Source organism: Rhipicephalus microplus, chromosome 3 (assembly GCF_043290135.1).
Source record: "Rhipicephalus microplus isolate Deutch F79 chromosome 3, USDA_Rmic, whole genome shotgun sequence".
NCBI classification, from domain to species: Eukaryota; Metazoa; Arthropoda; class Arachnida; order Ixodida; family Ixodidae; genus Rhipicephalus; species Rhipicephalus microplus.
In genome coordinates this window covers 112,942,167-113,014,255 of record NC_134702.1, presented here as the reverse complement: position 1 = coordinate 113,014,255, position 72,089 = coordinate 112,942,167, and the positions used below count along the sequence as shown (strand labels likewise).

The window sequence follows — 72,089 nt, the reverse complement described above, 5'->3', positions numbered from 1 at the left end:
GGCATGTATAAATTTGTGCGCCGTTATGTCGCTGCTTGCGAGCGCTGCCAGCGTCGGAAACGTCCTGCTCTCCGTCCGGCTGGCCTGCTCCAACCTATCGACATTCCCCCGGAACCATTCTTCCGCATCGGCCTCGACTTGCTCGGACCTTTCCCGACGTCCGTGTCAGGCAACAAGTGGATCGCTGTCGCAACCGACTATGCGACCAGATACGCGATAACTCGTGCATTGCCAACTAGCTGCGCTACAGACGTCGCAGACTTTCTCCTAAATGACGTCATTCTGCGGCATGGAGCTCCGCGCCAGCTTTTGACGGATCGGGGCCGCTGCTTCCTCGCAAAAGTTATCGACGAAATCCTCCGGAGCTGCTCTACCGAACATCACCTTACTACTGCCTACCATCCCCAGACTAACGGTCTCACGGAGCGTCTCAACCGAACTCTTACAGACATGTTGTCTATGTACGTCTCTGCTGACCACCGTGACTGGGACGCAATGCTCCCCTACGTTACATTTGCATATAATTCGTCAAGACATGACACCGCCGGCTACTCTCCATTCTTTCTTTTGTACGGCTGCAACCCTGCGTTGCCATTCGACACACTCCTTCCTTCTGCTACTATCCAACCAACGGTGTATGCGCAGGACGCTGCTTCTCGAGCCCGCGTCGCTCGCCAAATCGCGCACACTCGGCTCAGTGCTTCTCAGGCCGCACAAAAAGTCCGCTACGATGACTCGCACCGCGACGTTGACTACCCTGATGACTCTCTTGTCCTACTCTGGACGCCGTATCGACGTGAAGGTTTGTGCGAGAAGCTCCTCCCACGATACACAGGACCCTACAAAGTTCTCCGCAAGGTCACCGACGTCGACTACCTCATCACTCCCGTTCAACCGCACTCATCCTCTGCTACACCATCTACTGATGTTGTTCATGTGTCGCGCCTAAAGCCCTACTATACTGCCAGTCCTGATTGACTTAGGGGCGCCGTGACGGCGCTTTGTTCGCCGGGGGTGATATTACGAGGCAGTGGGCATGGCTCTACCGTCGTGGACAACAGTTCGATGAAAAAGAAGTGGACTCGCCGCGCGAGAGACTGGCAGCTCTGAAGCGTCACTTTGGCATGTAAATATAGGAAATACGCTCATTCCTCTCTTCCGTGTGTTTGCGAGCTCCGTAACAATATATATATATATATGTATATATATATATATATATATATATATATATATATATATATATATATATATATATATATATATATATATATTAGAACGAGCGAGTTCACGTATAAACACTTGTTATTACTCAAGAAGCGTTAGCCGGAACAAGCTGGTTTAGGCAGCGACCCGGCAAGCACGAGCCATACGGACGTCAACGTCTTCGACGTCTTATTTCACGCTGGCACAGAGCTGGCTGGCACCAGTATGCTCCGGTACAATTACTCCCCGCTCAGAAAGGAGCCAACCTTGCGACCTAAGTAAATAACATGACAAGGGGGAGAGAGGGTTATAGCACTGTTTGAGGCGCGATACTTGTACTGTTTCACGTCCATGGTAGCGTTGTTCCGAAAGTGGATCCATGGGCTCAACATAATAGTGGACGGGAGATGTTTGTTGCACCACATGGTAGGGGCCATGGTATTTCAACGAAAGCTTCAGGGAAAGACCGGGATGGGTAGATGGGACCCAGAGCCAAACCAACATTCCTGGGTTATAGTGGGCACTAGACGCAGAGGCATCGTGGTCAGTTTTCTGGCGCCATTGGTCTTGCGCGGTAAACGAGCGAGCGAGTTCACGACACTCTTCGGCATAAGCAGCTGTTTCGGAAATAGGCATCGCTTCGGAAATATGTCTGTAAGGGAGAATGGTGTTCATGGAGCATGATGGTTCAAGTCCGTGCAGGAGGAAGAAGGAGAAAAGCCAGTGCTTATTTTGGCGCAGATTTGTACGCGTACGAGACAAAAAACAGCACTTGGTCCCAATTATTCTGATCCTCAGACGCGCATATGGCGAGTACATCTCCAAGGGTACGATTAATGCGTTCTGTCATTCTATTGGTTTGAGGTTGGTATGCCGAGGTTTTCCGTTGGACAATGCCACATTCCTTGAGCAGCTCGTCGACGGCGTTCGAGAGAAACATGCATCCATGGTCACTCAGTTATTCTCGAGGTGCACCATGTGGCAAAATCGGATGGTGAAGAAGGAAAGAAGCAGCGTCTTTCGTTGTGGTAGCAGGCAGCGCAGATGTTTCAGCGTAGCGTGTCAATTGATTGACAATGACGATAATGCACTGGTTACCTCGAAGAGTGTTGGGTAGAGGATAATAAATATCAATCCCGACGCGGTCGAATGGTCTCACTGGGCAGGTTAAGGGTCGCAAAGAGGCCAGCAATGCTGTCAGAAGGCGTCTTGCGGCGTTGACACGTGGCGCGTGACCGAACGTACTGGCGAACGTGGCGATATATGCCGCGCCAGTAGTATATTAGACAAAGGCGAGAGTAAGTCTTGAATACTTCAGCGTAGCCACACTAGGGGTCATCGTAAAAGGCAGCGCAGATGTCTGAGCGCAAATGATGAGGGATGACAAGGACCAGCCTACTCCTATCCGTCACGTATTTGCGGTTCTACAACAAACCTTCATGGACAGCAAAGTGTCTTGCTTGACGAGAGAGGGAACGTGAAGTCGATTCTGATGAACTGTAAGAGAGGACGTCGAGCAGAAAATTAATTCAGGGATCTTTGCGGTGCTCGGAAGGCATGTCGGTGATGCTCAACGATGACGAATCGCAGATCGCAGTTGGTAAGCAGGTAAGGTCAGGAGGCAGCGGAAAACGGGACAGGGCATCGGCGTCTGAATGTCTGCGTCCTGAGCGATAAATCAAACGGATGTCACATTCCTGAAGGCGTAAAGTCCAACGAGCGAGGTGGCCAGTAGGGTCTTTCGTGGATGCCAGGCAGCACTTAACATGGTGATCTGTGACATCACACTGGCGTCCGTAAAGGTAAGTGCGAAACATTCCTACGATAGCCAAGCACTCCTTTTTCCCAAATGATAGCCAAGCACTCCTTTTTCGAGACGTAATAGTTGGACGCTGCCTTCGTTAGGGCACGGCTGGCATAGGCGACAACGTGCTCGTCGCAGCCATCCTTGCGTTGAGTGAGAATGGCACCGAGGCTGACACCACTAGCGTCCGTGTGAATTTCAGTAGGTGCATTAGGATCGAAGTGGTGGAGAATTGGCGGAGGCGTTAGTAGCCGGCGCAGCGTCGTGAATGCGTCATCACAATGGGAATTCTAGCCCGAGAGGTTCGCGCTACTTGAAAGAAGCTGAGTCCGGGGGGCCATTATAGAGGCAAAATTGTGGATGAAACACCGAAAAGACGAGCCCATGCCTACGAAACTACGAAGCTCCTTTAGGCTAGTAGGCTTGGTGTGCTCGGTGACGGTAAGCAGTTTAGCAGAGTCTGGCAATATTCCTTCTTTTGAGACGACATGGCTGAGAATGGCGAGTTTGTGGGTGTTAAAATGACATTTATTGAAGTTCTGTTGCAACCCGGGCTGCCGTAAGGCACAGGAGAACTTGTTCTAGACGGGAAAGATGAGTAAAGGCACATGTGCCATTTAAGTCCCCTAAGGACACTGTCCATCATCCTTTCAAAAGTCGCAGGCACATTGCAAAGACCGAAGGGCACTACGTAAATTTGTATAAGCCGACAGGTGTCACAAACGCCGTTTTTGGATGGTTTGCTTCGGTCATTGACACTTGCCTATATCCAGAGCGCAGATCCAGTGAAGAGAAAAACTCTGCACCTTGAAGGCAGTCGAAGATGTCCTCAATGTGTGGCAGGGGATAAACATGCTTGCATGTGTTATTGTATAGTCGCCGATAATCCATGCAAAACGTAATAGAGCCATTATTTCTTTTTGCTCGAGGACCACTGGCGAAGCTCAAGGACTGTGTGTGCGTTGAATGACACCACGTTGCAGCATCTCGACGTGTTGAGTGATGACGTCACGCTCAGCCTGCGAGACACGGTAGGGGTGCTGACGAAGCGGATTATGAGGACCAATGGGACCAATGTCCATATGTTGAGCAAAAACTGCTGTGCGTCCCAAGGGAGGTTGGCCGTGGTCGAAGGAGGCGTGAAAACGGTCAAGTAGCTGAACGAGCTGATTGCGCTGGTCTTTCGTTAGCCCGGTGTCCACGCTGCGCAACAGAACGTCTTCGTCAGGAAGTAAGGGTGTAGCAGCAGCTGTGACAGCATCCACGAACATTGGCGTCATATTAGAAGTGGCATCGAAAGAAAAGATGTCATAATAAGCGTCAAGACACCCAATACATTCGCCTTGCAATAGGGTAGCGAGACAAGGGAACGGATTGCACACGTACACGGCACTGGAACCATCGGCAAACGTTATGACAGCAAGCGGGACGACAAGGTTCCGGCGATTAGTGTATTCTTGCAAGGAATTAAAGAGGGCAGTTGAATCAAGGACGTAGTTGCAGAAAATAGACACCACGTCGACAGAAAAAGCAGAGATGACGGCGTCAGCGGCAACGATCCTCTTTTAGTGTGAGCAAGGGAGATCTATGAATGCCGTGCTGAATGGAAATAAAATGAGTTGTGCATGAGCGCAGTCGACAGCTGCATGTTTAGCGGAAAGTAAGTTACCCCACCAGTAATGATAGAAGAACTCAGAAAAACTTTGGAGAGCACGCAAAGAGGCAAAGCCACTGGTGAGGATCAGGTAACATCAGATCTGCTGAAAGATGGAGGACAGATTGTGTTAGAAAAACTAGCCACCCTGTTTACGAGGTGTCTCCTGACGGGAAGGTTACCAAAGTCTTGGAAGAACGCTAACATCATCTTAATACATAAGAAAGGAGATGACAAGGAGTTGAAGAATTACAGGCCGATCAGCTTGCTCTCTGTAGTATACAAGCTATTTACAAAGGTTATTGTTAACACAGAAAACAAAATATTTGAATTCAATTAACCAAAGGAACAAGCAGGATTTCGAACAATCTACTCAATAATTGACCACATTCATACTATCAATCAGGTAATAGAGAAATGCTCAGAGTATAACCAACCACTATACATAGCCTTCATAGATTACGAGAAGGCGTTTGATTCAGTAGAAATATCAGCCGTCATGCAGACACTGCGGAATCAGGGCGTAGATGAAGAATATATAAACATTCTGGAAGAAATCTACAGGGGATCAACTGCTACCATAGTGCTTCATAAAGAAAGCAACAGAATACCAATCAAGAAGGGTGTAAGGCAGGGGGACACAATCTGCCCAATGCTATTTACCGCGTGCTTACAGGAGGTTTTCAGAAGCCTAGAATGGGAACAGTTAGGGATAAGAGTTAATGAAGAATACTTTAGTAACCTGTGCTTCGCCGATGACATTGCATTGCTGAGTAACTCAGGAGACGAATTGCAACTCATGATTACGGAGTTAGACAAGGAGAGCAGAAAGGTGGGTCTTAAAATTATTCTACAGAAAACGAAAGTAATGTACAACAACCTCGGAAAGGAGCAGCGCTTCGAGATAGGTAATACTGCACTTGAAGTTGTAAAAGACCATGTCTACTTAGGGAAGGTAATAACCGCAGAACCTAACCACGAGATTGAAGTAACTAGAAGAATAAGAATGGGGTGGAGTACATTCGGCAAGCACTCTCAAATTATGACAGGTAGATTGCCACTATCCCTCAAGAGGAAGGTATATAACAGCTGTATCTTACCGGTACTTAGCTACGGGGCAGAAACCTGGAGACTTACAAAGAGGGTTCAGCTTAAATTGAGGACGACGCAGCGAGCAATGGAAAGAAAAATGGTAGGTGTAACCTTAAGAGACAAGAAGAGAGCAGAGTGGATTAGGGGACAAACGGGGGTTAAGGATATCATAGTTGAAATAAAGAAGAGGGAATGGACATGGGCCGGGCATGTAGCGCGTAGACAGGATAACCGCTGGTCATTAGGGGAAATAACTGGATTCCCAGAGAAGGGAAGCGGGTTAGGGCAGACGAGATTAAGAAGTTTGCGAATACAAATTGGCAGCAGCAAGCACAGGACCGGGTTAAATGGCGGAACATGGGAGAGGCCTTTGTCCTGCAGTGGACGTAGTCAGGCTGATGATGATGAAGTTCCATCCCAGGATGATTTTTTGAGACACATGCGGAAGGACAACAAATTCAACAATGTAAAGCACTCCTTGAATCACAACACGAGCAGTGCTTGTAGCAGAACGCTGGACGTGCTGCGAACTCTCTATGCGTAACCAGTAGAGTCGTCATTTTGTTCAGTTTCACAAATAGCGGGGCGCACCTGTGTCGACAAGAGCAGTTGTGGCGAAACCGTTCACAAACACGGCAATCTCGTTAAGAGATGAAAGATAAGGCCTTGAAATTTTCGTCGGTGGCGCAGTTCTTGTTTCAGGAACTGCGGCTGTTAGTTTTTCTCCTGGGCATGATAGGAATGGCGAAGCATGGGTGAAGGAGACCGAAGGCAGGGTGAAAGACATCGACGTGGGCTGAAGTCTGCTCGACGTGAGCGGGGGTCAGGTGCATCACGTGTAACATGCGATTCTGGTTGCTGATGGATGTTGCCGAAATGCTGAGCGTCAATAAATATAGAATCTACGGTGAAGACAGTATCGCGCAACATTCCCTGGAATACCGCAGTTGTAGCAGATGGGCCAGTTATCCAGAAAACGCCAAGAGTGTACAGGTGCTCCAGATGGCGATAAGGGTCAATTTACCGGATAAACTGAAACTGGTGACCCGTAGTAGTTGGTGGCTGGACTGTATGAAGGGAGTGGTGGTTGGGCAGAAGGTTGGCGGACGGCTTCTGCAAAAGTTAGCGGTGCAGTAATTGATATTGTGGATGCGCGTGAAGGGAGAGCCTCGACAACTTGCGTCAGAATAGCACGGCGAAGTGAGTAGTCCAGTGCTTGGGGTGTCTCGTAGATAGTGGCCACAAAATAGCTAGTGAGCAACTCTATGCCGGATGACGTGTTGAATTTGGAACATCAATACGCTGCAGTGCGGGACACTGCTTTTGCATTCCAAAGCTGAAATATTCGCTGTTTGCCTATTAGCGCGACATGTAGAAATTCGCTGCTTTCGGAGCTAATCAAAACTCTGACAGATCTGAATCATGGTCATGACAGTCAGTGGGTCTTTGGCCTCAAGCATAGGAAAAGCGTCGTCATCAATGCCTTTCAATACATGCTTTATTCTGTCAGCCTCCGTCACCCCCCGCATCCACTCGCCTACAAAGGCCGATCACATCCTCAATGTAGCTCGTGAAGCTCTCACCATTTCACTGAAATTGTCCCTGCAGGCCAAGTCCAGCGCGAAGCTTCCGCATATCTGGACGACCGAAAAACCAGGTCACGGTCTCTTTCATAACCAACCAGGTGGCGATGTCGGCTTGGTGGTTGGTGAACTATAGTTTAACCAAATCTGTCAGGTAGCAGAAGACGCAAGTCCGCTCTACAGGGCCATCCTACTTGTGAATCACGCTGCCACGCCCGTACTCTGCCAGCCAGTCCTGAACATCATGATCTTCAGTGCCATTGTAGACTGGTGGGTCACGCAGACGAAGTACCCAGGGCACATGACAGATAGCGGCGTGGAAAAGGCTTGTGGGAGGTCGACGCACTTGGTCATTGCGGAATCAGATGGTAGCTTACGGCTGCGGAGCTCCAGGACGTTACCCAGCACCTTCATGAAATTCAACGGGCGAGTTCACGTGTAAACACTTGCTATTACTCAAAAAGCGTTAGCTGCAACAAGCTGGTTAAGACAGGAACCCGGCAAGCACAAGCCACACGGACATCAACGTCTTCTGTCACGCTGGCAATGAGCTGACGCCAGTATGCTCCGGTACATGCTCCGGTGTGTGTGTGTGTGTGTGTGTGTGTGTGTGCGTGTGCGTGTGCGTGTGCGTGTGCGTGTGTGCGTGTGCGTGTGTGTGTGTGTGTGTGTGTGTGTGTGTGTGTTTAGCACTAGTAGGCTACGTTTTCGTATGTACTCTGGGGCCTTGGATTGATGTTTATATTGTCACGAGGTCGTGACGTGGCCGAAGACAGGAAACTTCGTGTTGTAATTTAACTGTTTATTTGGGCGAACCTGTACCCGGTAAAGGGAAAGTCTAATTACAGCAGCAGTCTTGCACAGATAGCAGTCTCGGACTGATAGCGGCGAACGTAGCGTCGGCCTTCGATCAACAACTGACAGGCGGCGAAGCGCGTCGGCATTTATACTCTTGCCGTCGAATGTTCTAGCGTTATCGCTGGCGGTGGCGTAGGTTCCAGAACAATCTGTACCGTTCGCACAGTGGGCGTGATCTTATCGAAATGATCTACTACAGTCCGGAACCTTCTAGAAAACTGTAGGTGCGGTTTGCGCTGAGAATCGTGTGGTGTTTTGGGATGATAACAAAAACTTGGGAAATGGAACGTGGCAAATCGTCAAACTTTTTGCAGCAGGTGTCTGTTTTATTTGTGGCGAAAAATGCACTTAAGTGTCAAGAAGATGCATTTTACAATCTAAGAGAGTCACTCGGTGTATAAAACCTACTGGTAGACCAGTCTATTGAAGATTGATTCCTTCATGGACTGAAATGACAATTTGTGCAAGCTTACAATGAGGATGATTGCGGTTTAACGGAGTGGTAGCTCTACTACTTTCGGTTGAAACCTGGAAGACGCCCTTCCACGTGCCTTTCACCTTCAAGCTAATAGAATGTGAGCGCGCGCCGGTAATAGATCTTAAATAAAGGTGAAAATGGCTATTCACTAAAATGACAGCATGCTAAAGAGCACATAAATCTATCGCACTCTTAGCGACACTGTGTCATCTCTTCTCGCACAGTCAAAAACGAACAAAAAGAAGTGAAGTCAAATTGTTTGCCCACAATAGCCACGCGACCTCAGACAGAACGGCCGTGCGATTGCATGGCCACTGAGGCTAGAAAAATCATTGCGACAAATATTCTTTGCCCTTGTTCAATCGAGAGCTTACTTTAGCAGGACGTCACGTAAACAGCCCCGCCACGGTGGTCTAGTGGCTAAGCAACTCGGCTACTCACCCGCAGGTCGCGGGATCAAATACCGGCTTCAGCGGCTGTAGTTTCGATGGAGATGAAAATGCTTTAAGCCCATGTGCTCAGATTTTGGGTGAACGTTAAAGAACCCAAGGTGGTCAAAATTTCCGGAATCCTCCATTACGGCGTCTCCCATAATTATATAGCGGTTTCGGGACGTCAAACTCTACATATAGATCAACCAATCACCAAGTAAACCGGCTGTCACCCTTCCTAATCGAGCGGGAAATACTAGAAACACAAGTGGAAAATAATGCTTTCGTTCCAGATGTTTTCAGGGGTCGTTTACCGGTCCAAAAATTGAGTGTTGGGTGCCGCTCCCGCCAGCAGCGTTGGCTGTATGCGAATTTACTGCACGGAAATGCAGAGAGAGCCAATGATGTGTAGTAAAATCTGTATGTTGTGTTCTAGTGCAAGACACTGCCTCTGTTGTCACGGATTTAGTCAAAGTACGTTGAAGTCTTGCTGTATTTTGCTAAAAGAAGACAACTAAATCAAGTGAAATCCCTGCAGAGCAATGTTCTCCTCATCTTCTCCAGACGCATGTACTTCTGAGTTAACACTCGACATACCTTCTTCACCCACATTAAGCTACGGATTTCTTTTTTGAAATGTCTAACGTGTAAGCGTTTTGAGTAGCAAAGTTTGAAAAGGCAACAACCGAGGCAAGTTATTCAAACTACAAATTTATAGTTTACATCGCGCCATGGTTATAGTTGAGGGAACATGGGCAGCAGTTATAGTTTTTTTATGTTATGTGAAAGTTAGTTTTTCCAACATTTGTGTTTCAATTGCGGAAATGACGCACTCTAAAATTACACTCGGCTTGCATGCCTATTTAGAAAAAGATTATCTCTCCAGAAAGCCAGAGTGAGTTTAGGGTCATGGATTTTCGGTAATATTTCGGAACTGCTTTTCCTGAGTGCAAAGGTGAAAAGTGTGATGCAGTGTTTCGAAATATGATGCTACTTGCGCGCAGCACGCTGTCTAATGTATTGGGCATTGGGACTCTGTGGGGGCCTTTTGGGAGAATCGAGAGTTGGTTGTAGTTGAAACAAGTGACCAAACATACATGTGACTGTGCAGATATGTTATTGTTTGCTGCTTCCACATCGATAACGGAAACAATAAAGAGAATATTAACGTTAAATAGGTCGTCTCTGAAACAATATGGCGTCGCCGTCAATGGTTGTGAGCGAGCGACAAATAATCTTGTCCATGACAAAAAAAACGAGAAAGATATAAACAGTACAAATCTTACATTTTCATGGTCAAAATAAAGATCCAACCCGGGCCGTTTGCGCAAGGAGGTGGTCTACCACATGACCAAGCATCTGCTTATATGTACAACAAAAATAACTTTCTGCTTAGAATTGCAGTGAAAATAACATGCATGCTAAATAAAGATACCCGTTCTGTGGGCATACTTAACAATGCAACACGTAATATTACAGTTATATTGCGTAATACAGGCACATTGCCATCACACGTCAGAACAAGTGCTCATAACTACCTCATTTTTAAACCAGCCACCCGCTACAAAAGGCACGCCAGTTGCGGTGCGTATACCCTTGTGACCATGTACAGGGTTCAAGCAAGTTTCAAAACATTTCACGCGCATAATTACTCGTAGTGTGAATCACCCTACCTCGTAGACAGCATGCATTGGCGACGAGATATCACTATCGCGTTCAACTTTTAAAGGCAAAGATTCATCATCATCATCATCAGCCTGACTACGCCCACTGCAGGGCTAAGGCCTCTCCCATTATCCGCGAATAAACCCGGTCTTTTGCTTTCTGCTGCCACGTTGTAGCTGGGATCTTTTCAATCTGATCAGCCCACTAATTTTTCTGTCTTCCCTACGTGCGTTTGCCTTCTCTGGAAATTCCCTCAGTTCCTCTAATGACCAGTGGTTAATGTACCTACTTTCTACTTTCCCAACCCATGTTCGTTTCTTCTTATTGATTCCAACTGTCATATTCTGAACCTCTCTTTGTACGCTGAGCCTCTGAACCACTCTACTTTCTTCTTGTTTCTTAACGTTGCACATTAGGAATAATTGTCTCCAATTTTTTGTCAGTCGCGGCATTGCTCGATGGGGGTATTTTACCGACAAAAGACAATACGTGAAGTTTAGATGTAATGAGATGTGGACTGCAGCGAAAAACGCAGTGCTCTCTGTAGAGGGCTAAAAGGGCGCCTGAGCGTATACTGTCGTGTATCTATGATCATTGCGACTAAATGAATATTATATTGGACATTGCGTGCCTTGTGTGCCTCAATCTCTTACAAACGCAAGTTAATTTTTGAATGCGCTTTAGGACATAATTCATCTATTTCTTAGGCGGCAGTAGTAAATATCATTCGTGCTCAATCCCACCATTTAGAATGCTCCTGAGAGGCGGGACACACCGGTTTTGATCATATTCACTAGATGGCAGAACGGGCCGCAGAAGCAGCCGAGATAATGCTTTCGGGAAGCAGGTTCGAAAGCTGGAGTGTGCTGTCTTAGATTGCCCAATATATCGGACAAACTTCCTATATCCGGGTCTTAAGAAGTTATGAAGGTACTTGGTACCACAAAATTCATATGTGCACAAAAGGCCGGAACACGGCACTAACTTTTTCCCGTCTGTATGCGTATTTCCTTCGCTAAAACTTTTTGTAGAGAATGCTTTTTAACGAAAAATAAGGTTCCCTCATTCGATTGTGGGCGCAGTTTTGTGTCATCCTTTGCGACTGCTCGCATGAAAGCTCTGCCTTTTGTTCATGGTAATAAGGCCAAATTGCCATTCTTCTTCTCTGCCTTTTGCTTACACCATTATTGAGTTATGTATTTTTTTATCTGACCAGGGCCTCGCTGCTCCGAGGCGGAGCAAGGAAGTACTCCGTCTAGTGGACACTTTCGAACAGCTGAGGAGCAGAAGAGATAAGGAATGGAAGACTATGTCCACATTGGGCCTGCTTGCTGTTCTGCCTGGAGTAGTGTCGTTAATGCTGCTTGGAATTTTTCTACAGTATGCAAAGTCCAGGGACGACACTACACGCCCGGTGAGGACCGCTCAAAAAATGGACGTTGCATGTGTACCACTGAGCCAATGATCCTGGGAAGCAAATGTTTCGACAAAACAAGAATCCTGCTTTCGGCAGGTCCATGGCCACCCTCTATATAATGAACTGGTAGTAGATATACAGGATTACGGAGCGTCATGCACTAACAGAGCAGAAATTCACATTTAATGTAATGAACACGCCTCTCAAGCATATGTCATCTGGAATAGAATGTTAGTACGTCCAACCTAATAGATCATTAAGTTGTCGTACACGAATCACTTTGAATTCAACTGTTGAGTCGTTTTAAAGTCTGCCGAGTGGTATTTCCCTTACTGACCAGAATAAATATGAGCAAGTGCGGGCGCACCCTGTGTAATCCTGGTGTTTATAAAACACCGAGTTTCTAAACCTCACGTTATCCAGTTAGTTTAGAACGTTGGTTACCTTTGCCGAATTTTATTTGCTAGATCAGTAAGATTGGTGGTAGTTAGGTGGTACAGCATGTCGTTTTTTTTTTTGTGTCGCTTGCCACTTTTCGTTGGCTAATATCGATGTGTCCGATAAACAGACCACAATGCATTATAAAGTTTGTTTGGTGCGAAAAAAGTTCTGGTTTGAACACTTACAGGCATGAAATGAGATGTGAGGGAACGAAGGAAACAGCATTGGGAAACTGCACGTCCACTAGCTTGAAGAGACCACATAAAAATGCCTTTGAATTGAAAAATCGTTGAACAAAATAGCTTGTTGTTAGAAGCTTGTTGTCGGCAGCTTGTTTTCGTAAACTTGATGTCAGGAGCTTGTTGTCAAAATAAATTTTTTATCAGAAGCTAGAGAAAGCATGAATTGCTTAAATAAACCTTTAGCCTTCGTGCTTCTTAATTTATTATGTTTTTCTTCTTATTTAGTATGTTTTTAGAATTTGAAAATTGAAAACTTGAAACTTGAAAAATATAGCTTGGTGGCCATTGTGGACTCAAGATAGCAATGCCCTATAATTAAGTCCGCGTGTTCATGATCTAATAAACCTGTGGCTCAACGCTATCCTGGGTAGGAAAGGACTTCCCTCTTTCAATGTACCACTGCGCCCACGTCGGTGTTGAAAGAATGTTTAGTAAAGCGAGGCAAAATATGGGAGCCGGAGGCGATAGGCTAATAGGATTGTTTCAAATGCATCAAGGCCCCGCCTTTGTGGTCTAGTGGCTAAGGTACTTGGCTGCTGAACTGCAGGTCGCGGGATCAAATCCCGCATGCGGCAGCTGCATTTTCGATGGAGGTGGAAATGCTGTAGGCCCGTGTGCTCAGATTTAGGTGCACTTTAAAGAACCCAAGCTGGTTCAATTTTCCGCTGCCCTCCACTACTGCGTCTCTCACAATCGTAAGGTGGTTTTGGGACGTTAAACCCCACATATCAATCAATCGATGTATTATTAAATCAATCCGATGCATTACCAAGAAGCCCACGTTGCTACTCTAGCCTTTGTAGAGCACACATGTTAGATGCTTTATGCTCTGTGGGGCGACAGACTGTAGCAGTTGCGTCAGCAGACGTCTGTTAGGCCGGGCATGCTGCTGACTCTTTACGCCAGAGTCTGAAACTGCCGCAAGGTGTTAACCTCAAAGAGCGAAAGCCGGCTGCTCACACAGTCTACACAGATGTGGACTCGGCTATACTGCAGCGCTTCTTCAGCTGAAGTTCTTTCGCTCGGCATACAAGAAATACTTCTTCGTTCTCTTTTTTTACTTAAGGTAGGGTGCTCGCTACAGGTGCAGTTGTGCGTGCCTCAACGTGGGGGTCCCAGGTGGGACAGTAACCAAAACGCATTCCTCTCTGACGTACACAAGTATTTCTCTAGTGTAAGCCTGCAATAGTTTTTCAATTTTTGTAATTTGCCACCGCCATTGCTCAATTACTCTATGTTATCCGAAAATGTCAAGTTACTAAGCTGTTATAGGTTAGTAATCATCGCTATTTTATACCAATCCAATCTTCTGAGCCATTCTGGTAGTTTCATGTGCATTTAAAGGAAGATACACCTGAAAACTAGGAAACATGACAGCTTTGCTTTTGTATATTTAGTATTCTGGGCTTCCAAGTACCACTATGAAATATTATAAATTTGCGCAATTATCTGTTCTAGTATAATTTTTTAGCAATTTTTCCAGGCAAGTTGAGAGGTTTGGTCACTTTGGGGAACTACTCTTGATTTAGAATAACTTACCGTTTTTATGAAGTCAAGCGCCCTGCGAATTTTAAGGAAAAGAAATCAGACTAGTTAAAGATGGAGGGGTTCCAGTTAGGGCGCAAAATGCATGAGACAAAGGAAATGAGAACCTACACAGGCGTAAATCTTCGCATACGTTCGCTCTTTATTCGTCTGGTATCTGGCATTCAAGTTTCATGAATTTTATAATTTTGTTTTGCATCCTTTAATGTGCATACAACATTCTGTTTTTTTCTGCGTGGCTTACAAGACAGCATCAAACTTGTTTCACTCACTATAAAAATGGAAGACCAAATATAACCTTGTTATCTACTCATCTAACGTTAATATAGGCGAGCGAATTGCCTGGACTCTATGCTGACCTCGGTCCTGGGTCTGATATGGCACGACCCTCGTCTTCAGTACCTGAACCTCTGACAACGCCAGCGCATGCGACAAATGAACGTTTTAGACCTTCCCATTATCTGCGACCACAACGAAGCTCACGTGAAGGTGTATGCTCAAACACACTTTGTCGCTTCATCGCCCAGTGGCTAAGGTCAAAAATTGACAACTTCAAAGACCCCTGCAAGGACTTCTACGGCTACGTCTGCGCAACACACAGGGGGCATAGTCAGTTACGCCAAGTAAGTTGTAGTTGCTTACTTCAAACACGGCACCGCATGCTGATGTTTCAATATCAGGAAGAGAAGACGTCGCTATGAAGTAGGCTTCTTCGTTTTGTGATATATTATTGATAAGCAAAAAAGTCATATTTTTTCGGAAACACTGCGAGCGTGATAATTATTTATATGCTGTAACAAGATCTGCTAAGGTCTCATAACCGTCTATGTACCGGGATCACCCGGCTATACGAAATGACAATCGCAATTGAATGTGATGTTTATCCTCAGGCTGGTATGATATCAAAAAGTTACAAATTGCGCATTTATTTGCATTGTTTTTGTTTGTTGTAAGCAATGCAACAGTTAATATTGTCCTGCTGATTCACAATATACTGCGAAGCGATACCGCAGCATCCCGAGAAAAAACATGCAATGCAACAGTTGCTTAACGCCACTCACAATTAGCACTTACAGTGAACTGCACTGTGATCGCCGAAATACTGCACCACGACAATATTCATCAATATGTGACCTTGAAGGATAACGATCAGTGCAAACAAAGGTTAATTATTATCCAGCTTCTGTGAATGTATCATTATAACGGACTTCGGCAGTTCAAGCTTGCTATAGAAAAAATGTCACAGTCGAGGAGTTTGGAGCTGCGCCTTCACGACACTACTTTTACTCGGCTGTTCTTTTGGTTTTGACTTGGTCGGGGATAAATGGACAACTGCAGCGCTTCCCAAGAAAGATAAATTGATCTGAAAACACTCTACCTAACTTCATGGTGAATGCGTGCGTGTGCGCAAGCACCGCGACAAGTGAGTGCTAACTTCGTGGTACTACGCCAAACAACAGCGAGCGCTTGTATAAATGGCTGACGGGAGGCTCCAGCATCAAGTGGGAGTCCAGAAAAACGATTATAGCTGCACAAACTGCTTCTACTATTGCTTTCCGTGTTAAAATGTTACCCGAAAGTTGACAACAGCGTTTATTAAACATTGGATGATTATTTACACACTAATTTAGGATACGGTCTTTATAATCTCTTGTCAAGCTCCTCTAGAGAAGATTCACATGTTGGCTATGCATTGGTTCAGTGACCACATTAAACGAACGAACACGTGCGGTGAACTCTTCGGTGAACACATTCACCTCACTCTTGTAGCAGCAACAAAATTTACAATACTCACTTATTGTCATTTGCATCTTAAGCCACATCAGGTACCCTGTGATAGGAGAATGTCACACAATGGCTCAAAGGTGGCTGTAAGTGAACATGAGGATCATAATCTTCTAACGAGATGACAGTACGTGTCATCATTATGAGGGACGCAAACCAATTATTCTATGTGAAAAGATTCAGAAATGCAAAGGTAACAAAACAGCAATGTGAAATATTGAGCTTTATCAAAGCAGCTGCATTCGATCACCTCGTCCTAATTTCGGGACGGCCTAATGTGTCAAGTGCAAAGAGTCTGCCCCGCCGCGGTGGTCTAGTGGCTAAGGCACTTGGCTGTTGACCCGCAGGCTGTGGGATCAAATCCCGGCTGCGGTGGCTGCATTTCTGATGGAGGCGGAAATTTTGTATGCCCGTGTGCTTAGATTTGGGTGCACGTTAAAGAACCCCAGGTGGTAAAAATTTTTGGAGCCCTTTACTACGGCGTCTGTCATAATCATGTGGTGGTTTTGGGACGTTAAACCCCACAAATCAATCGATCGATCAAGTCAAGTGCAAAGAGTCTAATGAGTCAAAGCGGAAGTACCGAGAACTCTTGAGCCTGTTGTTCGTGAGTGCACTAAATATTGACTCACAACGTACCATGCTGAAAACTATTTCAAGAAAATTGTTGGACCACAAAAAAGTTTGAGCATAAGTCTTAAAAGCTAAATCAGACATTTCAAATAACTAAATACCGTACTGTGGATGCGTGATTGCCAGACTTAAATATTGTGGCGAATACGAAGTTGCGTAACGTGTTAGAAAAGTTTCTAATCATCTGTTTGTGCTTTCTTCACAATTAGTCTTTTGTTTTCGAAAATGCGAAAATATAGGTGCGTTTGGCTAGGCACAACTGAATGCTTCTCATGATCGTAAGAGTTTGAAGACAAAGTGAACTAAGACAGCGGTTTTAGGAGTATCAACAGATGACAAATTATAATTGCAACATAGTAGTAGAAGCAGGATGAAAATGCTGTGCACTAAGAGATGTCTCAAGAAATGTGTTCGAAAGCATCAAAAATAAGAAAACTATGCATAAACACTCACTGTATTCACAATTCCTTTTTTCTGTAGCAGGTGGTTTTTTTAGTTATTCAAGACTGAATTCGAAGCACGAGTTAGGGAAGTCGAAATTTCTAGGAGTGTATTAAATCTACTCAGACAGTTTCATCAGAAGGAAGACTTGAATGCATTCCTTCAAGAGCCCGTCGCAGCTTTCAGATAAAATAGTAGTGTCAATACTAAAAATTGTGACGTAATAAAACTGAAGCAAATTCTAAAGAGGAGGCTGAAACCGAAACAGCAACAAATGCGAAAAAATCAGCCTATCACAGAGTGCACGTTGATGAGTGGGGCGACGCATTCTTCCGTCCGTTCGTTCTGGCTTCCGTTTGTCCGAGTGTCATCTGTGCGACCGTCCGTGCGTCCGTTCATGTGTCCGTCTGTGCGTACGCCCCTGCGTTCGTCCGTGCGTCGTTCCCTGCGTCCGTCCATGCGTCCATTCATCTATGCGTCCATCCGTCTGTCTACCCATCTGTGCGTCCGTCCGTGCATCTGTCAGTCTATGCATTCGTCCGTCCATCCGTTAATCTTGGGAACACTCCAAATACGACTATCTCGCATCTTTTTATTATATATTCTACATATACAAGTACTGCCTTTCCGCGGATATTCCAAGGACTAAAGGATAGGTGGCACTCGCGCCCCTTCTTCTGGCCTGCGCTTCGTGTCTACTTCGCACATTTTACCACCTCTAGTTAATGGCTATATACTGGTTCACTATATTGATGGCACTGTGGCCCAACCCTCGCTAAGCCTTGCTAAAACCAAGGAGGTTACACCCAGTGCGTTTAACGTGGCAACCCATTATGGTCAGAGAGTGCTCAAAGTGCCTCTTTCTGATACTTGTTTGTAAGCCTCAAATTCAAGGCAAACTTCTCGTATCTGTAAGTTAATTCATCAGAAACAACTATCTTTTTATTTATGATTATTATTCGTGGGTGTCCTCTTCAACTGGAAAGGGTGCACGCGTCCCGATCCTCTGGTACGACCATGGAGGTGGCTACCTACTACTACAATGAGTTTTGCACACATAGCGGACGCATTACCCGCAGCATAGGAAGCTTAGCCCCCAAAAGTTGACGATCATAATGAAGCGACTTTTCAAGAACACAATAAGGCGTGCTTCGTCCATATTCCTCAACGTATGTCCGTTAACCATGCGTGCTATAATTGGAAGCGGTGGCATCAAGGTCACACGGTGAGTTCTGTAGAAGGTTAATAAACCAATGCTCCCTCATTCTCGAGGGAACAGAAAAATATGGCAGTAGCGCTACACCGTTCTCTTGTGTTGGTTTAGCTGACGATGTTGGTTGAATTTCATTACGTCCCAGTAATTACTAGAGGCCATTTTCGAATCTCAGTAATGCAATCAGTCTTCGCAAGGAAGAGTTCCATTCTCCCTTTTGACCTAACCTCCTATCTCAAATGCCTAAGGCGTTAATTTTTTTTAAATGAAATTATTTTATGTTTGGGTTCACTAGTACCTGAGAGAAGCATTTCCTTGCCGGTAATGGCGTGGGAAATGCACACAATCAGATGGCAAAAACAACTTTAATGGAGTCAACACACACTTCCTCCATTCATCATAATAGATGTCTGACCCGCTGTCGATGACGCACCCATCATAGGCTCCAACGGCCTCGCGAAACCACATTTTATTCTTCACAATTTTTCTCGCTGTGTATTTGGTCGGAATTGTAGTTTCACTGCTTGGGTGCGGTAAAGTGAAGCAATCTATCATGACCGTAACCTCCGCGATCCCATCTAGCACTGCATCGTTGCTACGCGTTCCTCCTGCTAGGCGCATTTCCAACACAAGGGCAACTTTTTCATTGACTTAACAGGCACTACCGGATTGCGGTTTAGCACAAGCAGCGGCCTCACCCACATCATCTATCTGTGCTAAAAATAGCTCCATTCCGCTCGCTTTCCTCAATTGACCAGCCTGGTATTCCCCGCTTAGGATAAACTCGAGAGAATTTGCGGCTCGCTCAGAGGGGGGGGGGGGGGGGAGGTGACGTGCATCGCGTTTCCCTCTAGTGCGGCACTACTTTTTTCCTAACTTTTTATATTGCCACTGCATTGCGCCCTTTGTTGCCCGAAGTTCTGTAGGAGGCCTATATGACCAGGCTCCCTAATTTCCTGACTCTAGTCAGCAATGCTCTTCTGGTCGCCACGCTACACCCTATGATCCAGATCTCACTGTTAACTAACAGAGCTACAACCTGTGTTTAATAATTGATATACGTTAAATTCTCATAAAACGGCCCTATAGCGGCCTAACACCAACACACATTGTGCAAAAAAATTTGTGTGTGTATCAATGTATAGCTCACGATCAGGTACTTCTGTAAAGTAATTATTTACGGTCGCGTAATACCAATATATAGGATGTAGAGATCAACATTCTTTTTTATTTCTTTGTTACTATCCCACTTGATGTTTTTAGCTCTCTTAAGATGCCTGTGGCTGCAGGAGAAGTAATGGTCAATAAGTCGAGTGTATCGCTATTTGCTGATTTCTCAGGATTTTTGAACACACTTCTTGGAGCACCAAGTAAAGAAAACCAGCCTGCCCTAACGACGTTCATAATCTTGTGTTCGGTGTTTCCAGATCGCAGCAACCTTGCACCAGCAAAATCAGCAACTCCTGATGCAACAGAAAGTGCCACGCACGCATCAACTTTCATGGCAGAAAGCAGCCGGCCTTTTACAGACCTGCATTTCTTTTGTGAAGTCCAACAGAACAGAGGTATGTAGAAACTCAGATATTTCGCGTTATATACAATAAATGTTCTGCATGTAAACTGAAATGCGCATGCGAAAAGCTGTTGAAATCATAAGACGGCGTCAAACAGAGGAACGAGGTATCGAGCAATTAGCCTTTTTTGAAACTCAGGTGAAAGCAATGATATTTCAAACCTCATTATACATTCGGCACAATATTAACTTGTTGCTGAGCCGTGCACACAAACAACACCGTATGAATCTTTAAATCCAACGTCTCAAAATTAAGATAATAGGGGTCATCAATATGTATACGCTCTTTTCCTCTATACTGCTAGTAAAGCACAATCTTAGATAATATATAGTTGCAAATGATGGCGTTGCGTCTGTGACGGTGTTTCGCACGCAAGAAGCCAGCGTTAGAAAAATAATGTTTTTTTTTTCATTACACCCTGAACCCAATAGCACCGTTTGCCACCCATGGCGTTTTTCTGTCGTGTGAAATGCAATATGCGTTTTCAGCTCAAGTAGCTAACATGTACGGTTAAAATAAGCACGCATGCCCACAGATGTCGCTGACACCTGACCACGCGGAAGCAGGACATGGTGGCGGCTCCAATTGCTGGAGACGCGCGCACACGCAGGTGTTGCTATGGAAGAGGGTGGTAGAAGGATCCCGATTGACGCCTGACACAGTTTGACTAAGAAATGCATTCGCATTTGAAAACATTCACTTCGTCTCCAAATCCATGACACACAACTTCAAGCAGAAACACGACCGATCCATAAAAACTTTAACGAATAGCCAGACAGCTACTAGCACTAACGCGATGTCGATTATCGAGAAGGACGCGTTCTCAAGTTTGCTAGGTCGAAAAGTCTACATGAAATGATGATCAGTGCAAAACACTTCAATGCACGTTAGGCATATCTATCTATCTATCAATCTATCTATCTATATATATATATATATATATATATATATATATATATATATATATATATATATATATATATATAGTGGGAGTAATAATTCAATGGGCCAGTTGGTCTTTGTGAAGTTATGGGATATGGCACAACGGGAGCGTTGTCAACAAGGATAAATATATTGACTCATCTCCTGATAAAGGGAGGACCCCTCCCGAAACTGTTGGGAAATAAATATATTTATCCTTGTTGCAAACGCTCCCGTTGTGCCATATCCCATACCTAAATATATATATATATATATATATATATATATATATATATATATATATATATATATATATATATATATATATATATATATATATATATTTGTCCGTCTGTCTTTCCGTCAGTCTAGCCGCCAACGCCCAGACGTAGACCTTGTCATCACCATTATTTGAAACATACCAAAATTAACGTAGCAGGAGAACAGTGTAGGACGAACTTCATCCGCATCTCCAATGCTACAAATCTGTGGGTTGTGATTTGAATTTGTCGCCATGTTTGCATGCCAATTAAGACAGCCGCTGTTTCAGTTCTTCGACTTGAAAAAGTTTCCCATGTTCTGATTTCATCGAAGCAGATGCCAACAAATGGTTTGGTTGAATGAACAGGATATCATTGGCGTGACACCACCCTTGTCAACATCTGGGGCCGAATTCACAAAGCTTTCTATTTGGCTACGCATTTGCTTAGCCTAAAATTCTCTTATCTGGAGGGATTACTATAGCGCGGGTATGAATTTAACTTATTCGGCACTTAAGAAGGCAAGGAGGACACACGATAGCCGATGAAACGACAAAGAAGGAAAGAAGTGTGTGCCGATAATATCAAGGTAGCACGCAAAGCGTCTAGCATCGAGAGTATACGATGATAGCCAATGATTTGCTGCATCTAAGTTTCAGTTCCACGAGCGTCTGCTACAGCGCTTACGGGATGTCGCGTACGTTGTAATAGACGTTTTGGTGGGCTGTGCAAAGCCAAGCACTCGCCTTTAATCAACGACTGTAGCTAAAAAAATAATTGCTCGATGGCCTTAAGCCACCGAGCAATCCATGCACTATCTCGCCAAGTACAAGTAAACAACACTCCAGGTGCACCACATAAATGAAACCACACATTAATCGATGCATGCAATGTTTGAAAATGTACCTCAAATGGCTTCTCCTATTTAACGCGACCAGTTACTTTACATTTCATTGAAGCTGCGCTGCTACTTAACTAATTCGGTGCAATCAAGCACGGTATAATGGTGAACGTAAGGGTGTTTTGTACCTATAGTCCAAGGTAGCCTTTGTTACAATATTCTTATTACAAGACACATGAGCGACTTTGGTTCCTGCAGACGAATTGTGCGGAAATAGATAACAGCAGTAATCAAATGAAATTGTGAGCGCAATTTCGCTGGTTCCATGCACCGCAGCATTTTTATAAAGGCGGAATGCAAGAACGTGCATACGCTTACGCTTAGGTATATGTCTACGTAAAATGAGGGAGACTCGTCGGGAGGTGTCTCAGTGCTAATGCTTTTCACAAAAGACGGTGCAAATATTTCGTCCAGCGTTGTTTGAGTGCGCAAACAAAGCAAGGGACGTTATACGAGTCTTGAGGTCGAGAGACGTTATCACACGTGCGAAAAGGATGAAAAGAGAGAGAGAGAGAGAGAGACTCTCGTTTCGGCTTCGCGAAAGCTTGAAATTGATAGATAATAAACACAATTTTCTGGCCCAGCAGACGTCAGGGAAAGTCTCCGCAAAGCCGCGTCAGATGCTCGGAGAGCATAAAAAAGTGGAGTACGCGTTATATGGGATTGACAGCGACCCAGAAAGCGAGATGAAGTGTGACTGTCCTTAGATGTGAGAATCAATGCTAATTAGGAGAGTTGCGTTAATGAGCCAAAACTTTCCTAAATAACGATAATGGAAGCAAACTGAGCATTCATCTAGTGAAAGTTACACTAGTGACAGTGAGCTCATAATAGTTGACTAGCGTTGTCACAGGCCGATATATATTTTTTTTCTTATTTTATTTGACAAACTATGAGAAGGTAGCCTACGTTAGAGCAGGCTATCCCAACGCCATGACAGTAATGTACAAGGATAAATAGCGCACGGTTATACAGTCACACGTGGCGGTTTCTATCTTCTAGTAACCTTGGGCAAACGTATTCTATTTTTTCTTTTTTTGAGAAAGTTTCACAAGACGTTTTTGCATTTGGCTTCATTCGAAGGAATGACGATATATCAGCAATATGGCGAATGCAAGCACTGCTGCGGTGGACGAGCGGTTACAGCGCTCAACTACAATCTGGGAGGTACTTGGTTCGATTCGCAGAATCACTGAGCACTTTTTTTTTTTCAAGAGGTTGCCCGGCCTGACATTATGCGTGGTGGCGGGTGCTAATTTTTTGAGAAGTAGGCTTTCGCACTTGCTTCTTTCACTCCCCTTTTGACCCAAAAGCGCTTTACTGTGCTCCTTCAAAAATTAAACAATTCAGGGTTCATAATTTTCTCCTCCATCCTCTCTTATCGCAAAAGTGTCCAGTGCTGAAATACCAATATCATACCTGGTATATTACTTTTCACGTGTTTGGATATTCGACCAGCAATCAGTCTTCACGGTGTTAAGAAGAAAATCTGCACATGCAGTGAACTAACTGCTTGCAGCCAAGTTGACTGCCTTTGTAGGGACACGCTTTCGTGCTAATTTGGTGGGCATCATCACATGCAGCAAGACCGAAGAGCACGGACAGTTGGAGCTGACGCAAACAGAGTGATTAGTTTGTGTCTTCCCTCCCGCTATTTGTCATGCTGCACGCTTCAGTGTAATGTCGCTGTCAATGGTTGAAATGAACTATAACAGTTATTCGAGTTCTGCTGAGAGGGTCCCCTATTGTCCAGAATGGAACAAAACAATGGCAAATTGATTTGTGTGATAAAAAGATACCCTGCTTTTGGTTACGAGAATAAATTTCTAAACTGAAGTTTATTTTTTAATAACAACAGTTCCAGTGCAGATGAAAGGTGCATGGACAAAATTCGTGTATTCAGTTTGACTAGGTTTGTGAACTTAATTGTAATTGCGAACCGGTATCACAGTATGCATAAATATCACACACATATACAACCACGTGTGATAGCTTGCTTATTCTGATTAAAATTGAAAGGTTGAAATCGACATATTCAACCAACGCAATGTGTACGAGATATGCCATGTAGAGTAGCTATGCTCTAAACTAATCTTCGCAGGTTCGTTTCATTTTACCCAATTTCTTGCCCATGACTGTAGGTTGGTAAATGAAACAACTTCTTCGAACACACATATTCTGTGTAAGGTTACATTTATTTTTATGCAGTACAAAACAAATTCAAATGTATAATGGCTCAAAAGAGAAATAACTAGAAACAAATTCAGCTAAATCATTACCAAACTTACTCACCAATGATAAACGGATTCTTATTTAAAAGATACATACATACATACATACACACATACATACATGCATACATACATACATACATACATACATACATACATACATACATACATACATACATACATACATACATACATACACTCAGGTGTAAATATTAAAATGAATGGCTATAAAACAACAATTCTAATACACTCATTTTGAATATACTACAGTAACTTATGAGAGAAATCCACCGGCACTGTTATGTCTGAACACGGTGTTTCTCGAACCATCTCGCAAAAGCTTCATGCATAGTTTTCCGCTACTGCCCAGTTACAAGCAGTTTTTATAAAAAAACACAAGAATAAAGCCCTTGACAATGTCATACTAAACAAAAGGGCTGTGCATCAATATTTTATACATGTCTGCAATATCACACTGTTTATTTACATAGTTTGGCTCATTCACAACCCACTAACAAAGCATGTTAGGACACTTGGGCTGAAAGTTGGCACAGTGCGAGTAAATTCACGACAATACATGAATAATACAATTATAAGCTACTAAGCTCCTTGGTGCAAACAGTGTTTATATTGACAGATATAGGTGCCATTTCGTTTCCCCAAAACACTTCTCAAATGTAGAATCAACTTTATTTAGTTAAACGTTTCTATTCTGGCGCGTCGTGGTGGCTCAACGGTGGAAGTGACTCTTTCGGCCAAGAAAACAAAGACCAATTATTTTTCCAGTTCGTGAATTCACCCTATGCTAACATTGAGGCAGCTGGTAGGAGTGCTTTTGGGGAGAGGAAACCACCACATTCCGACCAGTTGTGGCCTTGGGTAGCTACTTCAGTTGGACAAAAATGATGAAAAACACTCCTCAAGAAGACTTCAAAGTTTGCACATCAACACAGTTCCCATACAGCTGTCTATTAGTCTGCTTGAAAAATATTGAGTTTACTGGTGGGCAAATACTGAGCACTATGTGAGGTGATGCTCCAGTGCACTGCATGTATGTCTTGCTGCTGGCCTCAACTGCGATGTTGCTCAGCACATACGTGTAAAATAACAACTAATACTATGCCACTGAAAAGTAATTATGTGTCATTTGCATGAAACAGGGACCACAATAAAAGAACATAACAACATTTGCCTTCACAAAGTTCAGAAAATATAAACGAAATTCCACACAGTTTTCACAGTTCATCTAAGGATAGTGATATTGGTTGTAAACACAGTGTTACTTCCCCTAACAAACTATTTTAAGATGCCAGATTCAATATTAGAGTATACCAGCACTTTTTAGGGCTAAACAATTGTACAGGCACCTAGAAAAACACAAGCGAATGCATTCTATAGCTGCATATAAAACTAAATACGTTTATTTCTAGTCTGAGTAGAGCTGCATAGTTTATAAGTCACTTGCATTACATTATGAACAAACCTATCCGAGCAAAGTATACATTTAAAAAGTTACACCTACACAGTAGATAAGTAGACTGTTGAAGGACGGACAGGCAGTGGGATAATACCCAACCACTAAAATATACTGTTAAGATATACTAGGAGTAGTGATGATCCTCTTCCTTCCAAATAAAATAATCCACATAGATTCACTTCCCAAAGCTTATACACTCATGGCATCATTGGTGCTACACAAATGAGTGTACACTAAAGGATTATATTGACTAAGTACATGATTACTGCATCCACGGCTTTACTTCTTGTACTACAAAGAATGCAAACACAGTTATTATTGGCGACCATGGATGCTGTGATTTCTAGCATGTAAATGTAGAGGCACGCAGGCACTTAACACACATGTTAAAAACTTCAGCTCAAAAATATTTGACCACTAACACTACAGCAGCCTTTAAATTAGTGTCATAGTTTGGTATCTTCCATGAAAAGTTTAAATAATTTCGAATGCAAGCAAATGAACTGCTGAATAATGCACTGCTAAGAAGTTAAGCAGCAGCTGCTCCTGACATCACAATGTGCTCTTTCTGCTGTTGTAAACTTTGAGCAGGAGAACAGTCACTGGCAGTCCCTTTATACTTGTTGGTCTTCTGTGCTCTGTTCTTGATACACTGTACATGACCGTGGAGCTCTGAACCCCTTGTTACTGCTGGAACTTAGAAAAATACAGATCACTGTTACAACCATGCTACATGCAAGAGTGTATAGTTGTCAATTATGTGCTCATATTTACAGATATTGTATTTTCAGAAGCCAATGACAAGCCTCAACACACACAAACAGTGAAGACTGAAAATATATTTATTATGATACAAGAGCAAAAATACAATGCTATAGATGAAGGCATGAAACTTCTGACAGGCATGAAAAGCCAATAGAGTTTCTTCTATTTCGACTTTACACTAGGTGCCAGAAGTAGACCACAAATAAGTTCACTAAGAAACACAAGTTAGACAGCATTACAACACAACAGCCAATGTTCATAACTTTAGGGCTTTCTAACATAGCCAGCTCAGCATACCGCATATAGGAGCAAATGGGCAGTCTAGAAGACACAAAGAACTTGTGGATTATGAGTGTGCTTGTTGCTGACATCTATTAATCTAAATGAAGAAAAGTTTTCAAAAATGCACTTCATCAGGAGAAATAATCATACGCAACAAACACAACGGGCTCCTACAGGTGCCACCAACACTCACCATTATTGTTGATACCAGTGTCTTGCCGGATGGATATGCTGTGTCCTGCACAGAACACGAAAGGAGCGCTCCATGACTTGGATTGCATGTGTGCTAGCTGCATCGATCTGCTGCTGAAATAGGCTAGCCACAGAGAGAGAAATGAGAAGCCATGGCTTTGAAACACACTGAACGTCACCCTTAGAGATCAACAATGCATACTTAGGTCAGGTAAAATTTGTAGAAAAATATTTATCACTATGCAATCGTGGTGAACATGTTCGGCTGAAACACAACAAGCCAAAGCACTGAGAGAGAAAAAGCTACATGAAGGAAAAATGCAGTTACTGGCCCTATGTCGTCTAAGGCTTGTTCAATAGGTCTTTCTCTTTGCAAGTTGTGAACAGCCAGGCAATTTTCACCCACTTGCTATTTCCTTCCAGAGCACTTGATCCACAGAGGGAGTCACAAGCTCGAGAGCTCAATAAAGAATCGAAGTGTTTGTGCTCGTTTCAAAGCACAAGCTTTTGAGTCTCAGATTATCAGAGTTTCATTCATAAGCTGCAGGCTTTCAGCTTTCAACATTCTCAATTATCTTGCAATTTAGTTCTATAAATGTTGAATAAGAATTATGTGTAAGAATATTACAGGTATCCACTGAAAGCAACCATGCTTGGGTTTTCAATTTGTGCACAGTAAGTGGTGTTCTCGTAATCGTATGTATTAAAGAAAAACTAACCTTGCAGCCAGCCGTTAGGCAGTTTCGTGCCCTCGAAGCTCCCAAGCAGATCGCAGTCCTTCCAGATGAGGCTGCCATGCATGCTTCCACGCCACATCCGCTGAATGATAACAGTCCCAGCAGTGACATAGGCTTGCACAGTTAGGGAGAACGTGTCCTTCCTATTTTTGTACAGGTGCTCCAAGTAATGATGAGGATTGATGTGCCAGAATGTGCAACCGATGCATCACAGGACCTTAACAAACCAATCTCTGCGATCTGTAAAGAGCCAAAAATGAGATATTTAAAAACAATCATTAAAAGCACTCACTTCTAATACTTATTTGAGGCAGCTATCACTTCGTTAAAGTAACGAAAATCTGCTATAATCACTTTGAAATAAACTGAAGTGTCATGTAAAATTTACGTACCGCAATATTTATGTCCTACTGAAGTATAGTACTACCACAGTGGTAATCGTCTATAGAACTAATTTTCCAAAATAACGTAAATTTTTTAAGTGCAACCTGGCTCCGGAAAAGGAATTCACTTTAACTTTCCAACTATCAAACGTGGTCAATCGACAGGCCCAACCTGATAATAACAAGAGCTCACTTGTATCAAATCACAAAAAACGTGTTATCTATTTGCTCCATAATATATGTATGTATATAACAGTAGTAGTACATTTTTCATGCTTCAACTTATTATAGAGAAACATTACATCTGATGTGCTTAAAAACTTGCACACCTTATAGAACTGCGTGAATTATAGTACCGGTGAAATTTAGTTCTGCAAGGTGACCTCACCGATGGCACCATTTAGTAGCCGTCGGTTTCATGAGGAACCAAGTACGGCCAACAGGCAAAGGGCATCTGCAGACTGGAAGCTGCCAATGACAGCAATGAAGGGCTGGCCAGGCGTGCACGTCCATTGATAAAGTGTAAGAACTGGCCATGACCGGCTGTTGTCAAGGTTCTAGTGCCGTGCAAAACGATGGCCAGACGAACTCGGAAACCTGTAGTTAGGCGATATTGGCCTACAACTTCATTCAAAGCAAGGCACCGGTGAAATCTTGGCTTTTTCTCGGGGCCTGAGGGAAGCTTGACGTTCACGGGCTCTCGCTGACACATAGAACTCTCAAGATGTTACCGAAGAACAGTCTAGGCGCGCTTCCAAAGTAACACGATCCACAACAGAATGTAGCATCTCGCAGCTTTGGTTGATCACATCACAGCGCTAGGTCTGGGGGCCGGAGGGAAGCTTGACGTTCACGGGCTCTCGCTGCCACATAGAACTCTCAAGTTGTTACCAAAGAACAGTCTAGGCGCGCTTCCAAAGTAACACGATCCACAACAGAATGTAGCATCTCGCAGTTTTGGTTGATCACATCACAGCGCTATGACTATGGTTATCACAAAAAGGAGAAGTGACGACTTAACAAACAAAAGCGCCAGACTGCCCCACCACAACTTCGCAGGGCAAAACAGTTATCAACGCTGTCTTTGAATTTTCGGTCACACGAGCACAGCTTGTTCACAAGTCTTGGAACGTCAACACAGCACCACTGTTCACAACGAACTTCGTTTCACTCCCGAACAGTACATTGCTCTCAAGTAAATAGAAGTGTACGGGCTAACTAGTGGCGAAGCAAGAACCGAGCGCATAGTTCATACGTTTTTGTACATACTTGGGGTCACTCAAGTAACGTGTCAAAACGCTGTCAATCCGAAATGTCGCACAGCACCCAACTGAGAGACTGGAAAGTCAAGCGAACGAACTGTTACCGTCACACAAACACACATTGCAGGCTTCTCGAGTGCTAGTTGCCGTCGATACATCGACGCCGATCCCCGCTTGATAACCACACCGACGCACAGGCTTCGCTGCGCTTCACCGCACACCATTTCACTGCCACAGCTTTCCGCACTGCTTACACGCACCGAAAGAGCTGCTGTAATCACAACACATCCGGTCAAACGCTGAAGTAACTCGTGCGAGAAGCGTTTGCTGAAAGTCGCACCGACCGATATGCTGTTTACGACGCCATGTTGTTTTCGACAACTGCGAAGCACATAAGAGAGCTCTTAGAGTGTACTTGCACTATTTTCACGGCGTGAAAAAATTTTCTCTTATGTGCGAGGGGGGTGATATGACGAACAGTACAGGCGTGCCAGATGAAAGAAGTGTTTTGGCAACGTCACGGAGTGAGCTGATGTTGAGGGTATTGCTTCACAACCAATCACAAGCTGTGCCTGTCGGTCAAGCCGTCGTCTGATCGCGTTTGTCGGCTGCTTTGATCAGAGCATGCGACAGGGGATTAGCCTTCGCAACGCTATTATTCTCAGGTCAAGTGGTCGCTGAGTCGCACAAAATACATGTCAGTGGCTCGCTCTACCTTTGAATGATGTTCGTGCGCCAAGTTAAATGGCTGGTAATTGACGCAGAGATGAATTCAGCCAAGGTTTGCTCCAGAATCGTGAGGGTTTGCATATTTTTGGTGTCATACAAAGTTACTAGGGTCATTTCATTCCGATTGCTTGCCGTATTATCACGGTCCATATCGGTGTCTGAACAGTGAAGGTGAAGATGCATGATTTGTTTGTAGTTCGATGCGTAATCACGCGCACCCCTAATACGCTTTGGTTTACAAAGTACGCTTTGTTCCAGATTGTCCCAAAGTGTATCGACAGCTGTATTTCAAAGATCGCAACCATTGGACAGTTAGAGCCAATCAAAGTACACTTGAGGACAAACTTTATGAAGCATTCACTGAAAACTTCCTCTCATTTTTATTTCCAATAGCGTGCAAAGAATGTGCTCCCATTAACCTCTTTGGTGGTAATTTCCACCAATGAGGCAAGGATCTCGAGTCGCACATTTAATTGGATGAGATGGGGCGCAACACAACAACATAACAAATAAGGTTGATCCTATGCCATGCCGCGTTCGAATGCACCAACCATTCACGTATCACATTGGTTTTCATCCAACCACAAATCTTTACATGCGTAGTTTTATGCCATTTATGCCCAATAGAATTTTTCAATTACTGCGACTTCGAACTTATTGGACGATGGTGGTTGTCAACACCATCCACTGCGTACAAGGGAAACAACACGCGAAGCTCAAAGCGCCGGAAGAAATAAAAACGCACCAGCAGTCATCAGACAGCCCTTAATGGGCGTGAATTAACTCAAAACCAGCCAGGGCACCAAAGTATACCGCCGCGGCAGCAGGTTCTAAGTAGCCACATTCTTCCTAAGAGTGGGCCGGACCACTCTTAGAATTTTCTCTCAGCCATGCTGTTTTTACGCACAATTTCGCTTCGTGAATCCACTTACGAGCACTTTTCGGTGACGTAAGCAAATATAGCAACTGCATCACCATCGCTGACATGTTCCCGGGCAGTCACAGCGCGCTTTATTTGCAGCGGCCGATGTGACAACGATGGCCTCTTACGACGTTTTTTCGTTTCGTGAATCGACTTACGCAACAAAATTTCTCTTGCGCAAAAATGTTTTCCTAAGTGAGTTTTGTGAATCCGGGCCCTGAAGTGCTGATGACAATCCACAGTGGAAGAACAGGCGTGATAACAGTTTGTTTGCTTCATATGGCCACAGTGCGTTGAACCTGTGTTCATTTTGGCTTCACACATCACGTTTAGCTACTTTAGAGAGGACTTCGCTAGGAACACATTGCGTCGTGGTAGCCCGATCTCAGGTTCCAGGTAATTTTTTTTTTCAGTTTATGAAATTCATTTTCCATACTGCCGCGTCTCTCAAGCATTTGTCTGGCAAAAATGAACACGGCCAATTTATTGAAGTTTTCACATATTGAAGTAAATAGTTGATTTTATTGAATTCACTATATCTGTATTGCCACGAGGAAGTTTACTGCAAGTCAGACCCACAAAGATGCGCTAGCATGAAGATGATGAAGACGCTATGACTCTTGTGTAATTATGCTATGCTACGAACTCAAAAGCACACCAGCTCCATATATATTTCACCCCTGTAACACCTTCTCACACTATATCTTACCTGTGCTCCGGCTAACAGTTGGGATCTTTTACTTCTCGCTTCTCTTAGGCGTTTAGGAAAGTTGTAATAATGTCATCTCAATATGGCTTTCCCACGTCTCTTGCAAGCTCGAAATATTGATACAAGTCCGTGTAATTTAACTTTGAACGCATTCCACTACCAAGTTCATTACCTTCAGAGGCCATGAAGCAGCTATCCTTTTATGGCAAACGGTAACTGTTAGTTGGTTGAGAGAACTACCTATTTGCCTTTGTACGCATGTGCATTTCGACATCTTTCAGTTACTCAAGCTTACGATAATATTATTTACCACGCTCACATAGAGTCACGTTCACATCTTGAATTTGTGGAAACCACGCGCATTATTTCACGGTGACAACCTGGAGCTGTGCAGTCAAGGTGCGCGTGTCCCATAGATTAGTAACAAAAGCGCCAGCCGTCAAGATCCGCGGAGAGTTGGTGACATACAGGCGTGGTGTGTGTGCGCGTGGATCGCGGCACCGGTGGGGCGTAGGCTGAACAGTGAATGATTAAGTGGCCATGAGGTCTTTTAATTTTGAACTTGACTGTTGATTGTTCCCTTTACTAATAAATATTTTTTGGAAGTTTTGAGGAAGCTTTGCATTCCATCGTTTAACCACACGGCGAGAACCCCCACAAGGAGCGCCGAACGTGCAAGTGCGTATACGTCTGACCAGCGAGATGAAAGCGGCGTTGAATCGGCTCCTCAAGACAATGGAGCGGCTCGATATTCACTCCGCAGTGCAGTGCGCCACGAGGAGACACGCCGAGTCCGTGACCTATTGTGCGAGAAAGGGTATTGTGGTCCTGACTTATTGTGGTCCTGACTACTGACTATGAAGGATGGTGGGAATGTTCCGTGGGAATGTACACTGCTACAAGACGACGAGACAGGAGGCGACATTTCTGCCTACAGGGCGGCTCTATTTGTGGAGCTATCTGTAAACGAAGTTATCACCACGGCTGCAGGGGATGACTTCATGATGACACAAAAATTATGATGATTTATGGCGTAGTGAATACCCAGAGTTTGGAGACATGAGCCCCATGGCTGAGGAGGCCACCGTCGGACATGGTAGGGGCAATTTAGAACGCAAATGCCGAGGAAGCCGGGGCAACGAAAAATCGGGATGCCGCCAATGGACCTAGAGCACCCTTGACCGTGCTTTCTAAGACAACTATATACCCCTCTAATATGGGCGGAGCGGCCAAGAACCAGGCCAGTGCGGTGTGAGTGTGTGGTCATATGGAGATGCCGCAAGGTGCTGAGGGTGCCGGTGACAACAGCCCGTTTGCGAAAAGGTCTGAATCAGTGACGATGGAGACCGCAGAAAATGTCAACAATAAAGTCGTTGCGCGAAGAAAGGCTGCCGGCATAACGACGAGGATGACAGAAGAGGTGACTGGAGCCAGGGATCCCTTCTAACACTTGTGGCTCAGTAACCTGGCCGTAACCATTCGTACGGGTAACCTGAAGCCAGTGCGGCGTAGGTCCAGCTGTGCAATGCCCACCACGCATGCCGTTACAAAGAAGGCTCCCGGCGCACGCCGTTACTTTATCAGGCATCCGAAGCACAAGTTTGGCGGAATCCTGCGAAAGTCCGAAACGTGGACGCAAGCTGCCGCGGCGGCCACCAGAGCACCTGCGACTGCGGTGACTATGGCAAATAGCTCAAGACAGCGTTGATGTCAATGAAAGCGACATTATCGAGGTCAGCAATGGTGACGACCGCAAATGATTTGGGAGAATACATCAAAGATTGGCAACGAAATTTTTCTCGTGGAGGGAATGTGCACGAATCACGCGTATCGCCACACGGTGACATGTGCTGGGCAGTTAAGGTGCACGTGTCCCACAGAGCAGCTACAACGCGGCAGGCTGACAACGCCTGCGTGGGGACTGGCGTGGTGTGCGCGCACGTGGATTGCGGCTCCGCCGTGGCGTAGGCTGAACGGTGAATGACATGCGTGGCCATGAAGACTTTCAGTTGTAAACCTAACTGTTGATTGTTTTCTTTACTAAAAAGTGTTTTTGAAAGAATTGAGGCAGCGTTGCATTACATAGTTTGACCTGACGGCGAGGACCCCCCCCCCCCCCCGAATGTATGCGTAACTGCACGAAGCACGCCTTTCTCGCAGTTACGAAGTATCCGTCGTAAAATTATTTAAGAAAGTGCATAAATGGGAGCATTGCATGGCGAATAGTTCGTAAGCTAACGTTGAGCCGCATGGGTACTATATATGTTGACATAAATTTGTATTGCTATGTTCACTTTCCTACAGTGCCTTTTTTTTCTCAGATTTATTCCTTGAACTGCTGTACAGAAACACGGCCCATTTTGTGTATTTCAGGTGAATCACTCGCAATGTATGTTGCATAAATTATATTTTAGGTGTTTCAAATGAAGGACCCAAATCCGGGAGTGTTTGTCTCTAAAATAATTATTACCGCGCAAATTGTACGTGCTAGTTGATGCGTGTTGGTTCATAATGTAAAAACACAACGGTCGGGATGTGAAACTGAGGATATAACTTACTCCTCTACATGGCGAATGCCCTGGGGCGTTCGCCATGTCGAGGCGTAAGTTGTATCCTCAGTTTCACAACTTTCACTAGAGGCCTCATCAACAAGGCAGCATCGGCAAGATCCGGCCGTACGTGAACAAGAAGCTGCAGCGGCACGTCAGCGTCGGCCAGATCCTTCCGTACGGGAACGAGAGGCCACATCAGTAAGGCAGCATTGGCAAGATCCTGCCGTACGTGAACAAGAAGCTGCAGCGGCACGTCAGCGTCGGCAAGATCCTTCCGTACGGGAACGAGAGGCCAAGGCAGCACGTCAACGTTGCGAAGCAGATCTTGAAAACGTTCGACAATGGAAAGCGGCGAGGAAGCGCGCATATCGTCAGGCGAATCAACGCAAGAAAATTTTACTGTAAGACTTCCAGGAGCTTCGCCCAATCTCATCATCATTCACCTCGTGGATCTGCCGTCAATTTTTCTTAATTGATTGAAAGAATCATCTGGGCAAAAACACGTTCCAATGTTCTCGTAGCATGTTGTAACTAATTCTTCAATTATCGAGTTGAGACAATTTAAGAACTCTTTAAAACATTTGCCATACTTTCCGTCACATTGATGTTTCTCATGACAATTTCTTTGCATATGTTATGGGCAGACTGCAGATCTTGCGACGTGGATGAGATCTTGGAACCTGGACTTAAACGACGAAGGAAGGCTTTCGATAATTGAACCATTCGATATGATTGTGCGCTGTTCACTAGACTTGGGAGTCCCAGCTATACTTTCCTTAGAACTACATAACCATGAATTCTTCATGAAAAAGAGAGTTATGAAGGTGAGTACGTTGTTTCGCGATAGTCATTTTATGTAGAAAAAGCACATCACAGTTCATTCATACTATAGCATTTTCTGACAGTACTGTTTCCAAACATTCAAAAGTGATTGTCCATTTCCTATCGAAGAAGGCGCTAGTATTTCACAGCGACGCATGTTTGCTCTACATGGCACAAGAATGTTGTATATTAGGTGCAATATGACTACTAGGTTTTATGTGTAACGTGAAGATTTTTATTGAAAAAACCGCAACTGCAGATATACTTACCTCTCCAGAACATATAAAAATATTTCGATTAATTCAAAGTGTAACAACCCACGATAACAAAGACGGTTATAGTGAGTAGGCTAATATGGTGCCTAATGTAGTTCTTCGCCAGAATTTACCTAAAGGGCCACTATAGCAGTGTCATTTAAAAATACTCTAATTCATACTTTTAAATAAAGCTTCACTTCTTTCTACCACCTCACAGGTAGTCCCTGCTTATACACCTATTATTCGTAATTTCTTCGTGCAAAAGAGTAAGAAACAGTCTGAAGTAGGTGCGACGTTTTTGTAAATAAGCGTGTCATTTAGCCAAACCTGAAGACTAATCACACATGACTTCGTGTTTGCTCTCACTGAAGGAATTCGACAACAGGGTCTTTTCTTGCAAAACGGCTGGTAACAATGACCTGCCTGTGGTGCTTTTACAGCTGAAGCTGTTATAAGATCAGGACACGGGTCACGTGCAGCACCGTTATTTTCCACTGCTGCCGCTGCCGGTGTACGTAACCAATATCGCAAAATAGGAAGAAAATTGGAAGAAACTCAGAAAAAAAAGCACCGAGGTTACAATAGGATTTGAACCCGGGCCCGCTGCGTGCCAGCCCAGGGTTCTACCTAGCCATTCGAATATCTTCCGTGAACGTTCCTGGTGATTTTGCCTCTGCTTCTGGTAATGCGGCAAACTTGTGTTTCAGCAATGCATCCACTGAGCCACGCTGGTGCTTGGAACTGGTTTTTAAACTGGCCTTAGGCAAGCTTGCTGTCGAGAAAAGAATCGCGTTAATGTGTAATTAAGTGTTTTAAAAATAATAGGAACATCCAGGCCTCACACAATGCGAATTGCATGATGAGTTTGTTGTTCAATGCTTCAACTCATTAGAAAACTTGTTCTAATCACCTTATTTACAGTGATGCATACCACTTCAGGCCTATCTATTCATCTTCGTCACCCACTGCATAACAAATCACACAAAATTCTTACCAAGTGCGTAGCGAATACTACGCTTCTCCGAAGAATGACGAAGGATACCATAATGAATGTTCACCTACTACACAAAACTATGTATATTTATGGCGTAGTGAATACCCAGAAAGTATCAGCAGTTGCCCAAAAAGGAATTAAAAAAGGCTCTGCAAGGCCGCTCTTCCAGCTTTCGCTGTGACTCTGGTGTGCGTTCGACGCATGCCTGGCGCTTTCTTTATATGCAGCACTTATGTATTCATAATATGTTTCCGAATAAATATATTGTTCTGAAAGGTATTCAAAGCAATGTGACGTATTTTTTGGGAAAATAAAGTATGCCTAAGCCACCGCTACGAATCGCCAAACAAAGTCTTGCGAATTATGAAAGATAGATGTTCAAGAACATGGCATTGCAACAAGAGAACTTTGTGATCCTTTGCTTTTTCTCGAAAGGTTGAGAATGCATAGCTCTCATTTATCCCTCATTATAACTGTGAATGACTGAATGCACCAGGTGACCCTCTTTAGAAATATATTTTAACCATCGCAAATGTTGCAAAGAGACCCGTTTTACCTGTATCAATACCTGTTGCAGATGTCCTAATCAAGAGTAAAATTTTAGGGCTGAAATTGTCTGCACGACGAGCACAAGTGGCAATGGTGAACACAACGCGCATAATACTTATACCCACAATCTGCCGTTTTCTACGAAAAGTTCTTAATAGTCCACGAGCCGCTTGATATGCACGCACTGGAACCCACTGATGCACCATACACAACACAAGTGTGCCTCCTCTGTGCACATGCAGATTCATCAATAGTGTGTAAATAGCTAGGCCGTAAATTTCTTCGGCTATCCTTGGCTGACTGTAGTCGATCGTTTGAGGAAGATAACACAATACTGTATTGATGAAATATACGCTCATCTAAAGTGACACGGTTGCTGTTGCGTACTTCTATTCGAGAATAATGTCACGTCTTGCCTGTTCTCCTTTACCACACCCTCATGTTCCTAACACACTTTAAGAGTTTGAAATGTTCGCACACTGTGTCTTGAATATAGGTGGTATATTGTGGAGTAACCCATAACGTGCACTATTTTTTCAGTCGTAGACAAGGACAATGAGACAATAACTTCCGTTTTTTCACATTTTTACAGCTTGACTTCAGTCAAAAAGAAAAAGAATGGCTTAATGACCGGGTCCGACGTAGCGACAGCTATAATAGGAATGATTACGCCAAGTTACTCAGCTGGTATGGTGTCCAGCACCGCCGTGACGCTCAGATTGCAGCGAAACTTGTTGGTTACGAGAAAGAAGGTGAGGGCATTGTGGCTCTTGATTTCTTCGAATGGCAATCCTGAGCGGAGTGCACGAGGATTACGCAAAGCCGTCTGGTGGGATGCGTCAAATTGCATAGTTTACTAAGATTTTTTTCTTTTGACAACGAAGCTGTGTCTAGGGCAAACCGTGTCTGTGCGACCGAGCGTGCAGGCAGAACCCTCTCCTTCCAGCCGCAGTGAGTGTAGTGCAGGAGGATCTCCTTGCTGCATGGAGCACCCCGCACAGCGCGCCGCGTAACACATTGGAGCGCCGTCGGTACGCTCAAGCTTTAGTGCAGGGTGTGAAAATTCTCCTGGCGCTGTTACTTGGCATGCGAGGTGTTACACAAGCCTGGGTGAGATGCTGGGCATGCCCGATCGGCCTTGCAAAAAGCCGATCGCATAGCTAGGCGAAATAGATGTGACAGATAGAGGAATTCTGTCTTAAGTGTGAAGTAGCTTAGCAGCCCGCGCTGTCATATGCTGTCATGTATGCTACAGCCTGTACTGTCGTATGCTGTTCTGTAGCAATTTAAGACATCAGGCATGCAAAATAATATAAAGCATAGCATAGCGAAGGTGCGTAAAGGAAAGTCAGGGTGAGGTGGATGAAAATAGAGAGGGATTGGTGCGTTTATAGCATACCTAAAGCATGTATGGTATCATGAAGGGGAACCAATATACCGTAGCCATATATAGCAGGAGTGGGAGAAAGATATTTGCATTAGGCGGAGTCGCACGAGGGTGAGAACAATAAAAAGGCAAATTTATGCACATATAAAATGGCTCCTATGGATATTTGTTTTGTTTTAGCCAGTACGGACTCTAGTTACTGAAACATTTATCACAGAACAACATATTTGTATTTTGTAAAGCTAAATTTAAAAACTTTGTCTTTCCTGTTCGGCAGTACGAAGTATTATCAGGAGGCATCCCGAAAAAGAACCCAGATTTGTTGCCATTGATTACATCCCTCTGAAGTTCACAAGACCGTACATCACTAAAGGTGCGTGTATCTGAGCTATTATGGTCTGCTATGCCTCTTATGTAGTTGTGAAATCAGCCTTTATTACAAGAAAATTAAGAGACAGAAACTTACGCAATACACTTACTGATTAAAGCTCTCACTCATAGGAGCGGTTGGTGGGTTAAGTAGTCAGCGTGTACTGCTGTTGTTGCTTCACCGATGTTCACTATCTTATTCTCAGTTCTACAACTGGTTAAGCACTGAAAAAACGTTATTTCAGAAAAAAATGTTGCTTATCCGGTAATCAATAACTTGAGACAATTTCCAATAGAATTTATCAACACAATCTGTTAGGCCGCTTTGAAGTACATAATTACTACTACTTGTCCTAATTTTATTGTGATGATGTCTTCATCCACATATTCGGCATATATCATGTTTAATGTTGGAGAGTCCTCTCCCAAAGTCTATAGTTCACTCATTATAAGCCAACCTACTCTGCTTCATTAAGGCGAACGTCATATTCTAATCACCCCAACTTGCTCTCGGCGGTCATCCGCAGCATTTTTCATTAGTTGCTCTTCGTTCCACCACTTCCAGATCACGTACATGCTTCAATTAGAGTCTATGCCGTGTGCCACCGGCGTTTTTATCAAACGCCACACTATCCCAAATTCTTGCCAAGTTTTCCTAATTTCCTACATATTCCCACAACGTATGCTTGTCTGAAAATATGCAACGAATGTACTTTGCTCTCCTTATGATTACCTGCTATTTTTTTGTCACATTGTTTACTGCCTGTGGATTTTTTTTACCCAATAATTTTTTCCGTTGTATTCATTTTTTGTGAGTTGTCCCAGAAGTTACTACTTGACCTAAGCTATGTTCAACTTATCGAACGCTGGTGAGGCTACGCCCATATGGCAAAACCGCGACCGCGGATTGCCTCCACCACTGAAAAAACAAGCCCGTTTTTGTGCACGAAGGCGAAGTTACCGGCCACCTTGTTCTTGATATGGTCATAGTGCACCCACCCAATGGTCAGGCTCGATCTTCATTCGCTTTGAGAGAAAAGCACACAAGTCGTCTAAATAATAATAATAATAATAATAATAATAATAATAATAATAATAATAATAATAATAATAATAATAATAATAATAATAATAATAAAACTCAACCTTCTGCCAACTCCCTCTGATCCCTTGAGCAGAGCTCTTTCAGCTGCGTAGCCGCTGTTGCTATAGAAGGGTGTGGAAGGTTGGTTACTTGGTGTTTGTCTCGTCTTATCGTGGCTGCTGCTGCTTGTAAAGGATGGAAGCCAGTGCCTTTCGATACATTGCAAGTACTCGACTTTACGTACAGTAACCTAAGTACATACTTACAAGACTCTTTCACCTTTGGAACCTTCGCATGTTGCCTCGGCAGTGTCGGTAGTGCAGATCACTCTTTGCTGCCATCAGAACGACCGTGGGGACTCGAGAGCCAGGTTTTAACCCCTCGGTTGCCCCTCCCGATTCTCCCCGTGGCCAACCAAAACAATTCGGTCCGTTTATTGGACAGACTAAACACTTGTTGCCGTCCTCTCCTCTCGCTCTCCAATTCAAGCACTCAAACTCTTGGTCGGAGAGAGGGAGAGAGAGACGAAACAACTGGCTTGCACACTACGTTTCGCGAACTGTGCGAACGCACACAATGGTGACGCCGTTCGGCTGCAGGCCTCCTGCCATTACTGCGAGATGACTACGCTGTCCAGCGTGACAGCCGTCCAGTAGACTCTAATCCAGGTGGATGGGTGTCTATACGCTGTCCTCACGTCGTCCGCCGTCACTCCGCTGGCCGGGGACCACTTAGCTGGTAGTTAAAAGCGGCGACCGACCGTGGTCTTCTTGCCAGAACGGGCGTCCTTCCGCCGGGGTCATTGTTTCCAAAGAATCGGCTCTTTGGGAAGCGCGCCCTTTTGCGACAAAGAACACTCACCCCCTTGGCCTGTGATGCCAGACCTTACAATAATAATAATAATAATAATAATAATAATAATAATAATAATAATAATAATAATAATAATAATAATAATAATAATAATAATAATAATAATAATAATAATAATAATAATAATAATATTAATAATAATAATAATAATAATAATAATAATAATAATAATAATAATAATAATAATATTAAACACTAATACCTGGGGGTCTAAGGTCCCACAACCTGGAAATAATTACGGGTAAAGCCATATCGGAGAGCACTGGAAATTTCAACCGCGCGTGTTTCTTTAGCGTGCATCTAAATATAGGTGCAGGCCTCAAGCATCGGACGACTTATTCAAGTACTCTTGCGCAATGTCGAGTTACTTACTCTGCAACTCTTCTTTGACCATACAAATGATGATTAGTGAACACTTGCCTTCTAAATATCCTTTTTGATTTGTTTTTGTTTTTGTTTCTTGGCTGCTGTTTTCAATCACTATTGCAAGTTCGTCTGTATTATTCATTATTATTCCTAATAAATCTAGGCATGGCTGAAGAGCGCGATCTCATCGGTATAGCTCATGTGGTATACGTATTCTCTTTCAGTATTAAATACGAATTTTCCTTTATTAAGACAGTCGTCGCCTTCACTAATCAACCACAGCTACATTTCACCCGAAACAAAGCCCCTATATCTACCACTAAACCTGTTCATTCACTCATTGTAATTTCACAAACCAGCTCTTGCACGAAAATTTACAAAAATTCTGCTCATCAGGGCTCGCTCTACCTCTAAATTCCCTTTTTGTAGTTTAGTTATTGAACGGTCGCATATAGTTAGAACCTTGTTAGTTTCCTCAAATTATAGGCTCACGCATCTGGCTTTCGCTGAAATCGTTAATTAGAGCGTTCAATTGAGGAAGTACCAATTCGTACTTGTGCTTATTTGCGATTAGTTACTAGCAATGGTCATGCACCTTAGCCGCAAGGAATGTACTGCAGCCAAACTTATCAAATGCGCTGTGACAAAATAGCTTACACCTCGTGTTTTTTCTCACTACTGATTACCTCATGCCCTACATTCTTCATAGAAATTCATTGTTTTGGGAAGATTGCGCGAATTCGGTCAATTATTTCTAAAACAGAGGTGGTGACGAGATAATGTTTGTACGACCAATATAATTAGCCCTTGTCGTCACGGTGTGTAGAAACGGAGACACCAACATCAATGGCACTTCACGCACTGCGTGTTCCATAAAATTGGTTGAAAGTTAGTGTACACACTCGTGCTAAAATCCTGAGTAAGCAGCTGCCAATATTTAACGTAATTAAACTGCGTTTTGCTGCAGAGGATCACTGCGCTGGAAGCGCTACAACGACATTACGCACTACAATACCAACGTGAAAAGCATTTGTTTTTGTTCGCTCAAAACATAAACAACTAAAAAACAAACTGTGCATGCAGTTCGTAACTAATAGCGCATTATTTTTACGCAAGTACTGAAGCTGGCTGGAGGCAGAGTATAAGATTGTTAGTTATACGCCCACTATAATGATTACCAGAACTGATACAAATCAACACTTTCCTTTGTTTTTATACTTGAACTTTAATACTGAGTGTATTAGAATTTCGCAACGCATATTTGACGCATGTCTGACAGCGCATCATAATTCGTGACTGAAGGGGCTAATTTATTAGAAGGATGTATGAGGACACTTGAACGTCAGAAGGCACAATGTTCACATCAAGCAGGAAATAATAAAAACAATGGAGGAGTTCATCGGAGAACGCTTATGTAAAAGCCAATTTGACAACGATCTTTAAAAAAATGCACCTGATTATAATGGTTATGATAGCGTTTACTTATAAGAAAAACTGGTAATCATTCTGATAATGTGGGATTTCCTAAATTCACTTACTCCATTCATCTTTTTGCACGCAATTACTAGACCAATGGGTGAACGCTTTTTCAAAATACACGAACAACACCTATACGGCAGTGGATCCAGTCCTCTTCCAAGAAGCTGCAGTGAAAGTAATCGTCGACATGCTAAAGTCAAAATCTCTTGGTGAGAATGGACTTCGATATCTGATCGCCTGGAGCGTCTACACTCAGCTGGTCAAATACACGGTGCCAGATTTGTTGCTTGACGGGAATCCAGCAGCGGCTGTGTGTTACGTGCACACAATCAAGGTGATGAAGTTGGCACTCACAAGCCCCTTTTTGCAGAAAGGTACGTTATAAGTTTTTATTCGCGAATTGAACATACTGTTGAGGTAATTTTCAAGTTGCTCGACTCGATAGAGCTCACATCAATGAATGCTTTGAATTGTATTGTGCAAAGTTCTGCATATAACCGGAATATAAGTATTGTGTTTTTGCTTGTATTTTCAACAGACGAAACCAGTCATATACGTCAAGACTTCAGTGATTCACATGAACTCATGACGTCTCTGTACTGCAGCTTTTTTAGCGTTTTGTTTGCTCATGCCTCTTTTATGGCACGTTTCTTAAACCACGAGGCTTATTCTTCATCACTCCATCATTTCGCGAGTGTACAGGACAGTATTTGCCTAGGTTATTCACTTATGAGGCTTATGGCACTTCGCCTGAGCCTTTAATTTTATGGAAAGTTAGCGTCAAAACATAACAAGCAGAAAGCACGCTTTTGTAATTCTGCGTGAGCGAAAAAGCTCATTAGCGATGCTCGCGCTACATCAGGCACGGCATAATGGAGCAACAATTTTTCAGCGCATACTCGACGGCCCGTCTACGCACAGAGCTGGACAAGTTGAAGCTTGAAATAGTTTTGCTGGGGTTCGCTATATCCTTCTTGGGTTTACTTGATTATGGAACGTCAGAATTTGCCTCACAGATTTTTACTAAATTGCACTTGGTATTCCTGCATCCCACTTGGTCTCACTTTATCTTCCTATGTCGAGGCTTTTTTTTTTTCTAGGTCTTGTTAAGTATTGCCTTGTATTGATTGTTCACACTTGACTATGCCTAGTTTTGTAAAGTATTGTTACTCACTACAGGTTACATAATGCTTGTAAAACCCCATATAGACCAGCTCCGCTGTGTTAAGCCAAGCGCCACTTACTGCAAGCTTCACAATTTTAAGAGGCGAAGCCTCTTAACGCACCAAAGTGTGCATCTGTCTCGAATTCGTGCATGCCATTGTCGACAGTTGAAACGCAGGTGTGCCATGTGTGGCGCAGCGTGAAAAAAACGACCTCAAATGTCCGCTCTATTGCAGCACAAGGTCACTACAGGCCGCTCTTATAGGCGCACGCTCCCCGCGTTGGTGCCTCCGTCATAGGAAAGAGCCAACGTAAGGCACACCCTACAGCGGCTCAGTGCGCAACTCCGCAAATTCAATTTTGAGCTCAGAGCTCGAGAAGCTGCAGTAATACGGCAGCGTCGACAAGTAGACTTCGACCTAGTAGAGCGGAAACTTTTATGAAACACAGCCATTCTGCAGAAAATCCCGCTGTGCTGCATGTAGCTGCATGGGTGCTGGTGGCAACCTTAAGAACGCCCTCAATCCACCATGCCACCATAGGGCGCAGTGGAGCTTCAGCGAGCTGCTTCAGCGCGTGGAATTGCTTGTGATATTTTCATCAACAAGAATAATAACAGGTTTTAAGATAATAATGAATTTTTGCTACCTAAAAAATATCAACCTATGCCAGATTTACAGCTCGCCTCTGTGGTAATCATCTTTGTGATCACATAGTTGTTCATGTTATGCCACCTGAGACATTTCTATCATTTATACACACCATAAAAACATACTGTTAAACGATGTATTTTATTTATCTGTTAAAAACTCATTGTCATCACTGATTAACGTGAATAGTAAGTGATTAATTCAGCCCATCACTGAATTTTTGTGATTTACTGATTGGTGTTGCCAATCACTGAATTACTATTTGGCTTAGCCAATTACACAGAACATTCGCGACTTCTGAACATTAGTATATGCTTACAGCTCATTTTCATATATTTAGCATCATTCGGTAAAATGACGGCTAAATAACAAAATGCGGCTAAATGTGTCAAAATAACAAAAATTACAACATGATGAATTTTCCTCCGCATGCTTCGCACGTCGTCGATTCTCAAGGTGCGTGCGATTTGCCGAGTTTTTTGGTAAAGCCATTGAAAATCAGCTGCACACTTTTCGAATGCAAAATCTAAACAAATTTATTCTCTCTCTCTCTCTACACCAGTTTGGCATTATAATGTTTGTTCAACCGAACAGGCAATGAATACTTTTTTGAATAATATTAAGCACTTTATTTATGAAGGGCTTGCTTTAGAAGCCATACTGATTGACCTAATAAAATAATTTGACGCACTGGTTGGTACTTTATACTCCTTTGGATCAGCTTTTTGGTAAAGCCATTGAAAATCAGCTGCACACTTTTCGAATGCAAAATCTAAACAAATTTATTCTCTCTCTCTCTCTACACCAGTTTGGCATTATAATATTTGTTCAACCGAACAGGCAATGAATAGTTTTTGGAATAATATTAAGCACTTTATTTATGAAGGGCTTGTTTTAGAAGCCATACTGATTGACCTAATAAAATAATTTGACGCACTGGTTGCTACTTTATACTCCTTTGAATCAGCTGTTTTGTTGTATTTATGGCCCACCACTAAACTTATTTCGCAGACACTTGTCCACTGACTACAACTAGTATATTTTTATGGCCAAGCTACATCAGCTAAATGTAATTAATGTGGTGTCCGCGAGGCTCTTTATTAAGCCCTTTATTGCTTCTACAATTCATAAATAAATTAAACCATACCCTTCCCTCTTCCAACTGTTTACTCTATGCTAAAGACACGATTTTTTGTTCATCGAGTTTATTAGTCACCTTACACCTTATTAGCCCCTTACACAAAGCTCGACAAAACCTGTATGGTTTCTTCTAAATAAATAAATTATTAATGAGAAACATTTCTTAGCGAACTTCGGCGACTTTGAGCGTATCTATCTATCTATCTATCTATCTATCTATCTATCTATCTATCTATCTATCTATCTATCTATCTATCTATCTATCTATCTATCTATCTATCTATCTATCTATCTATCTATCTATCTATCTATCTATCTATCTATCTATCTATCTATCTATCTATCTATCTAGTCGCCTACGACTTCCAGCTCTCCTGGCCGTTTCGATAATGGTATCAATATCAACCTTGGTATGGCATAAAATGAGTGTATGAAGAACATATATGATTAGTCATAACATGAAAATTATGACATGTTTTTCATGCATGTCATGATTTACATCTCATGGTCCCGCAGCTCTTGTGGTGGTTTCGTTCACATGGCATGCTGCGAAATTTGTATGGTATGGCAAGATTGCATGGCGAACACAGGCCACCGACTCTAACATGAAAATCATGCTAGAGATGCGTCTCATGTAACATCATCCCTACATGCCACACTTATGCTGCGCTCATGGCCGTTTCGCTAGCTTTGCATATCCCAAATTGGGTATTACGGTACGTAAATGGATGACGAGGGTATATGACTGGTGCAAGCATGGTAATCATGACAGGCATGTCATGTAAAAACATGACAACATACCACGCTCCTGATGAGCTCGCGACTATTTGGCTAGCTCCACATAAACCAAATTTAGTTCACGTGACGTGGATATACGAAGAGGGTAAATGAGACGTCCAAACATAATAATCACGAAATGCGTGTCATGTAAAACTTGACTACATGCTACGCTCATAAAAAGGTCTTGGCCGTTTCGCTAGCTCCCCATCTACCAAATTTGGTATCAGGTGACGTGAATAAATGATGAAGGTAAATAATACTTCCAAAAATAATAACCCTGACATGTAAATCATGCACGGCATAATTTACCTCCGCCCGGTAACGTTGTGCTGACTGTAAAGGGACATTTCAACCTTTTCTATTCGTGTTTTAGCGTATCATTGATTCCCACTGTACGTGGGATCTGCCAATTTTTTTAGGGGCAAAGCTTTTTAGGTCGTGGGTCGTTTCCTCCACTGTAGTCGTATTAGTAGTATGTAGCCACCTCCAATTTATCAGTTGCTCAATAGATTGTGTCTTACATTGTGTATGTATGTACATCCGAATAATATAACTAGATGATGTAAGTGGTTTTCATAGCATATCCACGAAATGAACAATGATGACTGGGGTAAAGTGCTCATCTGTCTGTTTGTGTCTGCATTCGTTAGTCCGTTCATCCGGTCACCCGTCCATCCATCTGTTCACGTTTCTGTCTGTCCGTCCGTTTGTGCTCCTTTCCGACCATTCGTCCGTATTCTGCCCTTGCTTGCTTCCGTTCGTTCATGTTTCCGTCCGTTCGTCTATTCGTCTGTCTGCCCGTCATGCTTCTGTCTGTCTGTCCATTTGTTACTTCGGTCCGTGCTTTCGTCTGTGCTTCCATCCATCCGTTCGTCCATGCCTCGGTCTGTTCGTTCATCCGGACGCACGGATGGACTGATGGACGCCTCGCTTCACTAATCATCTTTCGCTCCATGGATACATAGTGTTTTTTTGTCTTTATTTAGTATACACTGTTCAATATTGATTGCGTTTTTTTTGATGCTTACTTTCAACTATTGCCACTTTTATATTTGTGCACCCAATTAATTATAGGAAATCCCCTGAACAGTTTCCTACTTTAGTACATTCTGATTCTGTATGTGTTGTGTAACCAGTTTTTTCGTAAGTGCAATAGCAAAGAATAAATTTGAAATTTCAATCTTTGCACCTTCGGAACCTCCCTCATGCCCTTTTACTCATCACCCTGCGGAAGACGGGACCAAGAAATATATTACAGGCACATGTCTTTCGTGGTCCTGAATATCGAGCTGCTTTTCATGCATAATGCATTTAAATGAACTCGTAGGGTCCACCAGTTTATTTATCGCTGGAGGGGCAGGCAGCACAAGCCTTGCACCATAGCGTGGAGTACTGAGTGAGCTGGATCATGTCGAATAGTAGCGCGAGCAAAAGAGTTAATAACACACAATACAAAAACAAAATAGATACTGAATTTTATTGATAAAAACCCACCCTTTAGAGTCAGCAAAGGCGACGCTGATATGAGGACACATGAACGTTCATTAAAACCTTCAGAAGCAAAAAAAAAAAAACCCCTAATAGAGTATACTGTGAACGAGGAGTATCATGTTACCTCACATCGGCGTCGTCGTTCTTGACTATGAGATGCAGGTATCTTTCCAGTTATCTTTAGTTTACAGATAGCGCCTCTACTGTGTATTTATTATTCTGTTCTGTTTTCTTCGCGCTACGCTTAGGCATAACGTTACTTAACGCTCGAACATTCTAAAGAGCCTGTACCGTTACGCCACGTTGTCCTTGCGGTGAACGAGATACTTTCCTTCTAATTCTGTTGAATTTTTGTTTCTGTTACACAGTGGCGCCTGATATGCTACAAGCCGTGAAAACGATGGTGTCGAATGTACGAAAGGCCTTCCGTAGCATACTTGAATCAAGTTGGGTCACAGGACATGATCGAAGCACTGTCCTCCGAAAGCTAGACAACATGAAGACCTTCGTGGGAAGTCCAGGGCGACGCCTCGAACCTGAGTTTGTGGAAGAGCTTTACAGTCAGTACTTTAAACGTTCTACAGCGTACAATCAATAGGAATACATCTGATCTTATGGAGTTTGTTAGAAAGTTGGTGGTTGATATTGAGAAAATAGTTATTGCCACAGTACAGAATATAGCCCACTTAAAAAAACCGCTCTGCGTAGCCAGCAAGCTAGGATCGTAGCTACATGGTGCCTTGTACGATAACAAAATTCATGGTCTGTACTTAACCTGACGAATTTGTCACAGCTTCGCTACCACTTTGCTCTGTTCATTCAGTAAAACATCCTATTGGGGTAACAACTGATGCGCATATCTCTCATCGTTGTTCCAACTGGGTTGCGGGAAAAAAATACATGGCCTCAATGAACTTTCAAAATATTATTTAAGAAAATCGTGCATCTTGGATAGTAACGTGTGCCACACTATTTCAAGAAACGGTGTGCATGATAGACACAAACAAAAAAAATCGATGTTTCAAGCTCATGATAGAAGGAAGGTAGTTGTTTGCTCACATGGCGTCATTTACAGCTGCGGATTGCCTGCAATGTCCCCTAAGACAAACACGTGCCACAAATATATATATATATATATATATATATATATATATATATATATATATATATATATATATAAATATATATTCATATATATATATATACATATATATATATATATATATATATATATATATATATATATATATATACAAGCAAGACTTGTACGGTACACTGTTAACTAATACTTCTCCGAACAGTGTCTTACAATGTTATATAATGCGTTGCGCAACAAGCGGTTATCATTGAAGCAGTGGCATTTTTTATTTACTTCTAGCTCACTTTCGCACGATAATAATCACCATCATCTTTTTTTCTCTGTCTTTATCGTCACCGCGTGTTATTATAATCGTTATTGTACACGTGCGTGGTCTGCCCGTTCGTTTGCGAGACGTTTCCTCCAATAAGCATCGTCTGAACCAAGACATCATCATAATAACAATGTGACAAGTAAGTCTTTTCTAGTCCTCTGACGCCAAAGCAAGGCTGTACAAAAGACAGTCTTTGTGTTGGATCAATTAGTGATAGTATTAGGTGTGGCAACATGTGTGCTTTGGATCAATAAGTACTTTGCCATGGAAAAAATAATCGTGAAACATCACCAGAGTTGCAAGTTCGGCTTATAAATGCAGAGATGACCTTCTTTTGTTTTGCCGAGTCGGTTCTACATTTTCGGTCTCCCTTGTGGTGTTTGCTGTTCATTTGCATTTTCAGCTAACAGCAATTTTACTGATAACCACGTTCCTCACACGTGTTTATCGATGACTTTGAGTAGTTGATTGCAAAGACGTATGCAGGGTCCTCCATCGAAGGGTCTTCATCGCAGCGCACCCTACCGCCGTACACTAATAACGTAATTTATGGGAAATTTTCGCGCCCGCTATGACCACCTTCCTCGTGCTTGAGTGTGCAAGTGAAAAAAAAAACGTTACAAAAAGCAGCAAGCATCGTAAGGCATGCGCTGGTAATTGTGCCTTCAAACAAATAGAGACCACCCTAGCGACTATAATAAAATGTAGCCGTGTGATTTCGTTTATTTTTGCGCATATATACACCGTTCCTAATCATTTTGTAATTTTTTGAATTCTTCATCGTATTTGTGGGGCATTTTTATTTGTACATCAAAGTCTATTCAAGATTGAGAAAATTCATGATGTTTTCGCATCTTTCGGGCTTGTATTGTGATGGGAATTCGCTTGTCTGCTCGATAGCATCTGGAAACAGTGAACATCACAGAACGTAGAACAGTAATAAACGTGTTATGTGAGAGGCTGAAGAAGGAACGACGTGGGAAGTATTTATAATTGATGTTATCATTAAAGATTACCAAACAGAGAGAGCTGTTTTGGACAAGTTCAAGGGTTGCTATATATGGCGTCTCACATGGCTGTATCATTGCTTAGTTAGAAGCCTGTAGAATCATAAAGCTACGAGTTAAAGCCCTATGAAAAAGTGAAAAGGTATGTCGTAGGGGGAGAAGCTTGTAGTTCTTATAGTTAATAATGTATTCCGTATGTAGCAATCACTTAAGATTAAGCTTGATGTGACCTTCCAGAATTTTCTTGGAGTAAACTGGAGGAACGTTATCAGCAAGCAAGGGTGTCAGAAAGTGTAATATCTTGCTACAGGCACAACATTCACGTTTTGGTGTTTGCATCTAATGGAACTTTTTCTCGCATGTACGAGAAAGCGTGAAGGTGAGATATTAATACATTGGGTTGTTATCATTACTCTTTTCTCTGCGATTTGTTAGTAAACAATAATTTTAAATGATACAACCCATGAGACATAACCAATGTAAATCAAACAATAGGGGTTCTCAAGGTAGAATTTCACGCAAAGCTCGAATGAGCTTGGCGAAAACTATCATGTCCACCTAGGATAACGCGATCGGTTAGTTTGGAAATATTTCATCTACTTTGAATGGTTACCGTCAAAACTTCATTGATGTAGTTTGTGAAGCAAGAGTTAATGTCAGAACTCATAAGAAAATTTTTAAAAACCTTGATGTACGCAGTCAGCAAGAGATAATTTTTCAAGTATGCAAATGAGGTGGAGAGTAGAGCGTGTTTAATGCATCTAACGAGATTATATTTTGAGAAAGCCACCTTGTGCTGAAACAAAAAAAATTATTATAAAATGAACTAAGTTGGAAAATAGTATAATTTCGGACAGTTATCAATACGAAGTGGTTAGAGAAAACGTGGTAACAAAATTGGAGGAACAGCTTTTTTTTTCAGATTTTAACAGAACTAGACGACCTCTTTTTTCATTTAAACAGTAGAAATGTTAGCAACCATTTCCAGTTTTTCACTAATGAAATTGTGCTGTACGAGCAGGTACAGGTAAAAAAAATTTCATTGTGTCAATATACCTAAAAGAGAAGTCGTTTTGGATCATTTTAATTACTTCAATGAGTTGCACACCAGCAAGCGGTTTTAATCATTTCTGCGAACATGGAATAGGTTATTCACTATGGCTGTCTTCGGAACATTTTTGGTGAAAGATCTGTTAGACAACCAGCGCAATGGGCTTTTTTCATCTTTGAATAAGTGAGGAAATGCGGTTGCAGTTAGTGGCCTAATTCCGGCAAATCATATATATAAATATATTTTTTGTGTTGCATTTGTAACCTAGACTGCACAACGTAAGTAACAAACTTAGCTCGAGTGATATGCTTGACGCTATCATGCAGAGGTACCGCTCGCATTTGTAAGGAGACCATTGGTAGTGGTTTATACGCAAACACCTATTTGCATGATAAAAACGCCTATTCTTGGTTACAGAATTTTTTTAAATGAGCACTCAGTCTTAACATGAGCAGTTCACGTGTTTTCAGTTGCGTTTAGTCTGTTGAGCGAATGAGCTATATATTAAGACTTCATTCATGTATGGTGAGCCCACCTCAGTGGAACAGTGGCTAGCGTGCTCGAATACGATGGTCAAGGGTTTGGTCTTGGCCATGGAGGTCGCATTTTGGCCGAGGCGAAATATTAAATACCACCGTATTGTGCGATGACTGCACAGGTTGAAGAACAATAGATGGTAGAATTCAGGGAGACCTCCACTACAGCGTCTCTCATGATGATATTGCGATTTCTGGATGTAAAATGCCAGATATTAGTATATATGTACGACGAACGTCTCCTTATCTGTTCTTGACGGCGTAGCATGATGAGCGGACTTATATCACGCCTATGATAAACGATATAATAAATTCTGTGTGAGTATAGGCGGGCCAGCCTCGCATATTTACACGCCATTGTGGTCTAAGTTTTATGGGGCCGAATCGGTGGCGCGAGAGCCGCCGGACGACATAGAGGCCGAATTTTCTAATAAATGAGATAATTTATCCGGTCCATTTATTTATATTTAGAGAAAAAATTTTCCGAAAGGCAAACGCATTCATTATTCTCAAAACTTTACTCCAACCTAATGAACATGTATTGATTCTAGTTGTGTTAAGTTAAAATAAATATTTCATATTTCAGTCAGCGTTGAAGGACCCCGATTGGTCGAATGCTCTACACCTTTTGTGCCCTATACACAGCAGGTGTCGTCCAGTACGGCGTACCGCATAATTATATCATAGTTTTGGCACGTAAAACCACGGGGTTTTTATAAAAACTAGAAGTACTACTTGTTATAAATATTTCTGCGTTTGCCTGTCTGGCAGTCTATCTGCCTCTATAACGTGATCAGTTTAATAAAGCTCAAATGATTACTGAGTGGCGCTGCGGTGTCATCTAGTGATCAGTTCTCGTCATTTAGCAATTGAAGTGCTACGCTGACTTTCTTGCAAGGTCCAAGGTTCGAGAAGAGCACTTGAGGAAGATTGTGCCGTGCTGAATAAATGGATGTTTTTTTTTTTACCTATCTTTCATGTCAATCGCAGATAAGGACGCTGTACCAAAGAAAGTGCACGTATCATTCCATTCCTAAAATAGTTATACTCGATGTCTTTTTTACACAGAATCTTACCCAAACGTACCACCTGATAACCTTTTTCCGACCTGGATCAAGGCTCTCTCGCTTTCTACACACTATTTGTGGTCTGACCAGACAACGTGGCTTTACGATGAAACAGAAGTAAATGCACGTTACGAAACCAATCTAAATACAATTGTCATACCGACGGCCATCATCGCGCATCCTTTGTATAACTATCGTGCCCCAGAGGCTCTAAATTATGGCACCCTTGGATCGGTAAGTCCTTCGACAGAAGCGGCACAATCATACATGAACGCCGTTCCTCTACTAGTATTAGGTATAGTCGCCAAGCAAATAACCTCAGTTGGGATTTGTTCCACACTATAGATATTAGTACCATCCTTGTTGCATACAATTTTAGCACATGTTGAACAGGATTTGTTTTCTTTCGCCACGTTCTTGAAGTTCCCAAATAAGCACCGTCTGCAATACAATCTGTCTGTCTGTCTGTCTGTCTGTCTGTCTGTCTGTCTGTCTGTCAGCGCTTAACGGTACCCTAAACAGCATCAAAGTGACCAAACAATACTCCAAACGGCCGACCCCATGCGCAGCGCCCACCAATATTGCTCCAGGTTCAGTGTTCATACTTGTGCGATTGTCAATTAAAAAGCAATTATTGCGCATATCTGAGGCACAAAACAACACGTTAATATTGGCGCAAGTTAGTCTGGCAACTATAGTGGCTAGCCTCTGAGGATGATAACAAAACAGTTCTGTGGGTGCGTGCTTTGGTGTTTGTGCTGCGACATTAGGGGGTGTTTTGTTCATAGGCCTCTCACGTTCAGGCAGCAAACCATGCTGTGGCTCTAGTCACTGGAGACGAAACAGACGCAGGCACGAAACAGAGCGTTTAGTTTAGGTACCAACGTCCAAAAGCTCAAACACCAGAGCATGCGCCTACAGAGTACTTCGTTATTGTCCTCAGATACTGGCCACTATAGTTGCCAGCCTATCTTGCGTCAATATTATGTATGTGTATTTTTTACTATAACAGGCATACATGAGTATTTTAAGGATTGTAGCCTTTATAACGCTGCGCTGGCCATGCAACGCTAGCAGTAAACGGCAAGTGTTTCCAACGCTTTGCTAAGACGACATGGTGGTGGCACCTATACGCGTCGCCTTGCGTTCTACACCGTATCACCTCAGAGACGGACACGCACGGTGCGCGCCCCGCTTTCAAGGATAATTGTCAGATAGCGCTCATGTCTCACGTGCGACGTGACTTGATGCGTTCGTTTGCCTCCGCTGCATGCTCGAGGCACTCTAACGCAGCGTCTCCAGAAAACCATTCACCGATTTTCTTGTGCAGAACATCAAATAAACGTTTTGTTCACTAACTCCAGACGCAAGAATATCGTCTTTCGACGACATTAGCGGTGTAACAAGCAGATACGCGGCCAATTTTTTATAGTGAAAGCTGTTTGTGTGCCAGAGAAAGAAAGAAAATGTTAGCTGCATGTGTCGAGAGTAGTCTCAACCGGTTTCACCGTCTTTTACGTTGTTCTATGCAGCGTAGACAACTGTGTGCCTTTGGCTGCGCCGTAAAAGACGTTTCCTTGTACGAAGTACAAAAGCACGCGCACCATGAGCTGTGCCATCAGTGACAATCGTATCATCGCAGCTATGTCGCCTAGCCGGCCGAGATCGCACGCAGTAATTTCACCCTGCAACTACCACATGTATGAAGGAATAAACTAGTATTTGAATAGCCCGAATTTCGGTTACACTTAATATTAACCACAACTAGAGAAGTGAAAACTAACTTCCGCACAAGTCGACCCCGGATCATACGGCCGCTCGAACAGCAGTCAAGTGTCAAAAGAACAGCGCCTACACTAAAACCTTAAGGCAATTCGTTCTCGCCAGTCCGATGCTGCACTCCGGGCACAAGTACAGATGGGGGTGACCGCGCGCAAGCAGCAACTGCGTACAGTAGGTCCGGAAGCTTCCCAGGGCACACTAAATCATGAAGCGGAACGCAAGGACCTGTTGCGTTCGGATGCATATAACTCGGGCGCCAAGCCAACTCGAGAGACAAAACACAGGCTGCGCGAGCAATCACGACGAGACGAGAAAGCGGCTTTGCTGACGGAACACCGTAAACGTGTCAATAGTGTGAAACACGTCTACGGAGGCCAACGCCCGGTATCTGCGACAATTTATCCAACGGCTCTTTCACTTCGGCTACAACGTTCGAGTCCGCCTTTGGTCGTACGTTATAGCTTCACTCGTTAACCATCTGTGCGCGGTGCTTGTGCGGTTACTTCTTTAGTGAACTTTTGCTACAGCCTTGTTTGAAAATGAAAATAATTGTATTGACTGTGCTGAAATGAATTTTCGTGGAAATGAACCATACATTGTAGCAACCTTAAAGATTATTTCTCGCGTAATGATGAATTTGGGAAAATTTATATTTCCAAAACCCATTCTGTCTAAATCTAAAAAAAAAAATTATCTCAGACCGTTGGTCGGCCATGCTGTTTACACTTTCCGCGAGTGGAGTGCTTTCTGTTATCCTATTCACTTTAATATAGTTCATATCCATGTTGAGCATTGCGTGTCCTGCGAAATTAGGATGCTCACAGGAGCTCTCCCAGGATCCCACCCACACATCCTGGAGTATTTTTACGAAATGCAAGAATGAATGAATAAATCGACTTTATTTAAATCTGACAGTTTCGTTGGTGTAAGGCGGAAGGAGTAGTTCAGTAAAACTGAGAGCTGGGTGAGATGGTACACATATAATGGTAAACCGTTGTGCCCAAAGAAAGACAAGGATATAAAAAAGATGAGCTAGGAACAAGCGTCTGTTCCTGTCTCATCTTTTATAGTGTGATTGTTTTTATTTGCGCACACCAGTTTATCTTTAGAGACGGAGGAAGAGACGATTAAGCCTAAACACTGGCGTGCCTCCATTGTAGAGGAGATAAACGCCTGTTTTCGCTCTCTCTTTGTCAGCGACGATGGCAATATGTCGCCTCCATGGTGTAAGAGCACATATATAAAACCAGTAGCTTTGACGTAAAATCAATATTGATAATTTTCTTCAAATTGAGAATACAAGAAGTAGCCAAAACCTATACAGATAGGCAAGACTTCTTTTTTGCCACCACGGGCCTTGAAAAGTCGACAAATTTACGCAAAATAGACATATCAATGTAACACTTAAGTAGCTTTTCTTGTGTAATGAAATTTTTGGAAAACAGCGCATCAGAATGGTTCAGAGCGTCGCTATGCTTTGCGGTAAAAAACAAGTGCTTTTTATTGTGCTTATATGCACTGATGCTTATTTCTTACGAATATTGTGTAATTCCAGATTATCGGCCACGAGATGATGCACGCATACGACGTGGCAGGTATAGAATATGACGAGAATGCGAAGTGGTCAAACTGGAGGTCAGCCGCTTTCAAACGAGAATACACAAAGAGGGCGCTGTGTCTACGACGATCACACAGAGCTGCCGTGAGTAAATGTATGTAAATATACGCATTGATTAACGCAGTACCATCTTCAAGACGTTCACCGTTTAGGGTATGTCACGACATTGAAATAGTTGTGCTACTGATGTATCTACCAATATGGCAAAAATCTCCGACTTCATTACCTACATCATCGCAGTCATTGCATACCACCACCAGATTTCTTCTCTCGCGTACCTTATGTAAGGGGCCAGTCAAAGACATCACTCGTCACAGCTCCTGTTAGGCCACTCGGTTTATCAGTTGAACCACTCTATTGCATGGAATCAGCATTCGAGTTGTCGATAGTGCATTGTACTTTTTTACATTCATTTACGAACAAAACAAGGGCACGTCGCAAAGCTCCGTCGTGTCACCCCTCTTATGCGACGTAGCGCTTCGAAAGATTTCCCAACTTCCCGAAACTATTCGAGTACTGCTATACGACATCTACATAGTCAACGCAAGGCATTACCTTTGTAAAACGAAAAAAAGACAGCCTTCTAGAGCCATTGAAGTTATGGAGAGATACCTCAACTGTTGCGGTGTTCGCTGGGTCCCCTTGAACTGCGCAGTATTTACTCATTCATAAGGCTTGCCTAATGGAAATACCACAAATATTTCAAGATTCAACCCGTGGGTCACCCTGAATGGAGTCTAAATGCTGAATGCAGGGTTACTTCGCCTGGTCACGTTGCACCACTACTGAGACGAATCAGGTGCTTCCACGCTCCCTTTGCTACAATTCATGATTTCACGACTGAGACACCTTATAAGGGCAGTAGCGAGTCGATGCAACAACCTCATGAAAGATAATACCCTGGGCGCATCCTCTACCAGGAAACATTGTACAGCACACTCCAGACATATTACACTGAAGGGTTAAATAAGGTTTAGCAGTGCTACGAAGCTCACCATTTCACTACCACCCGTTGCTTCAACTACTCAGATTTACGGGATGGACCTGTACAACAACGGGCAAGAGAGGGCCGAAGCACAACACACAAACCACACGTAGAAGCTGAAGCTCCAACATAATTGCAAATCTGCCTTTGCACGTCTTGGCTAAGGAGAATCCTACATTAACCACTTCAATCACATAGTCAAGACACCACTGTACATACAAAAACACTGAGCATCGTTCAACAACCGCAATACAGGGTACCGATCATCATCGGAAACGTGAGCTCGCTAGAGTCGCCAACCTGAAGAAAGCATCTGGCGCGATCGCCTATATCAACACGGCGAAATATCAAGTGACAACGTGTACACATTAGGAGTCGTCGACTCAAGAAGCAAAGATCTGCTGCGTGCCAAGTTCACTGTTCAGAACGCCCAGATGGCAGAAGTTCTGACTACACTCGCCACAACTAGATACACAGACGAGGTTCTAGTTCTCACGGACTCCCCATCTATGTTGACCCGCTGCACGAGAGGCCACCTCTCGGTGGAAACCGTCAAGCCTATAGAGGACGGACGCATTCCCCTGCCCTGCCGCGAGAGAAACAGATCGATCACTCCCGTAGCTGCGGCATCACGTCTACGAATTCTCCCTCGCCACTTCGTAAGAACCGTGATAATTTGAAGCTGAAACAAAGAAAATATCGTAACAATCACAACTTACCCAAAGTTGCCGAACAATACCGCCTCACCCGAAGATGGCTAAAAAGAGTACCGCATCCCGCAGATTGTTTTCACCCTCCGCGTCCTCTCACACCACTCGTACCCGATGCTCTGCGCCTAGAACTGCCCAGTTTGCGATGCGCCGGATACACTGGTGCATGCACCGCTCTAGTGTCCGTGGCGCAAGGAATAAGCCACTGGCAAACCCATTGCTCCCGGAAACTTCTCCGCCGAGACGTGAAAGGACATAATCTGCGCCTGGAACGTGGACGACCAGTGACCGCTTGCCGAGCCCGGGATACGATTGCTGCCAGAAGGTTTGTGGAATAAAAAACTCTTACAGATAGGGTCTCCTAAAGCTTGCAGACTCACAACCATGTGAGAAATGAACGTTTGTTCCATTTAGGCAATGAAACACTTTATATAAACACAAGAACGTTAAAGAGATTGTTTCACAAAAAAAACGGTCTTGGCGTCATTGGTTGTGAGCCAAAAAATGGTGTTTCCTGTTGTGAACACATCGAGAAAGACCTAAATAAAACAAATCATAAAATGTTTGTAGTAAGTGCCATCAACACCAGATTGTGTCCGTCGCAAGCAACCTCCGCCGTGGAGGTCTAGTAACTAAGATACTCGGCTGCTGACCCGCAGGTCACGCGTTCAAATCCCGGTGGCGGCGGCTGCAATTCCGATGGAGGCGGAAATGTTGTAGGCCCTTGTGCTTAGATTTGGATTCACGTTAAAGAACCCTGGGTAATCGAAATTTCCGGAGCCTTTCACTACGACGTCTCTCATAATCATATGGTGGTTTTGGGACGTTAAACCCCACATATCAATCAATCAATAGATCCGTTGCAAGCAAGCATTTTACCACAAAGCCAAGTGTCTGCTCATAAATGCGGTTAAAGTAGCTCCTTCTACATTGAAAAGCCAAGAAATAATGTTCAGGCTTTGAAAACATGCGCGTTCTATATACACGTTTCATAACAGAGATAACATTGCACTAATAATGCGCGGTAAAAGTGCAGAATTTATTTGTCCGTTATAGCTTGTGGTTATCATAAGTTAGTCATGGTGTAAAACCGGCCAACTACTACAAAAGTACACGCGTTGCTGCGCGTGTTCCCTTAAGACCACGTAGTAGGTGGATGGAAATTTCAAAAATTTTTTCAGGTGCATAATTCCTCGTATTCTAAAGCAGGCTACCCATTACACACAATTCAGCCCTATGCAAAAGCTTCACTGGCACAAGCCACATTCAGCTGTATCCATTAAATTTGGGTAATTTACAATAAAAACTTTTTGAGTAACATCATACAATAGAAAGAATGCACTAAGTTTTTTTGTTATTACTACGCATGACTAACTCTATTATGAAGCGTCTTTATCTGTGCAAATTTCATTTTAGCACTGCTTTGGTTATTTGAAAAGATTTTATTTTTTGTCTTCTTGACGTCTCCCCTATAAATCCCACAGATCCTTGGCATCAGCATACATAAGTGCATAGTAGCACAACTTGTTCGTTCTACTATGCGCTTATGTCTTAACGGTACGTCTCATAGAACCATTGAAAATGCATTGAACGAGCGCGTCACGTAACTTGAGAGGTCATGAACTGGTTGAAATAAGGAGGTCATTAGATGCTTACGATTGCCTCCCACCCTGTTTGCGATGCACTCGCACGTTCATTCCGCTTTCATCACATCACTATCCTACGCGATCACCTGATTTCGTTGTCTTTTGTACGTCTTGGACTGCATTGAAGCCGAGATCAGAGGTTTTAGCCGGAAAGCTCGAGCTCCTCATTGACTTAATATCTTGGGCTGACTTTAGTCACGTGTTTCATAAAAAGTCAAGACATGGAGAAAAATACGGTCCCTATAGGAAAGGTAATGAAATCCAGAAGGAAACAACTCTGCTGACTTTAAACTGGGAAGTACTTTCTAGGTCTATAAAGAGTGATTCTGCAGAATATTGCAGATAAGACAATATTTATTGGAGAAAACACAGTATGAGAAATGCAGAGAATCTAAGAAAGGTGGAGCTTTTGGTGGTGTTTTGTAGGTCACGTGGGTATGACTTGTGAGGCACTCGACTTAATGACATTTGCAGTGCTTCCCGGCATCTCCCTTTGCAGACGCGTCTAAAAGCCCGCCAGGCTGTGGATGACACGGTCGACTCGGAGAACTTGGCCGATTTCGTGGGTGTCAGAACTGCTTACAAGGCCTTCTCTTCTTTACCCCATCGAAAGCGGACGCAAACATTGGTCGGCGGGAACTCCTCGGCGGAACGCCTTTTCTTCATTGCCCACTGTGTGAAGTTATGCGCAGAACATACCATCCTGGCGCCAATGTATGCATCATACCGCTCCCGGTGTATGGTGCCCCTGATGAACATGCCCGAGTTCTCGAAGGCGTTTGGCTGCGTGACCGGAGACATTATGAATCCACCAGAAAAGTGCGACTTCTGGCAATAAATATGTGGTCCTCTACGCAAACGTGTATGCTTTTTTATGCGATCATCTTCTCTCATGTCATTTTTTACACTTTGCCGAAAAAACCGTTTGATATGAACAGCTGTTAATAATGCCATTGGGACCACATCCTTAGACTTTATTTCTATATTATGACTCAATGAGAAAATAAGCAAATAATATTATTCCTTTTTACTAGTATCGGTATGTATCCAATTTCACACTCCAACGACATATTGAGACTAATTTCTCTAACTTCGACATAAATATTTGTGGTACAATAAAATGTCTAAATGTGCAAATTCAAAATTCTCTCTTTTTGTGCGTGCAGTTTCACTACGCCCCAACAAGTATAAGCTTGCATGGAAGAAAAACCATGAGGACACGAAAGGGGTGTCAGCGAGAGGGAAGAGAGGAGAATACGGAGCAAGTAATAGCAGAGAAATAAGGAAAAAGAACATGAGAAATTCAGGCAAGATGGAAAAAGATGGACAAAGAATAGAAGAAAAAGAAGATCAGTGGTATGTTCCAGTACGACATTCATATTTTTATGACGTGTTTGAAAACTCCAGTATCAAAGTCCTCGTGCCTTTTCATTGGACTCGATAAGCATTCACCCATTTATATGAGTTCTTTATTATTTCAATAGTAACCCTGCATTCAGGCCATTTTTCTTGACACGGCATTACCCCCTATGCAAGCTGTTTCTCTAACATGCAACAAGCAGACTATATTATTTCACGGATTTGCGGAATGTACAAAGACAGCGAGCGACAAGAGGGAACAACCTGCAATGTTAAAAAGGCTGCTTAAAACCAGTGCTTTAGAAGTATCAGTCGAGTGAGGGCGCAACGCCAGGTACAAATATGAAATAGGTGCACGATACAAGCAAAGGGTGAGGCACGACTACTGAAATCTCGCGTGAGAATATGGCGAAAGGTTTGTCCTAAATGCTTTGTTCATCAAGTTCACTGAGTGATAGCGTAAGATACATTTGATATGTTTCAAGATAAACCCATGAAGGTTTTATTCGTCATCATTACCAACATCTTGCTCAACACAAATATGACAATGACCTATCCTTTTTCCAATGCATAGGACTGGGCTAATATAAATAATTTAGTGATCTGAAGTGCATGTTGATAGTATGATAAATGCTCTGACTTTTATTTGATCGCAAAGACAACAGTTCATTGCCAAATATGCATCTCACAATATTTATGACAGCCGTTGGCTTCAGAATAAATTGTTAATTCGGCACCACTACTACATGGAGAATGACACAAGACAATCTTTATATTGATGTACTTTTGAAGGTACATATTGTTTTCAATATTTCGAGCTGTTTTGGGGCAACCAGCGTTCGTGAGAAGGCGCTTTTCGTAACTCACTCGCCACAATAATCTTTATTCTAACACCAGATGTTTAGGTCAAACCTCTATGGTGTCTGCAAATTCAGTGAGGAAGATCACTCAGCTTCAATCAAGCCGATCTTTCACAGAGAATATGAGCTAGACGAGAAGGTGAAAAAGAACACTAACCTATATTTGTTAATATGGTTTTCATAGGCAATTTATAAACATCAATTTTAAACGTGTTCGAAATTACTGCAATTTCCATTTAAGTTGAATACTATTTTGTCTGGTCGAAATGGCAACAAGAAATTATTGCACTCATCGTTTTTTTACGTTTCCTTTATACGCCTTTTGTTAAAATTATGTATCACAATAAAGGCCTTAAATTTCATATCTTCAATTCTTGGCTAATGCCCCTGATGGGTGGGAGAATCATCATCATTATAATCATAATCGAACGTTGCAGCGCCATTGTGTTGGCTGAACCTTTGCATCACGGCCACGCGCCTCCTCTTCAGGCCTGGGCAGACCATGGTACTGTAAATTGCATGTTTATTGTCACTAGTTCGTTTAACAGTTTGTGTGCTTTGAGTGTACTACCGACCAGTGGTTTAGTTCAACATTTTGTCGTGACAGATATTACGTGAACCCGTTAGGCGCATTGTTGCCATTGCGGTTACCATCAGCTTCGGCCCTACAGTGAGTTTTCGTGCTAAGACCACAAAAGAGAAAGCGTGCCTTGTGCGACAGGAGAGGGGACGATTGCGGCTCAGACGGCGATGAAACACGACTGCCCTTTTCCGCTCCGAGAAGGACCCATGCGGGGTCATGCAGTGGAAACTGCGCTCTAGTAGAAACCTCGGTAGAAATTCTGTGCTCGGCTGCTGTCAAAATTAGGATGTTGGGGTACAAACTTAGTACTTTTCTTGCCCAGACGTGATCGCGAAGGCGTCGACAACTCGCTGCGCATGCTTGCATCTTGTGCATGCAATGTTCGCTCCCCCCCCCCTCTTTCGCCTCGCAACGCTGACGCAGGCAGCGCTAGTAAAAATGAAGTTACTCGTAGGATTTCAAGCTGAACGGTTGGGTCACCCACCACCTCCGACGCCAGCATAGCTACCGACAGCCGACCGGTTTGCCCTTCACGACCTCTTGACGCCGTGCAGCTCTCGCCATGTTGGTCCCCGTCCACAGGCTTCTTGACCAGCTCCCAATGTTTCTATCTTCTTTTTCTGTCATTGCCTGCCCTGTTTCTTTATATCTTACCACTATTCTTTTTATTTTTCCTTTTCCCCTTCCCTACAAGGCACTGCGCCGTGTTGCTCAAGAGGCAGACAGAAATTAGGTGCCTTTTTTCTCTTCTCTAGAATCACTCATTCATTGATTCTAGTAACAACCAACTGCTCGCGCGGCACAACCGTTCACTGGCCACCCCATATTTGTAGGCACTGGATCGCTCATCAGCGTCGCACTACTTGTTTATTACAATGCTTCACATTTATTCAATAAATAAGAATAATACAGACAAAATACCATTCAAGCAATCCAAAATCATACCTGATGACTGAAAATTCACGTGATACCCCCACCACTAAGCGACGCATTTACTCGAGTTCCCCCCGTGGTAAGAGGCGGGCACCTTTTTTTTTGTTGTTGTTGAAGCTGCGCACAGTGAAATGATCACTCATCTCGCTTAAGTTTGCGGTTTTTTTTGTGTATAAATTTCATTTTCTCTTCCGTCTTGGTTTTTGGTTGAACGGATGCCACATGGTGCCTAACTGGCACTCATACTTCTGTATCTCACGACTAAGGGTCATGGAGGTGCTCTGTGTAATAAACCTGTGGGAAAAGTTTGCGATAAACCACTGAAGACTGTACTCGCGTTTATTCATCGCTCTACGTTGGAACCTTATGGAGGTGGCGTCCCCGCTAACAGCGTCGGCATCACTGCTGCTTTAATTCTTCCAGCCAGGAGTGCGTGAGGAGGCAACACTACACTTTTCCTAACGCCAGCAATTTGTTAAGTTATGCCATAACGCATGATAAAGATGGCAGCTGCTAGCACTACTTGGTTTAATATTTTAGTTTGCTGCTATTGCAGTCGCTACTTTGTTCTTGCACTGAAAGTGTGACTTGTGGTACGGGCCTTAGTTTTGAATTAGGTCAATTGCTCCCTTAGCGTCGAGTGGGTGAGACAACAATTTCAATTCCTCCCGTTCAAGATAGACAAGTTCTTGCCCTCGATGTTTTTGGCGAATAATATAAAACATTTTTTTTCTGATCTACCTTTCGGAACCTTTCCTCAAAATAATCGCACTACTCCTACTTCTTTACGAAACAAACGTGCAGTGACTTTAGTTTGCGTATATTAAATGAAAGCACTCGTTATGCTAGTGTAGTAATTAAAATGCGTGCTCTGCGTTCCCTGCAACTTCGAATAAAGAATATTGACTGAAAACGAGTGATTTACCTCAAATCTCGCAATAATTTTACCGCCATATCAATATTGTGTTAGTCTAGGTACATCACCCATTAGCCAGTTTACCTATTGACCTATATAGCGATCATTTCGCAAAGTTGTAGCGGCCTATAGAGACGCGAACTATTGTGAAAAATCATACTACTTGACCATTAAGTGGTGCATTGCCGTTTTATTTATTTTACGCAATGAACGTGGAGTGAATAACGCTCGCCTATGAAAGCCAAGAAGTGGAAGATAAAAGCTTCCAATTATATATTTGTAATCTAGGGGTGGGTGCTACAGAGCCGAAGTTTCGATGAATGGTATTGTTTTTTTAAGGTTATAGCCTTGAAATAGACAAGGCCACTTGTCAATAATTGAGCTCCATGAAGCACCCACCACCTGCTCCCCAATATCTCACCATAATGCTCGTATAGATATTCACCCCTCTACTACAAAACTTTTACCATGACATAATGTCTAGCCATGAGCAAAGAAGACCTACAAACCCGAAACCGAAAAAAAAACGTAAAAAGTGAGATGAAAACACATGTGCGTCAGAATTTAAGACATTTCCGGTCGTGCAATCAAATATAGGTTATTTCTCTTTGGAATTAGCTGTAATCATGTATACTCTTTGCCCGTTTTGGCTAATTATACATTTGTTATTAACCACAATTTGACAATTTCATTTACCATTACGGCGACATGACGTGCCCACAAGCCGACACTCTAAGGTGCTCATCTCAACATGGTAATCGAGATTGCTTTAGGCCAGTATTATTTACTTCAGAATTTTAAGCACTGCGTCAGTTTGCAGAAGGTGACGGCCATTTTTTAATGCACTAGGTCACATAGTGCAGAAATGGTTTATAAAGCCGCATTTTACGAAACGCCTGGAAATTTCTTACTTGCCGTGGAAAAAAAAGGCTAATACTAAGACCCCAGTTTTTGAAAGCAGGAAATAGCTATGATTAGTTTATTAGTTTTTCTCTATTTTTGATTCTTTGAATAAAAAGTAGCCGTTTATTTCTATTCGAAAGGAGGAAGGTTAGGCACTACATGAGGGACCGCATATGGGCAGATTTCGGGATCAATGATAGTGGATAAAATTGGCTATTCGAATAAAAGATAACAGCGCGACTTAAAAACTGCAAATGTGTTCTTTCAGGAAACCTTGCCTAAGTAGTCAAAATCAACCGTAAAGACACTAAGCAAGAACAAGATCAAAACAAAATCGTAAAATCAGTTACAGTGATAACTACAAAAAAATTGAATACTCGCAGGATCCTTTATGCACACACCTCTCACAATTTATATGTGCATGCCGTCTTCTTTTTTTTCCCTAGTCCTCGTACTGATCCTTCCCTGCTCCTCTTCTGAAAATTTCTGCACCCCTCGTGGTTTGATATTGCCTCCGTGATCAGTCTATGTTTTCACTTAGTGAAGATGTCACGTGATGGCGTCATAGCAACGTCCCGTATTCGCTTTCAGCGGCTGTGGCTGCGTTTCCGTAGGCCACGAATTTGTGGCCAACGGAAAGCAAGGCTTAATAGACGTATTGAGGGTTCTGCGTAGTTATATCTAGGCTTAACGTCGTTGTGCTGTATATGGTTGTGGTCGACCCTTTGGGTATAGGCAGTGCGCTTTCCGACGGGTCTTTCGGTATGCTATGGTTCAGAATGAAAGGGAAAGTACCACTTTTCATTTCTGAAAGTAAATTCATTGAAAAACAAATTGCATAAGCATATGAAGCCGATGACTTTTTACTTTAAAGTCAAATGTAACGCAACTAACTGCAAAAAATGAAATATTCGACATGCTACTAATGAGAGTTGATAATAGACTCAAACAAAAACGCAAATTTTTTCGTTTTTCTTGTGAAATGAAATATTCAGTGTCATGAAGAAATGCTGTGCGAGTTGGACACAGTAGTGGACAGCGCATCATAATTCGTGCCAGATGGGCATGTTATAGCATCAGTGACATCGGAATAAGGTAACATGGTGACGTGCTCACGTGCTCATGATTTGCTACATCTCTTCCGATGTCGATGACCCCGCAGCAGACGACGCCTACAGTTAACTTTCACATTGGATAAATATTTCTAAGGCTTTCGTTTTCGGAAAATCCTTCAGTAGGAATATATTCCTTACACACTACGATTAAAGGCATCTAATAAATAAATTTCTATTTGTGGACTGTCGTTCTGAACGCGGTAGAAAATATGCAACTTAACATCCTCGTCATACGTACTGGCATGCAAGAAGTAAATTGTTGATAACAGCGTAAGCTTTGCCGAAGACACACCACGAAAACGAACGCATGTTCAAGAACGTGGAAAGCTCTTTGAATCTGATGCTCTTGAGTCAAGTGGTCTGTGGCAGCGAACAAAGGACTCCCAATGAATAATCGGGCCATCGAAAAAGGCGCAAATTATTCAATTAGGCCAATGTTTACTAGTGCAGTGCCTACTCACTCAAATACTACGCTTAAGGTGCCATGTGTATCTTGTTCTGCATGTGGGCGCACATATAAAATGATTACTTGTGCAACCTTGACCGATCGAAACAAATGCTTATTACAGGCAAGATTCATTCGAAGTCGCCTTCTTTCTGACGAGGAGAGTTCTGACAAGCAGAGTAAACGAGATGGTTACACATCGACCAGGGCATACTTCTGCTTGCTCACTGTGATATCGCTAACGCTCTGCATCCTATGTGCGACCCTCTACATTACCTACGGTTGGCCCACAGATCAAGGCAAGATCACGGTGAGGGTTTGTCTTTACTTCAATCGAATTTTAAATTGTTTAACGTAGTTGACCCACATTATGACTGTGGGGCTATCTATAGCAAAGTACGTGAGCTGCGTGACGTCAGTGCACGTCTGAGAGCAGCGGATGATCGAAATTTCCAGAGCCCTCCTTCAGTAGCGTACCAACTCGTTCGTTCGCAAATGGCAGGGGGAAATCTCTCAGTCATATATATATATATATATATATATATATATATATATATATATATATATATATATATATATATATATATATATATATAATAAAGGGTAAGAGGTGTATACATAAGGGCTCGTTTTTCGGTGTTTTGATAAAACATAATGAGATCTAACAGACAATAATGCCAAGGAATGTATAAAGAAAGTTATTAGAACAAATGTAATGTAAATAAGAAGAAAGAAAAGTGGGTGAAAATAACCAGCCGTGAGCAGGATTCGAACCTACGACCTTCGAACACGTGTTCGAGCACTGAGCCAGTACTAGTGTTATCGGCGCTTCTGAGTTTCAGAATGCACAATTTTGACGAGTAAAAATGACAATACACCACAATGGTGGCATCACTTAACTTAAATAAAGCCTTATTTAATGTGTACGGTGTCCGCGCAAGAAGCGACAAATATTGATGCGACGCGTTTGCAGCACTTCCACCAAATGTACGCCTCCCCTCACCGACAGCCACCGGTCGCTCTCGCTGGCACTTCACTGGCTCTTATGCGAGAACACAGACTCGTCGATTCGTATGCTTACTGAAACAATATGATAGCATAATGTTTATGGCGCACTGCGTTCGTTTTGACCGAGCCTTTAAGTAGTTGTTCCGAACGACAGAGCAACAGCGGTGCGCTGGCGCGACTGCGCTGTGCGTTGCGCGAAAAACATCACAGTCAATTGTGTGAGCGCATCTGTCTATTGAGAATAGAAGCATTATAAAGCCTGAACAGATATCGCCCTTTGGAAGGAGCGAGAAACGGATATTAAACTTCGCAGTAACCGCCGATAAACTCTACTGGCTTCTCAGTCTACTGAGTTATTTTCTTGCGGTTGCAAATTGTCACAAAAACATAGCGCTGCTGCCATTATCGCAGTAGCAATCGTTACAGGCAGCACTTGTTCGTGTTTATCAAATGTGCAAATGCTAGTAGGAGGTGCAGATACCGTAAATCTCAAGTAAACGACAAACAAAACTGAAGTGAAAGAGTGAGTTTATGAGTTGACTACTTCTTTAACACCGCAGCTGCCATCTGTCGGCATGGCGCAGTGGTTAGTGTGCTCAGTTAGAAATCCGAAGGTGGCAAGTTTTATTCCAGGCTGTGGCACCTTTTTTTTTGCGGGTGCTTTCTACATGGTTTTTATGCAATTATTTGTATTAGTTTTTTAGTTGCAGCTCATCACGGTGGCTCTGACGCTGCTTAGCGCTCGAGCGCTGCCGGCTCGAGCGCGCCATTCACCATCCGCTTCACCATACGCCACCATACACCATGTGCCACCAACATTTCCACTGCCATAATCCACCAAAACAGTGGAGGTTTAATCCACCATTCCTTTGGTGGACGTTTATTCAATAGGGTTGACGTCAATGTATGACGAAATATACGACTGGTGCAAACAACATCATAATCCTGACAAGCGTGTCATGTTAGAACATGATGACATACCACGCTCATAGCGTGCTCGCGGCCATTTCGCTAGGTTCACATATACTAAATTTGGTATCACGTGACGTGAACAGATGACGAAGGTAAACGACATATCCAAACATAATAATCGTGACACGGGAATTATGTACGGCATTATTTATCTCCATATCATAACGTTGTGCTGATTTTAACATGACATATCAACATTTCTCCATCGTGCTTCGCATATCATCAATTCCCACTGTACGTAAGATCTGCCAATTTTTCCCCACACTTCTAAGCCTCTTTCGCCTTTTGGGTGACCAGCTCAGAGATTAAAACCATTTTTATCATGTGATTAGGCAAAGTAAATGCGTTTTTCTGGCAATGGTTTGCAACACTGGGACTAACCATAAGGCCATATTACTACTCCGCAGAATGAGGAGCTCGTCCGAGTAACCAATTGTGCATCTTGAATCCGCAAGCGTTGTGAACGTTCTGCGGAAGCAAGGAATGGAGTTTTAAATCTTGATAAATTGAAAGCCTTGCAAGGCGTAAGCCCTTCAATGTTATGCTCCTTCTTTTGGTGGACTGTTCCTCACTCTAAATACAAATGTTGGGGTTTTACAAGAAACATCATAGTCACACTACTGAAGCTAACTGTTTTACATTGTTCTACTGTTGGTCTAGCTCCTGAACAAATCGACTGAGCTCCATACTGCTACCCCTTGTACGCCAGACCAGATGCACTCTACAACGACACCAGTGGCACCTGCCAAAGCTGTCACTAAGCATTCCCGAATGCGACAATCACAAGCCGCATTTTTGCGCGTGCAGAGCCCGAACGTGTGCTCAACGCAAACCTGTCATTTTGTGGCTCAGTGGCTACGCGCCAAATTGCACCCTCATGCACTTCCATGCGACGACTTTTTTTTCATTACGTATGCCACTCTTTTAAGGAAACCAACCAGTACCATCAGGTATATGATTATGCCGCATTATATACTATTTTAGAGCGTGCCTATTTGTTAGCTTAAAACGACACAGGGGCAAAATTATGTTTAGGGGTGGTTTTTTTAACACTAGATGCTGCAATATGCCTTTCTTTGTGGAGAGCAAGACGTGGAAGAGAAATAATTGACTTGCGCTAATGAGAAATTCTTCTGTTGTACGCAAGCTAACAGAACTGCAAGACCACTGGCAAATATTTCAAGCAGGGGCTTAGCCAGGGGGTGGCACACCAGGCACGTCCCCTTCTCCCGAATTCTTTTTTCGCCACAGCACAGGGAGCAGAAAATTAAGATGTAAAAGGGTGCCCCACCCGCAAGCCAATAAAAGAAAGAAACTGCTCTGGCACCGCCCCTTAATGTTTGTGTGTGTGCACTTAGTCTGTAGGCCTGATCATTAGGGCGGTTAACATACCGATTCAATCTCTTCGTCACTTCAGTCTATATTACTCTTATTCCGATTCGCGAGATGTACCAGCATCATTGTGGCAACAAGCCACCTCTAGAAATTATACGTTACGCAGGTGACCGTGAATGGAGGTGGCTGATTTCTTGCTGCACTGACATTATCAGTGATTTGTTGATGTACAAGTTATGAGCGTGTATAGACGGGTATATGAGGAATTTGTGCGAAATAAACTGTAAAGTATAACTAAACTCTATTGAAAAATTGGCCATAAGGCAACAATTGTATTTGGCTGTACTAAAAACTTACTAGAAAGAAAGTGTTCTAGCAGCGCTGACGGCCCCTCAAGGGCACTTGGTAAGGAAGCCAGACCGGAAGTATACAGTCAAAATTAAATAATACACGTCGAAACTACTTGTGCGAAGCGAGCGCGAGTGCCATTTATGACGACATTTTCCAGTCGACATCAGCTGTCTAAACGTGTTTGTTCAACTGGTTTCTTTCCTTAATGTGTCACTCTATGAGTTTCTCTCGCAAATACTTCGTAGTCACCGTTGCCGAGATTTCGCCCTATTTCCCAGTTGCGTATCGACCTGGAACATCGCATACCTATGAGACGTAGCCAGAGAGCAAAGTAGCCCCGGTATATTGCTGCTGTGAAAGTCGAACCACCCGATTGGCCTCTAGATTCGCGCATCTGGAAACCACTCAGAAAAGTGCTTCATAGTTCTATCAGGGGACAGCGTGCAGTAGCGTTGGGGTGCCTGGTGGTGTACAGCTAACCCAAAGCGATGACTAAGCATACGGCGGGATGCTCAAGATCACTTCCAAGAAGGAGAGCAACAGGCATTGAAATGTAGCTACCTTAATATGACACGAGTCATATCCTTTTTTTCAGTGATTTGATAATAATGCAGCAATAACACTGACACAATTCAATAGCACGATATCAGCGTTCTTTTATTCCACGCTGAACTGGAAGCACGGCAACACACAACAGACAGAGAAAAGCCACAGAACACGAGCACTATACTAACAACTGACAACTATAAGCTAACCCACCTTTCTATCCTGTTGCAATGTATTCCTCCATTTGCTCCCTGCCATGACGTTTTAGTCAGCAGTTACTAAGGATCCTTTCTATTTATTAGATGTATTGAGTTGTAAAAATTGTTAAGTGCAAATATAATAAACTAATGAATCTTTGTGCCTAATGTTGCTTCCTTTTTTGTTATAAAGCCTGTCCTCAAGCTGTCATTCCTAAGAAGCCTTTGTACGTTAAGCTGGATTCACCTTGGGCATTAGTACAAACATTTATTCTACAAGCATTAATTAGCTTTTATTCTACTAAGTATGCACAAGCTGGAGCGCCTTTTTATCGCATTCATGGTGTTACGATTCGCACTGTTTACACGTTATTCTCTATTCACACGACGACCCAACTCTCAATTCTGGCTTGTGGATTGCGTGCTATGTCACCTCACGTCAGCTCTTTCCGCGTTTCCGCTTCGGTTCATGAGGGCAAATTGATAAAACGAAAGAAGAGCAAGGCCCGAATTGTACTTAAGTTCTTCATGGACCAATGGCGAAATTCTCCCTCGTTGCGTGAATTTTCCTGTGTCGTGTGAATTCTGGTTGCGAAGGGATCCAAACTACATTCCATGTCACGTGAAGAATCCGTTCGCGATCGCATCTGTCACGTAAATACAACTTTAACCACAAGCTGAACATGCATAACCCTATACACTCTTCAAGAAAAGCTTCCGTTGAGAAACGTTCGTACATGTCTGGGTTTCTCGCAAGAGAGGAAGCTGGAGACGCCATGCTACATTACGCGAGTTGTCAATATTTCAAGTTGATACACTATTCGCCATAATCCTTCTGATAAACTGTACAATTGAATTAAACAATAGGTCGGGAACCTCTTGAGCTCAGGGGTTAAGTTCCTAGAAGTGGCGACAGTGGGGACACAACAAAAATTGAAATGGTGGGAGAGTTTCGGACAAAGTGT

The 72,089-nt window shown here is 43.1% G+C and overlaps 1 long non-coding RNA gene across 1 annotated transcript; it reads left to right on the top strand.

Moving 5' to 3' along the window:
- Positions 1–37,614: 37,614 nt before the first annotated feature.
- On the top strand, positions 37,615–42,930 carry LOC142803293 (uncharacterized). The gene is made up of 3 exons (XR_012894043.1): positions 37,615–37,756; positions 38,669–38,764; positions 42,652–42,930. It is a non-coding gene; the product is annotated as an uncharacterized LOC142803293 (long non-coding RNA).
- The last annotated feature ends 29,159 nt before the right edge of the window (positions 42,931–72,089 follow it).